The sequence below is a fragment of the Zea mays genome, chromosome 8 (genome assembly GCF_902167145.1).
Source record: "Zea mays cultivar B73 chromosome 8, Zm-B73-REFERENCE-NAM-5.0, whole genome shotgun sequence".
NCBI classification, from domain to species: domain Eukaryota; kingdom Viridiplantae; phylum Streptophyta; class Magnoliopsida; order Poales; family Poaceae; genus Zea; species Zea mays.
Genome location: NC_050103.1, coordinates 123,700,242 through 123,772,102, shown reverse-complemented (window position 1 = coordinate 123,772,102; position 71,861 = coordinate 123,700,242). Strand labels below are relative to the sequence as shown.

General features: G+C 49.8%; 2 protein-coding genes across 2 annotated transcripts; both read left to right on the top strand.

Moving 5' to 3' along the window:
* The first annotated feature begins 32,184 nt into the window (after nucleotides 1-32,184).
* Nucleotides 32,185-35,955, top strand: LOC100193212 (uncharacterized). Its single transcript, NM_001138365.1, has 3 exons — nucleotides 32,185-32,406; nucleotides 34,794-34,904; nucleotides 34,998-35,955. Exon 3 carries the CDS (start codon nucleotides 35,620-35,622, stop codon nucleotides 35,926-35,928), a length of 309 nt encoding a protein of 102 aa, NP_001131837.1. The 5' UTR covers nucleotides 32,185-32,406; nucleotides 34,794-34,904; nucleotides 34,998-35,619; the 3' UTR covers nucleotides 35,929-35,955.
* A 5,146-nt stretch (nucleotides 35,956-41,101) lies between these two features.
* Nucleotides 41,102-42,165, top strand: LOC100280582 (uncharacterized). Its single transcript, NM_001153501.2, has one exon. It carries the CDS (start codon nucleotides 41,204-41,206, stop codon nucleotides 41,903-41,905), a length of 702 nt encoding a protein of 233 aa, NP_001146973.1. The 5' UTR covers nucleotides 41,102-41,203; the 3' UTR covers nucleotides 41,906-42,165.
* Nucleotides 42,166-71,861: the final 29,696 nt, after the last annotated feature.

Genomic DNA, 71,861 nt, shown 5'->3' with positions numbered 1-71,861 from the left:
AACCGGTTGATGGCGTAGCAGGCGGTGTTGACCGCCTCGGCCCAAAACCGATCCGAAGTCTTGTATTCATTAAGCATGGTTCTTGCCATATCCAATAGAGTTCTATTCTTCCTCTCCACTACACCATTTTGTTGTGGCGTGTAGGGAGAAGAGAACTCATGCTTAATGCCCTCCTCCTCAAGGAAGCCTTCAATTTGTGAGTTCTTGAACTCCGTCCTGTTGTCGCTTCTTATTTTCTTGATCCTTAAGCCGAACTCATTTTGAGCCCGTCTCAAGAATCCCTTTAATGTCTCTTGGGTATGAGATTTTTCCTGCAAAAAGAATACCCAAGTGAAGCGAGAATAATCATCCACAATAACTAGACAGTACTTACTCCCGCCGATGCTTATGTAAGCAATCGGGCCGAATAGGTCCATGTGTAGGAGCTCCAGCGGCCTGTCGGTCGTCATGATGTTCTTGTGTGGATGATGGGCGCCAACTTGCTTTCCTGCTTGGCATGCGCTACAAATCCTGTCTTTCTCAAAATGAACATTTGTTAATCCTAAAATGTGCTCTCCCTTTAGAAGCTTACGAAGATTCTTCATCCCAACATGGGCTAGTCGGCGGTGCCAGAGCCAACCCATGTTAGTCTTAGCAATTAAGCAAGTGTCGAGTTCAGCTCTATCAAAATCTACCAAGTATAGCTGACCCTCTAACACTCCCTTAAATGCTACTGAATCATCACTTCTTCTAAAGACAGTGACACCTACATCAGTAAATAGACAGTTGTAGCCCATTTGACATAATTGAGAAACGGAAAGCAAATTGTAATCTAAAGAATCTACAAGAAAAACATTGGAAATGGAATGGTCAGGTGATATAGCAATTTTACCCAATCCTTTGACCAAACCTTGGTTTCCATCCGCGAATGTGATAGCTCGTTGGGGATCCTGGTTTTTCTCATAGGAGGAGAACATCTTCTTCTCCCCTGTCATGTGGTTTGCGCACCCGCTGTTGATGATCCAACTTGAGCCCCCGGATGCATAAACCTACAAAACAAGTTTAGTTCTTGACTTTAGGTACCCAAATGGTTTTGGGTCCTTTGGCATTAGACACAAGAACTTTGGGTACCCAAACACAAGTCTTTGACCCCTTGTGCTTGCCCCCAACATACTTGGCAACTACCTTGCCGGATTTGTTAGTTAACACATAAGAAGCATCAAAAGTCTTAAATGAAATATTATGGTCATTTGATGCACTAGGAGTTTTCTTCTTAGGCAACTTAGCACGGGTTGGTTGCCTAGAACTAGATGCCTCACCCTTATACATAAAAGCATGATTAGGGCCAGAGTGAGACTTCCTAGAATGAATTCTCCTAATTTTGCTCTCGGGATAACCGGCAGGGTACAAAATGTAACCCTCGTTATCCTGAGGCATGGGAGCCTTGCCCTTAACAAAATTAGACAATCTTTTAGGAGGGGCATTAAGTTTGACATTGTCCCCCTTTTGGAAGCCAATGCCATCCTTAATGCCAGGGCGTCTCCCACTATAAAGCATACTACGAGCAAATTTAAATTTTTCATTTTCAAGTTCATGCTCGACAATTTTAGCATCTAATTTTTCTATATGATCATTTTGTTGCTTAATTAAAGCCATGTGATCATGAATAGCATCAATGTTAACATCTCTACATCTAGTGCAAATAGTTGTATGTTCAACGGTAGATGTAGAGGGTTTGCAAGATTTTAATTCTACAACCTTAGCATGCAATATATCATTTTTACTTCTAAGGTCGGAAATGGAAGCATTGCAAACATCTAATTCTTTAGCCTTAGCAAGCAATTTTTCATTTTCATTCCTAAGGCTAGCAAGAGAAATGTTTAATTCTTCAATCTTAGCAAGCAAATCATTATTATCATTTCTAAGATCGGGAATTGAAACATCACAAACATTTGAATCAACCTTAGCTAACAAATTACCATTCTCATTTCTAAGGTTGTCAATAGTCTCATGGCAGGTGCTTAGCTCACTAGATAGTTTTTCACATTTTTCTACTTCTAGAGCATAAGCATTTTTAACCTTAACATGCTTCTTATTTTCTTTAATAAGGAAGTCCTCTTGAGAGTCCAAGAGATCATCCTTCTCATGAATAGCACTAATCAATTCATTTAATTTTTCTTTTTGTTGCATGTTTAGGTTGGCAAAAAGGGTACGTAAATTATCCTCCTCATAACTAGCATTATCATCACTAGAGGACTCATATTTAGTGGAAGATTTGGATTTAACCTTCTTCTTTTTGCCGTCCTTTGCCATGAGGCACTTGTGGCCGACGTTGGGGAAGAGAAGGCCTTTGTTGATGGCGATGTTGGCGGCGTCCTCGTCGGAGGAGGAGTCGGAGGAACTCTCGTCCGAGTCCCATTCGCGGCATACATGGGCGTCGCCACCCTTCTTCTTGTAGTATTTCTTCTTCTCCTTTCTTCTTCCCTTCTTGTCGTCACCCCTGTCACTGTCACTAGAAATAGGACATTTTGCTATAAAGTGACCGAGCTTACCACATTTGTAGCACACTTTCTTGGAGCGGGGCTTGTAATCTTTCCCCCTACTTTGCTTGAGGATTTGGCGGAAGCTCTTGATGACGAGCGCCATCTCCTCATTGTCGAGCTTTGAGGCGTCGATTGGTTGTCTACTTGATGTAGACTCCTCCTTCTTTTCCTCCGTCGCCTTGAATGCGACCGGTTGTGCTTCAGACGTGGAGGGGCCGTCAAGCTCGTTGATCTTCTTTGAGCCTTTGATCATCAATTCAAAGCTCACAAAATTCCCGATCACTTCCTCGGGAGTCATTAGTGTATATCTAGGATTGCCACGAATTAATTGAACTTGAGTAGGGTTAAGGAAAACAAGTGATCTTAAAATAACCTTAACCATTTCGTGGTCATCCCATTTTTTGCTCCCGAGGTTGCGTACTTGGTTCACCAAGGTTTTGAGCCGGTTGTACATGTCTTGTGGCTCCTCCCCTTGGCAAAGTCGGAAGCGACCGAGCTCCCCCTCGATCGTTTCCCGCTTGGTAATTTTGGTCACCTCGTCTCCTTCGTGCGCGGTCTTTAACGTGTCCCAAATCTCCTTAACATTTTTCAACCCTTGCACCTTATTATACTCCTCTCGACTTAGAGAGGCGAGGAGTATAGTTGAGGCTTGGGAGTTGAAGTGTTGGATTTGGGCCACTTCGTCCTCATCATAATCCTCATCCCCTACGGATGGTACCTGTACACCAAACTCAACACCATCCCATATACTTTTGTGGAGTGAGGTTAGATGAAATCGCATTAAATCACTCCACCTAGTATAATCTTCACCATCAAATGTTGGTGGTTTGCCTAATGGGACGGAAAGTAAAGGTGTATGTTTAGGAATGCGAGGATAGCGTAAGGGGATCTTACTAAACTTCTTGCGCTCATGGCGCTTAGAAGTAATGGATGGTGCGTCGGAGCCGGAGGTGGAAGGTGATGAAGTATCGGTCTCGTAGTAGACCACCTTCCTCATCTTCTTTTTCTTGTCGCCACTCCGATGCGACTTGTGGGAAGAGGCTTTCTTTTCCTTCCCTTTCCCCTTGTTGCGGGACTCTTCCGATGAAGCTTTCCCGTGGCTTGTAGTGGGCTTGTCGCCGGTCTCCATCTCCTTCTTGGCGTGATCTCCCGACATCACTTCGAGCGGTTAAGCTCTAATGAAGCACCGGGCTCTGATACCAATTGAAAGTCGCCTAGAGGGGGGTGAATAGGGCGAAACTGAAATTTACAAAATTAATCACAACTACAAGTCGGGTTAGCATTAGAAAAAGAAATGAGTCCGGGAGAGAGGGCACAAAACAAATCGTGAGCGAATAAAGAGTGAGACACGATGATTTGTTTTACCGAGGTTCGGTTCTTGCAAACCTACTCCCCGTTGAGGTGGTCATGAAGACCAGATCTCTTTCAACCCTTTCCCTCTCTCAAACGATCCCTCGGACCGAGTGAGCTTCTTCTTCTCAATCAAACGGGAACAAACTTCCCCGCAAGGACCACCACACAATTGGTGTCTCTTGCCTCAGTTACAATTGAGTTGTTCACAAGTAAGAACGAAAGAAATAAGCAATCCAAGCGCAAGAGCTCGAAAGAACACAAGCAAATCTCTCTCACTAATCACTAAAGTGTTGTGTGGAATTGGGAGAGGATTTGATCACTTGGGTGTGTCTAGAATTGAATGCTAGAGCTCTTGTAAGTAGTTGAAGTGGGAAAACTTGGATGTCTTGAATGTGGGGTGGTTGGGGGTATTTATAACCCCAACCACCAAACTAGCCGTTAGGTGGAGGCTGCTGTCGCATGGCGCACCGGACACCGGACAGTGTCCGGTGCGCCAGCCACGTCACCTAGCCGTTGGGTTCTGACCGTTGGAGCTCTGACTTGTGGGCCCGCCTGGCTGTCCGGTGGCGCACCGGACAAGTCCTGTAGACTGTCCGGTGTGCCACCCGCGCGTGCACTGCTCCTCTGCGCACGCAGGCGCGCATTTAATGCGTTGCAGTCGACCGTTGACGCGAAGTAGTCGTTGCTCCGCTGGCTCACCGGACAGTCCGGTGTGCACCGGACATGTCCGGTGAATTATAGCGGAGCGGATTCCTGAAGCTGGCGAGTTCAGAGTTGCTCTCCTCTGGGGCACCGGACACTGTCCGGTGGTGCACCGGACAGTCCGGTGAATTATAGCGAAGCGCCTCTGAAAATTCCCGAAGGTGAAGAGTTGGGCGTCGAGTTCCCTGGTGCACCGGACACTGTCCGGTGGTTCACCGGACAATCCGGTGCGCCAGACCAGGGCAGCCTTCGGTTATCCCTTTGCTCTCTTTGTTGAACTATTTTCTTGTTCTTTTTATTGGCTTAGTGTGAACCTTTGGCACCTGTATAACTTATAGACTAGAGCAAACTAGTTAGTCCAATTATTTGTGTTGGTCAATTCAACCACCAAAATCAATTAGGAACTAGGTGTAAGCCTAATTCCCTTTCACAAACATAGCGCGAAGGTACACGCCGAAGCTACCATCCGGGGAGCTTTGGCATAGCGGCATGCCTTGAGACGAAAGGTTGCACCGACTTAAAGAGGAAAAGACCAATCGACCCATGGTAATTTGTGTCATGATTGTAACTAGTTGTAGAGGATATAAATGTAATTTTGACCGGACTGCGTCCCGTGCCTATAAATAGGTGAACAGTATCCCCGTACTGTTCACGCTGATTGGTATTCGCTTGCGCGTCACGCTCGGACTTCTTGCCTTCTGTCAAGCCGAAGGTATAACAGATGTAATTCAATATTGTTCTTATTCATCCATGGTGATATAATAAAGATATATTGATAATGTCATATGATTATTCATGTTATTTCTCATGTTTCATATCCTCCGTCTCCCATTATTATATACTGCGATTTTGAAGGTACGTCCTTCATGACCTTCGTCCGAAGATCGTTATATCCCAAGGGAAATAATGCTTCGAAGGACAAAGGGCATTAACCATTAACTTTTTTTGTGTTGCCTTGTTCTTAATTCATAGTATTTGAGAACAAATCCCCAACAGAGGGCACGACGACGAAGCGAACTACACCTCAGTTCCTCTAATTATTCAGCTAAGGGCGTCCCATTCTATCCTCATGGTTGCACTGTTTTCCTAGGCGGTCATCCAACGAACCAGTCCTTACGGAGAGGCACTTGAGAAACAGCTCGAGTCCCCTTAAATGCCACAAGTATATCATGATAATCAAAAGGGAAAACAACGTATCATAGATGATCTCATCATGTTCATTGATTAATGTGAAGCACTAGCATATAGCTAAACCAAAATAACCCAACCAAAATAGGTAAACAAGGACAAGATGAACAAAAGCTAGTCAATCCTTAGGTATAAACTGTGTAAATGCGGGGAGTGAATTATAAGAATGAGTAGGACATAGATTGGTCAAGGGACACTTGCCTTCACCAACCAGCTGCTGCTCAGGGTCTTCACCTGCAACTCCTTCGGACTCCACCAACTGACCGTTATCTATACGAGTTCAAACATACATTCCACAAATTTAATATAAAAGAACAGTACACCATGCAATAAAATATCATAAATAAACAGACACTCGGTGCAGGGCTCACACCTACGACTAAGCGAGAAAGAGAGAGTAACGGTCGAGGCTACGGTCGAGGAGCAATCACGTTACACGATTATAAATCAAAGTACTCGTCTAAACATAATACTATTAATTTGGCCATCGCGCTATGCATAGGATAACATCATGTTCCGTGTTTAATTCATTATAAACAGACACAACACCTAAACTGAATTGAGAATGAAACGACCCGTCGTGCGACGGAGCGCGCCACGAGGCACTTGAATTATTATGAATAACGTCAAGCGTCGCGCGACGAAGCGCACAACACCTAAACTGAATTGAGAATGAAATGACCCGTCGCGTGACGGAGCGCGCCACGAGGCACTTGAATTATTATGAATAACGTCAAGCGTCGCGCGACGAAGCGCACGACGGCATACGTCATCTAAACTAAATTTAAAACGAAACGTCGCGCGACTGTACGCGTGGCGCCACACATTAAATAATATGAAATTAAGATGAACTGTCGCGCGACGAAACGCGCGATGCAGCACACTAATAAATGAGAATTTAAAATAAATCATCGTGCGACGAAGCGTACGACGCAACTTAAACTGAAATTTGATCACCGCGCGCGGGAATGCGCTGGGCGAGCCGCGAGGGCAACGCTGTCGGGGGCCAGGGGCCTCGCGCCGGGGGGGGTCGCGCTGCCGAGGGCAGGGGCCGTGCGCACCTGGGCCGGGACGGTCGAGGGCAGCCGCACGCAGGGGCCGGGACGGCCACGCGCCGGGGGGCCAGGACTACCACGCCGAGGGGCCAAGGGTCGCGCCGCCAGACCACGCGCAGGGGAGAGGAGGGCAGGGACGCGCGCATGGAAGAGGGGAAAGGGGAGGAAGAGGAAGAGAGAGAAATAGGGGGAGGGGAGGGGAGCTCACCTTGGTGATCCAAAATCTGGCGGTAACTGTCACCGGATCACCTAGGGCACGAGGTGGGAGAGAGGTGGGAGAAAGGGAAAGGGAGAGGAGGTTGCTGCGCGGGAAAAATCAAATGGGAGAGATAGAGAGGGGGCACACATGGGGGAGGAGGTGAGGCGCCAGGGGCGCGCGGGCCACGGCCGGGCCGGGCCGGGCTGGGCCAGGCCAAGCTGGGTCGCGTCGCAGGCCAAAAACCCACAACACGCACGACCACTGAATCCAAAAGCGAAATGAAATCTGAAACGAGGCGAGACGGATGCGTGATCAAACACAATCATCAGACAAAAGAAATATACTTCGGCATGATGCAACACCCATGACAACTTAGGTTTTTGTTTACACGCAATACGAACATCAGTCGCTATACTGCTTTGAAATTGGGAAGGAGCGAAACGAGAAGAGAAAAGAGAGTAACGCATGAATTTGGTGAGTATTAAAGAAGATAAAAATTCTACCCCCAAATTCAGGGCGTTACAAACCTATCCCCCTTAAAAGAATCTCGCCCTCGAGATTCAAGGTTGGCCAGCAAAGAGCTCGGGATACTTGGCAATCAGATCATCTTCACGCTCCTAGGTTGCTTCTTCCTCAGAGTGGTGACCCCATCCGACTTTGCACATTCTGATAGTTTTCCTCCGGGTGACCCTGTCTGCAGTCTCAAGAATCTGCACTGGCTTCTCTATGTAGGTCAAGTCTTCTTGGACTTCCAGACCTTCCACTGGCAACTGCTCTTCTGGCACCCGCAAACACTTCTTCAACTGAGACACATGAAAGACATCATGCACCACTGACAAACCTTCTGGCAGACTAAGCTGATAGGCCACTTCTCCACGCTTTGCGAGAATCTGATACAGACCAACATATCGGGGTGCTAGCTTGCCTTTGACCCCAAATCTTCTGACTCCTCTGATAGGAGATATCTTCAGGTAGACTAAATCTCCGACTTCAAAAGTCAGCTCTCTCCTTCTTGTGTCTGCATAACTTCGTTGCCTTGATTGCGCTATCTTCAGGTTCTCCCGAACCATCTTGATGTTCTCTTCAGCTTCGAGCAAAATGTTTGGCCCAAACACTTGCTTTTCTCTAGGATGATCCCATTGCAACGTAGTTCTACAACTCCTTCCATAAAGCGCATGAAATGGTGACATCTTCAAGCTGGCCTTATAACTGTTGTTATAGGAGAATTCTGCATAAGGCAATCTCTTGTCCCATCCGGACTGATCTTGCAGTGCACAGGCTCTCAACATATCTTCAAGGATTTGATTAGTTCTTTCAGTCTGACTGTCGGTCTACAGATGATAAGCTAAACTGAAATTCAGATGTGTACCCAAGGCTTCATGCAACTGCTGCCAGAAATGAGAGGTGAACTGTGTTCCTCTGTCTAAAACTATCTTCTTTGGTACACCATGAAGACAAACGATCCGGGACATGTATAGCTCCGCCAATACTGCACTGTTGTAGCTAGTCTTCACAGGTATGAAGTGGGCTGACTTGGTTAAGCGGTCCACCACTACCCAAATGGAATCGTAGCTGGCTCAAGTGCGAGGCAATCCGACTATGAAGTCCATCCCGATTTCATATCATTTCTACTGAGGAATTCACAACGGCTACAACAATCCAGCTGGCTTCTAATGCTCTGTCTTGATCCTTTGACAACTATCACATATGGCCACATGCTTTGTGATCTCCCTTTTCATTCTGTACCACTAGAATTTCTTCTTCAGATCCTGATACATCTTCTCACTTCCAGGGTGTATAGAATAAGTTGTCTCATGGGCTTCCTTGAGGATCAACTCTCGAATGGACGGGACGTTGAGAACACACAAGCGGTCCTTGAACCACACCACACCTTCCGCATCTTCCCGAAAATCTTTGCCTCTTCCTTCTCGAATCAGTTGCCGGATTTCACTGATCTTCTCATCATTCTTCTGTGCCTCTTTGATTTCCCGCTCTATGGTGGGCTCTAACTCAACTGTTACTCCTCGCATGCTGTTCAGAAATTCGAGGCTCAACCTGTCAAACTCTTTGGCCAACTCATAAGGCACCGGATGAGCGACCATCATATTGACTTGGCGTTTCCTGCTCAAAGCACCCGCCACTACGTTCGCTTTGCCTGGATGGTAATGAATCTCCAATTCATAGTCTTTGATGAATTCTAACCATCTTCTTTGCCTCATATTCAGCTCCGATTGAGTGAATATGTACTTCAGACTCTTGTGGTCTGTGTAGACATCACATTTCTGCCCATACAGATAGTGCCTCCATGTCTTCAGTGTATGAACCACTACTGCCAACTCTAGGTCATGGATTGGATAATTCTTCTCATGACCCTTCAGCTGTCGGGACGAGTAAACCACAACTCTTCCCTCTTGCATCAACACACATCCCAAGCCAGTGTAACAAGCATCGCAATACACCGAGAATGGCTTGTGCACATCAGGCAAGACTAAGACAGGCGTTGTAGTCAACTTCTCTTTCAGTGCTTCAAAGGCTTCTTAGCACTTTTGGGTCCACCTTAACTCCACTTTGTTGGCTAGCAAAGCTGTCATCGGTTTCACAACCTTCAAAAACCCTTCAATGAATCGCCGATAATTCATTGTTTCGCACTTCTGGCCATTCCAATGAAGCTCTTGATTCCTCGGGCATCTATGGGCGCTTTCCAATTTAGAATGTCTACCACTTTCTTCAGATCCACAGCTAATCCATCTTTGTTTATTATGTGAACCAAGAACAGGACTTCATTGATCCAAAACTCGCACTTACTCAACTTTGCATATAGTTGGTGCTCTCACAATCTCTGCAATACCATCCTCAAATGATCCACATGCTCCTCCTCACTTTGAGAATATATAAGAATGTCATCAATAAATACCACCACAAACTTGTTAAGATAATCCATGAATACATTGTTCATCAGATTCATGAAGAAGGCTGGTGCATTTGTTAGATAAAAGGACATAACAGTGAACTCATACAACCCATACTTGGTAATGAATGTCGTCTTCGAGATGTCTGAAGGTCGAATCCTGAGCTGGCGATAACCTGACCTTAGATCTATCTTTGAGAACACGCTGGCTCCTCTCAGCTGGTCGAACAGATCTTCTATTCTGGGCAAGGGGTACTTGTTCTTGATTGTGACCTCATTCAGAGCTCGATAATCGATGCACATCCTCCTAGTGCCATCTTTCTTCTCCACGAACAGGACAGGGGCGGCCCAAGGTGAGGTGCTTGGCCTAATATAACCTTTCTCTGACAACTCATCGATCTGCTTCTTGAGTTCAACCAACTCTGGTCCAGATACTATGTAAGCTCTTTTAGAAATGGGGGCGATTCCAGACGAAGCTCTATGACAAACTCAACTTTTCGCTCAGGTGGCATACCTGGTAAGTCTTCCGGGGACACATCCAGAAACTCTAACACAACCTTGATAGTCTCGAGTGAATCTGCCTCCTTGCTATCAATAGCTATCTGATGACAACCTCCTTTCCTTGGCTCAGGTGAGACTAACTCAGCTACCACTTCTTCTCCTAGTGGGGACACCAACTTAATTATCCTCTTATCACAGCTGATAATTGCTTGGTACTTATCTAGCCAATTCATCCCTAGGATGACATCTATTCCCTGAGTACACATTACTATGAGATTAGCGGGAAACTCTATCCCCCTAATTTCCACACTTACATTCAAGCAAACACTATCGGCTCGAACTCTACCACCGGCTGAGTCAATTTGAATGGGGGTTGACATGGTAGTTATTGGAAGATTATGTACTTCTACCCATTATGCAGTAATAAAAGAATGCGTTGCTCCAGTATCAAATAATTTTTCTGCAATATGGGAATCGACTGGAAACATACCTACTATCATGTCTGGTGTTTCCTGGACTGCTTCAGCCTCCAAATGGTTCAGTCTCCCATGGTTGTAGCGTGTCTGGACGCGGTTGCCTGCTCCTGGCTGGGACACATTCTGCTTCGCTGGGGCACTAGGGCCTGACTGCTGCTGAGCTGCCTTCTTCGGACATTGCATTACCCAATCACCTTGCTCTCCACAATGGAAACATGCCCTGCTTCCGCCTTGCACTAGGGCTACTTGACTGCTTTGGTTGGTTGCTGGGGCGGGGAGGCGAGGTGCCTGCTGATTCTGCCTCTGGAACTGACTTCCTCCTGACTGATTGTTCTGGCGATTCTGCTGCTGGTGCTGAGGGTACTTCTTCTGAAACTACTGGTGAGGCAGGCGTTGATTCTGCTTGAACTACTGAGGCGAGTTGCCTGAGAAACGGGGGGGGGTTGCTGCTTCCAGGCTGAGGTCCACCAATCTTGCGTTTGTGATCCTCCATCTCATTGCGCTTCTTCTCTGTCATGATTGCTTTGTCGATCAGGTGTTGAAAGGTGGGGAAGGTATGATTCATCAGCTGATAGTGCAGGGGATTGACTAAGCCTCTCAAGAAACGATACTGCCTCTTGGCATCTATGTTGACATCTTCAAGAGCATAGCGGGACAGCTGCAGAAACCTGTCTCGGTACTCACTGACAAACATGGGCCCTTGTGAAAGTCGCCTAGAGGGGGGTGAATAGGCAAAACCTCAAAATTATAACTTTAAACCCAGACTTGATCCCTTGATTAGTGGTTAGAACAAGATGCACAATTATCAGAATGTAAAACTAAGTCCTTTGCTTGCAAAGAGTGTTGCTTTCAAAGAATGCGGAATTGACAAATCAATACAACTAATAAGTTTATGGAGAATGATGCAAGAGGGCTTAGATAAGAAGAGTAATAACACAAGTTCTTTCTTGCAAGGCGTTGCTTCTCTAAATGAGAATTTAACTTGAAGCAACACAAAATAATATTAGCAAGGAATAGTGCAAGAGAACTTAGAGAGGAAGAAAACAAACAAATCACAAGCAATAAATACAAGAGACACGGGTGATTTGTTTTACCGAGGTTCGGTTCACCAAGAACCTAATCCCCGTTGAGGAGTCCACTAAGGATGGGTCTTTTTCAACCCTTTCCCTCTCTCCACCGATCACCAAGACCGGCGAGTGCTTCTTCTTTGTCAACAAAAGACCGAAGTCTCCGCAAGGCCAACCACAAAGATAAGGGGCTCTTGCTAGCTTTACAATGAATGGGAGTAAAAAAAACTCCACGCTCAAATGATCACAAGATGTAGCACACACTTTCTCTCAATGAATCTCACAAGGCACTATTGCTAAACTCACACGAGTAGCTCTCTTTTGCTTGGTCTCTCTTTTGTGGCACTTGTATTGCTTGTGGTGGCCTAAACCTTGTGTATGAGATAGATCAATGAATGGAGGTGGTTGGGAGGGCTTGGATATGTCAACTATATGACTTGGAATGTTCCTTGAGCTCCCACTCTTTGAAATGGCCGGTTGGGGTGGTATTTATAGCCACCAACCATCTTGTAGTCGTTAGGGAAGGCTGCTGGCGATGGGCGCATCGGACAGTCCTCGCGTCAGGTACTGTTCACTGTCCGGTGTGCCTCTGACTCTGCGCTCTGACTCTGTCGCGCACTGTTCCTCGCGTCAGGTACTTTTGCAGTCGATCGTTGCGCGAAGTAGTCGTTGCTCCACTGGCACACCGGACAGTCTGATTATTTATAGCGGAGTGCACATGCTGAAACTCGAGAGTGGCTTGTTGGACTCTGTACGGTCCTGGTGCACCAGACACTGTCCGGTGCGCCAGACCAGAGCACACTCGGTTTCTTTGCTCCTTTGAATTTGATCCCTAACTTCAATCTTTTATTGGTTTGTGTTGAACCTCTATGCACCTGTAGAATATATGATCTAGAGAAAACTAGTTAGTTCAATAATTGTGTTGGGGATTCAACCACCAAAATTAATACTGGGAAAAGGTTAGCCCTATTTCCCTTTCACCTTGCTTGAGCGCCAGAAACTCCTCCTTCTTCACTTTCATCAGACCTGCTGGAACATGATACTGACGGAAATCATCACTGAATTCCTTCCAAGTGATAGTGTCAGGGTTGGCATGGGTGGCGAGGTAGGACTCCCACCAAGACTGGGCTGCTCCTCTCAACAAACGGGGACCATACAGAACTTTCTCCCTGTCGTCGCACTGAGCGGTGTGCAACTCCCGCTCCACGGTATGCAGCCAATCTTCAGCATTCATGGGGTCAGCAGAGTGAGCGAACACTGGGGGATGACCTCTCATAAATTCAGCATGCTTATCTCTGGGCATCTAAGGCATCTGAGGCTGAGGTGGGGGCTGATGGTGCTGCTGCTGCATAGCGGCTAGAGTCTGACCAATGGCTTGGACTGCCTGAGTCTGCATCAAGAACATCTGCTCTATCATCATCGGGGGCGGTGGTGGCAACTGTTGCCGGGGTGCCTCATCCTGCGGTGCTGCCTGCTCCTGCTGAGCACGCCTTCCTCCTCTGCGCCTGTTGTCTGACATCTGCAGAATGCAATCACATATCAGAACTGATCTTGCAAACTTGCAGCATAAGAAAAGAGTATAGAATTCTTCCACAATACTGAATAGATAAGCATCTTCATTGACTCCCAATACAGGCCAACACAGCTTCTCACATAAAAAGGAAAGTAGAGTAAAAGGGCTTCCCAACTAGATAACTAATTTTATTAATATTAACAAGTAAACCAAAGTGCAGGGGATACCCACACTCTGGCAACAGTCATTACAAAGATCCAAATCCATCATTGTTCATCATGACAAACATAAAAACATAGGATAAGCAAACTACCCTGTCTAACTAAAACTAACTGAGAGTAAGACTAAGGCTAAGACTATAACTTCTATTTTTAAACATTAATTACAAGATCCAACGCTGATGATCTATGGTTCTAAATTTATCCTGGTCCTGCAGTCAGGGTTACCATAAGCATGGTCCATGCTGAGGTGAGCGGTACGGGTGCTGAGTCCCGACGGGGGCGGGAGAACCATCCTCTAGGTGACGGCGCTCCGCGCGCTTAGCCCGCAAGTGGGCGATCTCAGCACGAGCCCTACTCAGCTCATCTAAAGCATGGTCCAGCTCCGTGTTTAGCACGACGGCTAGGTTGACTATGCTGCTCAACCTAGGATTGTCCTCACCAACAGGTGAGACAACCACGCCTCCTGTGCTGCCAGATGGACGATGGGGGTAATACCTCAGGTTAAGACCATCGGCCACCCCACCGAGCACTGAGTAGTGCGAAAGCGCACGCCATGCAACATCTTGCATGGCCGCCTCAGCTGAGTCTCTCTCAGAAATAGAGTAATGTTCTGAGCAGACATCCACACCCCGGAGACTGTTCTTCGGACGGCGCACCAAGCAAGTTGCCTCCCAGCGGTCCGGGTAAACCACGCGACTATGCTAGAAGACAACACAGTGATACTCGATAGACTAGGTACACCGGTCAAGTGCCTGGCGTAGCAAGGTGTCGAGCGCATCGTGAAAGTGACACCCGCGAGCGGCGTCACGAGTGATGGGTCGAGCAACCCATCCCTCCAGCTCCTGCTCCTCTGAAAGGTCGGTGTTGTGGCTCGAGCTGCTGTTGTCACCTCCGTCGTCGGGGTCTCCTCCAACAGCTACTCCAGTGGTCGGGACGCCCAGTGTGGTGCAGGGGACGCCTCCAGCGGGGGCACATGAGAGCAGCTCTTCACAAACTCTACCTCCTGCTGAAGCGAGAAAGAAGAGCCCTGCTGCTCCAACTCCTGTCACCGACGCTCCTGCTCCTCGTGCAGGCGGTGGTGTAGCCTCTCCAAATGGCTAGACTGGCCAGTCACCGGATGACGAAGCGGACGCTCCGTGAGACGAGAAGGCAAGAAAGGAATGACTGACTTCCGTGCGGTGTGTCTAAGACGAGCCATCTACAAAAGACACCGTAAGCATAAGAGTGAGAACAAAACTAATATGACCAGCAAGTAAACCATATAAAAATTAGGAATTAGAATAAAACAAATTTTTCAGCAAGGTATAATATATATAGTAGAAAATAGATTTGGTCGATATGACCAACTTTTGAAGGGATACCAAAGTCAAGGTGATAATAGGGGTCTATAATCCTTAAAACGACCATTCTACTCTAGGTTAGCGGTCCTACAGTCAGCACGGCTTTGATACCACCTATGTCACACCCGGTTTTAGAAGGCAAACCGAATGCGAACCATGTACGTGACAGGGTCAGCAATTCACGTACACAGCAGTTACATAACTAGACATCATCACACATTGCTCAAATAATAACATAAAAGATAGTAATAGTCGATTACATCATGATGTCCGAAACATCCACATAGTCATTAACATTTATCAAAGTGCGGAAAAGAAACATAGATACACACGGCCTTCACAGGCAGGCAACTGGGGGTTTGCCGCTAACCCACACCTAGAACTCATCATACTCTTGGAACTCTTGGAAGTCCTCCTCCACGACTTCATCTTCTCCTGAGCAGTGGTTGCAGCGTGGACAACCTGGGGGGTTGGTGTGTAAAGCAAGGGTGAGTACACATCAACATTCTCATCAATTGTCCCGTTTGGCTGTAGTGGACTAGCTTTATGTGGGGTTAAGTCAAGCAATTGCTTTTAGTTGGTCAGGTTATTATTATTAGTAGAAAGACAGGTTTTAGCATTAACCTAAGTTGTTAACCCAAAGTACCCTTTCCAAACGGAAAGAATACCACTTACCATTACCATAAGCATAATCATGACCATCATCCTCATCACCACTTGTAATCCAAACATCTCTGATCAAAGTATCTCTAATCAATGGAGCTCCCTTGGCCACTCATAACCACGAGCATGGCTAATATATTAGTTTCATAACACTATGCTGAGGTTGCACACTTTACCCACAAGCCGTGATTCCCTCTTGCCTCAGGCCGATCAAACCCTTAAACACTACCAAGGTGAATAGGTAGGGTTTCACTATGTAGCCTTTACAAAGATTCCCTGAGGCTGTAGCCACCCGTTAGGTTTCCTAAATGTACTGCACTCCTCCCCAAGGGGCAAACCAACCTTGGCAGAGCGAGCCGCATACACCAAGCCCCATTGACGGCACGTTGGCGAAGCAAACTACACCTCAGTTCCTCGGCGTCCCATTCCACCCTCATGGTTGCACTGTTTTCCCAGGCGGTCATCCAACGAACCAGTCCTTACGGAGAGGCACTCGAGAAACAGCTCGAGTCCCCTTAAATGTCACAAGTATATCATCATAATCAAAAGGGAAAACAACGTATCATAGATGATCTCATCATGTTCATTGATTAATGTGAAGCACAAGCATATAGCTAAACCAAAATAACCCAACCAAAATAGGTAAACAAGGACAAGATGAACAAAAGCTAGTCAATCCTTAGGTATAAACTGTGTAAATGCGGGGAGTGAATTATAAGAATGAGTAGGACATAGATGGGTCAAGGGACACTTGCCTTCACCAACCAGCTGCTGCTCAGGGTCTTCACCTGCAACTCCTTCGGACTCCACCAACTGACTGTTATCTATACGAGTTCAAACATACATTCCACAAATTTAATACAAAAGAACAGTACACCATGCAATAAAATATTATAAATAAATAGACGCTCGGTGCAGGGCTCACACCTATGACTAAGCGAGAAAGAGAGAGTAACGGTCGAGGCTACGGTCGAGGAGCGATCACGTTACGCGATTATAAATCAAAGTACTCGTCTAAACAGAATAGTATTAATTTGGCCATCGTGCTATGCAGAGAATAAAGTCATGTTCCGTGTTTAATTCATTATAAACAGACCAAAGTAAATTTAAAAGGATTGTCGCGCGGCAAGACGCGCGACACAACACCTAGACTGAATTGAGAATGAAACAACCCGTCACGCAACGGAGCGCGCCACGAGGCACTTGAATTATTATGAAAATAACGTCAAACGTCGCGCGACGAAGCGCACGACGGCATACGTCATCTAAACTGAATTTAAAACGAAACGTCGCGCTACTGCACGCGCGACGCCACACATTAAATAATCTGAAATTAATATGAACCGTCGTGCGACGAAGCGCGCGACGCAACACACTAATAAATGAGAATATAAAATAAATCGTGGCGCGACGAAGCGCGCGACGCAGCACGTCAACTAAATTTAAAATTAATTAAACCAAAATTTGATCACCGCGCGCGTTGGGGCTGCGCGCGCGGTAACGCGTCGGGCGAGCCGCGAGGGCAGCGCTGCCGGGGGCCAAGTGCCGCGTGCACCAGGGCCGGGACGACCGCGCGCAGGGGGCTGAGGGCGGCCACACGCAGGGGCCAGGACGGCCGCGCGCAGGGGCCAAGACGGCCGCGCCGAGGGGGCTGCGCGCCGAGGGGCCGGGGCCGCCACACTGAGGTGCGCCGGGGCAAGCCATGCCGTCGGAGGGCCGGGACCGCCGCGCTGAGGGGCGCCGGGGCGAGCCGCGGCGCCGGACCGCGCGCAGGAGTGTGCGCGTAGGGGAGAGGAGGGCGGGGACGCGTGTAGGGAAGAGGGGAAAGGGGAGGAAGAGGAAGAGAGAGAGAGAGAGAGAGGGGAGGGGAGCTCACCTTGGGGATCCAAAATCCGGCGGTAACCGTCACCGGATCACCAAGGGCACGAGGTGGGAGAGAGGTGGGAGAAAGGGAGAGGGAGAGGAGGTTGCTACGCGGGAAAAATCAAATGAGAGAGATAGAGAGGGGGGCGCGCGCATGGGGGAGGAGGTGGGGTGCCAGGGGCGCGCGGGCCAGGGCCGAGCTGGGCCAGGCCGGGTTGGGTCGCGTCGCGGGCCGAAAACCCACAACACGCACGACCAGTGAATCCAAAAGCGAAACGAAATCCGAAACGAGGCGAGACTGACGCGCGATCAAACACAATCATCAGACAAAAGAAATATGCTTCGACATGATGCAACACCCATGACAACTTAGGTTTTTGTTTACACGCAATACAGACACCAGTCGCTATACTGCTTTGAAATTGGGAAGGAGCGAAACGGGAAGAGAAAAGAGAGTAATGCCTGAATTTGGTGAATATTAAAGAAGAAAAAATTCTACCCCCAAATTCAGGGCGTTACAGTTCTCTCTTTCTGACCATCTGTCTGCAGGTGATAATCTGAACTGAACTTCAAGTGTGTGCCCAAAGCTTCATGTAGTTGTTGCCAAAAATGAGAAGTGAAGTAGGTGCCTCTGTCTGATACTATCTTCTTTGAAACGCCATGCAAGCATACAATCCGAGACATATATAGTTCTGCCAACACCACACTGTTATAGGTGGTCTTGACTCGTATGAAATGGGCCGCCTTTGTTAAACGGTCCACTACTACCTAGATGGAGTCATAACCAGCATGAGTGCGAGGCAGACCAACTATAAAGTTCACCCCGATCTCATCCCATTTCCATTGAGAAATCTGCAACGACTGCAACAAACCTATGGGTCTCTGATGTTCTGCCTTGATCCTCTGACAACAGTCGCATCTGGCAACGTACTCTGTTATCTCCCTTTTCATACCGCACCATCAGAATCTTTTCTCCAGGTCTTGGTACATCTTCTCGCTACCAGGGTGTATAGAATATGCTATCTCATGAGCCTCCTTGAGAATCTGTTCCTGGATCGATTTTATATCGGGAACACACAGTCTATCCTTGAACCACACCACTCCTTCCACGTCTTCGCGGAAATCTAGGCCTTTCCCTTCTATGATTAGCTACCGGATCTCGTTGATCTTCTCATCGTCTTTCTGAACCTTCCTGATATCTTGCTCTAGAGTGGGTTCCAGCTTGACTGTCACTCCTTGAGTGTTATTCAGAAATCCGAGACTCAGCATGTTGAATTCCTTTGCTAGCTCGTACGACATCGGGTCAGCGACCAACATATTGACTTGACTCTTTCTGCTCAAAGTATCTACAACCATATTTGCTTTGCCTAGGTGATAATGTATCTCCAGCTCATAATCCTTGATCAACTCTAGCCATCTTCGCTGCCTCATGTTCAATTCTGACTGAGTGAATATGTACTTGAGACTCTTGTGATTTGTATAGATATCACACTTCTGCCCATACAAATAATGCCTCTAGCTCTTCAGTGCATGAACCACTGTTTCTAACTCCATATCATGAGTAGGGTAATTCTTCTCATGAATCTTCAACGGCGGGATGAGTATGCCACTACTTTCCCTTCCTGCATCAATACACATCCCAGTTTGGTGTACGAAGCATCACAATATACTGAGAATGGCTTGTGAACATCTGGTAGAATCAATATTGGCATTGTTGTCAACTTCTTCTTCAATGTCTCAAAGGACTCTTAGCACGCTGGGGTCCACTTGAACTCAACCTTCTTTGCCAGCAAGGCAGCCATTGGCCTGGCAATCTTGGAGAAACCCTCGATGAAACGTAGTAACCAGCCATTCCAATGAAACTCTTGATTCCTCGGACATCTTTCGGTGCTTTCCAGTCTAGAATCGTTGTTACTTTCTTTGGATCCACAACTAGTGCATCTCGGTTTATAATATGACCCAAGAACAGGACTTCTTTGATCCAGAACTCGCACTTGCTAAGCTTGGCATACAACTGACAATCTCGTAGCCTCTGTAGTACTTTCCTCAAATGCTCCTCGTGCTCTTGCTCATTCTGGGAATATACAAGGATATCATCAATGAACATCACTACGAACTTGTCGAGGTAGTCCATGAACACACTGTTCATCAAGTACATGAAGTAAGCTGGCGCATTCGTCAAACCGAATGACATGACTGTGAACTCATATAGTCCATACTCGGTGATAAATGTTGTCTTCGGTATATCCGAAGGCCGGATCCTGGGTTTATCGTATCCTGACCTCAGATCTATCTTCAAGAACACACTGACTCCTCTCAACTGATCGAATAGGTCTTCAATTCAGGGTAGGGGGTACTTGTTCTTGACAGTGACTTCATTCAAGGATCTATAATCAATGCACATCCTTTTTGTACCATCCTTCTTCTCCACAAATAACACTAGGGTTGCCCAGGGTGAGGTACTTGGCCTGATGTAGCCTTTCTCTAACAATGCATCAATCTGCTTCTTGAGTTCCACAAATTCTGGTCCAGACACTCGATAGGCTCTCTTGGAAATAGGGGTGGTGCCTGGGATAAGCTCTATGGCAAACTCAACTTTCCTCTTGGGTGGCATGCCTGGTAACTCCTCGGGAAACACATCGGGGAATTCTGACACAATTCTAATATCCTCAATCAGGTTGGTCTCCTTGTCATCTACCAACAAATAGTGACAGGCTCCTTCTTCTAGTTCAGGCAAGTACAGTTCAGTTACTACTTCCTTTCCGGATGGGGACACCAACTTGACTGTCCTCTTATCACAACTGATGGTGGCTTTATTTCTATGTAGCCAATTCATCCCTAGGATGACATCTAACCCTTGAGTACCCATTACTGCTAGGTTAGCGGGGAAGTCTATCCCCCTTATTTCAATCCTTAGATTCAGACACATCCAATCGGACTGAACTTTTCTCCCAACTGAATTAACTCTTAAAGGTGGAATCATTGGTTCTATGAGGATGTTATGTGCTTCTACCCATCATGTAGAAATGAAAGAATGTGTGGCACCAGTATCAAATAATACTTCCGTTGGATGGGATTCGACTGGAAACATACCTACCGCCACATCCTGAGCATCCTAGATTGGTTCGACCTCCAGGTGGTTCACCTTTCGACGGTTGTAGGCCTGACCACGGTTGTTGCCTCCTTTTTGCAATGCATTCTGCCTGGCAGGGGCATTGGGAGCTGGCTGCTGAGCTGCTTTCTTTGGGCAATGGTTCGCCCAATGGCCTTGTTCCCCACAATGGAAACATGCACGGTCTCTACCTTGCGCTGGAGCTACTTGGTTGTTCTAGTTGGTTGTTGGAGCTGTTGAGCTTCCTGTAATATCTTATGCTGAAAGCAAATGGTTAAATACGTTTCTGAGGACCTTCGGAAGGAGAAGGCCCCCAACAAATAGCATAGTGCTAACCATGATAACCCAAAAGGTAAACAAGGATAAGTAAATACAGACTAGTCAATCCTTAGGTTTCAATAATGTAACGCGGGACAATGAAATTTTAAAGTATGTAGGACATAATGGGTCAGAGAACACTTGCCTTCACCAGGTTGCTGCTCAGGAAGATCTTCGGCAACACACTCAGGAACCACAGGCTGCTTGTTGTCTAAATAAAGCGATCATACATTCAATACATTTGGTAAGAGACAAATGAACAGCACACCAAACATTTGCAATTAGGTATACAGTAGTTTGACAATACATTATAACACAAAAGATAAACCTACATGCTAGGGATTAGTACACTTGAAGATTAGTGATTCCCTAAACATTATGGATTACATAGTTTAGTTCTACTAATTTTAGTGAGACACAAAATTATAACATGGATAACTTCATACATGACATAATATTAATCTCACAAAATTAAATACCTAAGTGTCATTAGGGTTTTCCTATTTATTTTCTTATTTCATAAATTAATTATTACGTACACTAACCTATAGCTTAGACATGAAATTAAAGTACATAGACTGTGGATGAACATAATTTATTTGAACAGAGAATATTCCTATGAACATTTTGCAATTTGAACCACTAAATTTGGAGTTCATATGAAAAAGATATGACATAAACAAGTTTTGAAGTTTGAAATATAAAACTACGTCCAATTCTGTCATTATTTATAAGGCCAGGGGTCTATCTATAAGAGTTCAGGGGCCTGCACGCAAAACCTAAGGACGGCGGGTTGATTCTCGGAAAACCGAGCGGTTCTTTAGCAATTTTACCACGCGAAGGGGTATCGCGCCTACTCAGTCGTTAGATCTTAAATCAACGGCTGAGATCAGATCCCACGGATGAGCGCGCGCGCGGATGCGCAGCGAGCGCTGACAGGTGGGCTCGGGGTGTCAGCGACCCAAGGTAGGGCTAACAGGCCGTGCCCAGCGACAGAGCGCAGGTGAGGGGAGCGGGTCTGAGCGACTGGATCTGCATCGGACGGTCGAGATTAGATTAGTTCTGATTAGATCTAGACCGCCAGATCTCGGATGGACGTCCGAAATCCAACGGTCGGCGACTGGTCTTGGGTGCGGTGGCGCCGCTCCACCACACGGCGAGGTCTCGTCAGAGACGAGGGGGGCAGCCACGGCGGGGTTCTAGGGGCTTGGGCAAAGAATCGAGTGTGTTCAGGGCGACATGGCAAACTCGACCGTGGGCACAACACCGGCGTGGCCCAACTGCGGCGCAAACCTACTCCGGCGAGCAATTGTGCGAAGACCAGGGCGATAAACAGAGAAATAGGGGCGCATGGAGGTTGCTCACCTCGAGAGGAAACACTAGAGCATCGGGGCAACGGCAGGGACGTAGGGACGCCTCGGGTCGACGGTGGTGGAGCTCTAACTGCACGGGGAGAACTTTGGTGAGCGCGGACCGGGCGAACCAGAGGGGTTGGGGGCGAACCGAGGGGTGTCCCGGGCTGCTTACGATGAGGCGGAACTCACCGAGGCAACGGGCGCAGCGAGGGCTCGACGACGACCGTAGAATGGGCGCGAGACCACGGCGAGCGGCGATGGAACTACCTGGGCGCGCAGAGCGAGAGAGGGGGCGAGAGTGTTCGGCTGGGGGCGCAACTGAGCGAGGGGAGTGTGTGAGTGGGCATGGGCTCTAAAAGGAGGTCAGGTGCATGCGGAGGTGGCCGGGAAATGTGCGACGTGGACGCGTCCATGGCGGGGTGCGCGTGCGGAAGGTTAGGGACGAGGGGAGTGACTGACAGATGGGGTCCGCGGATCAGTGAGGGTGCACAACAAACGGGCGGTCAACTGCTGACAGGGAGGTCCCACAGAGCAGCGAGCAAGAGTGGCCATGAGCGCAAACGAATCGGTGCCGACAGGGCGGCCCCACCGGGCAGCGAGCGAGGGAGAGAGAGGGAACGAAGAGAGCGCGGGCGTGGGTTGGCGCCGACAGGCGGGGTCCGCCTGTCAGGGACGGCGGGGTCTGCCTGTCAGGGACAGCGGGCGCGCGCCAGATGGGATGGTTGGCCCGAATTGGCTTTTTCTTTTTCTCTAGAATTTCTAATGGCTTTTCTATTTTATTTTCCCTAGGGTTTTCAATTCAAATTCAAACCAAGTTTAAAATTCAAACTAATTCAAACATGTGCAACAATTCAAAGAATATTTTAAGCTCAGCATGATGCAACATTTCATGACTCATTGTTTTCACAAAATAAATAATTTATCCATCTCCTAATTAACTTAATTCTAGCTAAAAGAAAGAGAGAGAGACTAGAGAGAGAGAGAGACAAGAGTAACACCTGAATTTGGTAGATAATTAGTAACACCTAATTCTTGATCTTTCTTCTTCTTGAGCCAGTTCCTCATCTTGAGTTGGTGGAGATGCTTGTATGGAAGATGATGGTTGATCTTGTGCTTGTGAAGGCTCTTCGGGTTCTTGTGGACACACATCTCTAATGGACATGTTCCTTAGCGCGATGCACGAAGCCTCTTCATCATCTAATTCATCAAGATCAACTTGCTCTATTTGAGAGCCATTAGTCTCATCAAACACATTGTCACAAAAAACTTCAACTAATCCAGTGGACTTGTTGAAGACTCTATCTGCCCTTATGTTTGAGTCATAACCAAGTAAAAAGCCTTCTACTGCTTTAGGAGCAAATTTTGAATTTATATGTCTCTTAACAAGAATAAAGCACTTGCTCCCAAAAACTCTAAAATAAGAAACATTCGGCTTTTTACCGGTGAGGAGTTCATATGATGTTTTCTTTAGGATTCGGTGAAGGTAGAGCAGGTTGATGGAGTAGCAAGCGATGTTAATCGCCTCCGCCCAAAACCGATCTGTTGTCTTGTATTCATCAAGCATGGTCCTTGCCATATCCAAAAGATCCATGTGGAGTAGCTCGAGTGGCCTTTTGGTCGTCATGATGTTCTTGTGTGGATGATGAACTCCAACCTGCTTCCCTTCTTGACATGCACTACAAATCTTGTCTTTCTCAAAATGAACATTGGTTAGTCCTAAAATGTGTTCCCCCTTTATAAGCTTGTGAAGATTCTTCATCCCAACATGAGCAAGTCGGCGATGCCAGAGCCAGCCCATGTTAGTCTTAGCAATTAGGCAAATGTCTAGTTCAACATTGTTATCAGTGAAATCAACTAAGTATAGCTGACCATCTAACATTCCCTTAAAAGCTAATGAATCATCATTTCTTCTAAAGATGGTAACATCAACATCAGTAAATAAACAGTTGTAGCCCATTTTGCAAAATTGATAAATAGAAAGCAAGTTGTAACCTAGAGATTCTACAAGAAAAACATTAGAAATGGAATGGTCAGGTGATATAGCGATTTTACCCAATCCTTTGACCAAACCTTGATTTCCATCCCCGAATGTGATTGTTCTTTGAGGATCATCATTTTCTCATATGAGGAGAACATTCTTTTCTCCCCTGTCATGTGGTTTGTGCACCCGTTGTCGATTATCCAACTTGTTCCACCGGATGCATAAACCTACAACACAAATTTAGGCCTTGTCCTTAGGTACCCAAATGGTCTTGGGTCCTTTCACATTAGAAACAAGTACCTTGGGTACCCAAACACAAGTCTTTGGACTCTTGTGCTTGCCCCCAACATATTTGGCAACTACTTTGCCGGATTTGTTAGTAAGAACAAAGGATGCATCAACGGTCTTAAATGAAATGCTATGTTCATTTGATGCATCAACAATCTTTTTCTTAGGCATTTTAATATGGGTTGTATGCCTAGAGCTAGAAGCCTCATTACTGTAAATATAAGCATGATGAGCAACATGATGATATTTCTTAGCATGAATTCTTCTAATCTTATGCTCAGGATAGTTTTTAGGATATAAAATGTAACCTTCTCTATCTTAAACCATAGGAGCCTTGCCCTTAACAAAGTTAGAAATCTTGTTTTTATGGGCATTAAGTTTGATGTTGCTTTGGCTCCCAGGTTGGAAGCTAACCCCATCCTTAATGCAGGGTGACTCCCATTATAAAGCATATTACAAGCAAATTTAATTTTTTTCATTTTCAAGTTCATGCTTGGCAATTTTGGCATTCAACTTAGCTATGTGATCATTTTATTCTTTAATAATGCCAAGGTGATCATTTATAGCATTAATATCAATATCTCTACATCTAGTGCAAATAGTAACATGCTCAATGGTAGATGTAGGTATTTTGCAAGCATTCAATTCTTCAATCTTAGTAATTAAACTAACATTTTCAGTTTTAAGACAAGAAATTGAATCATTGCATATATTTAGCTCTTTGGTCAAGTTTTTGCATTTTTCAACTTCAAGAGCAAAAGCATCCTTTAGCTTAACAGTTTTTTGCTTTCCTTAACGAGAAAGCATTCTTGGCATTCCAAGATGTCATACTTCTTGTTAATGGTTTTTATTAATTCATTAATATTCTCCTTTTGTTCCATGGTGAGATTTGCAAAGAGAGAAGACAAATCATCATTCTTTAAACTAGAGCTACCCTCATCGTCGGAAGTAGTATATTTAGGGGTATCTCTAGAGTATACCTTTTTCTTTTTGCTATCCTTGGCCATGAGACATTTGTGGCCGACGTTGGGGAAGAGAAGACCTTTGTTGATGGCGATGTTGGCGGCGTCCTCGTCGGTGGAGGAGTCAATGGAGCTCTCATCGGAGTTCCATTCCCGTCCTATGTGCGCCTCGCCACCCTCTTTCTTGTTGTGTATTTCTTCTTCTTCATCTTCTTCTTCCCCTTCTTGTCGTTGTCCCTGTCACTATCACTTGTATATGGACATTTAGCAATATAGTGATCGGACTTACCGCATCGGTAGCAAACCCTCTTGGAGCAAGATTTGTAGTCCTTCCCCTTCCTTTGCTTGAGGATTTACTGGAAGCTCTTAATGATAAGAGCCATTTCGTCGTTGCCAAGCTTGGAGGCATCAATTGGGAGCCTATTTGTTGGTGTAGGCTCTTCCTTCTTTTCTTCAGTTGCTTTGAATTCAACGGGTTGCACCTCGGGTGTGGAGGTGATACCTTGCTCCAAGTTGAAAATGTGTTTGGAGTCTTTGACCATAAGTTCAAAGCTCACAAACTTGCCAATCACTTCCTCGGGAGACATTTGCTTATACCTAGGATTCTCACGAATTAATTGTACTTGAGTGGGATTACGAAAACAAGAGATCTTAGAATAACCTTGACCATTTCTTGGTCATCCCACTTGGTGCTCCCGAGGTTGCGGACTTGGTTCACCATCGTCTTGAGTCGGTTGTACATGGCTTGTGGCTCTTCTCCTTTGTTGAGGATGAACTGACCGAATTCTCCCTCGATCGTTTCGTGCTTGGTGATCTTGGTCACTTCGTCCCCTTCATGCGTCGTCTTGAGGACGTCCCAAATTTCTTTGGCACTCTTCAACCTTTGCACCTTGTTGTACTCCTCTCTACACAAGGAAGCTAGGAGTATGGAGGTGGCTTGAGAGTTAAAGTGCCTCACTTGGGCGGCCTCATCGGAGTCGTAATCCTCATCGCCCTCTTGAGGTGCCTACGCTCCAAATTCAACAATATACCAAATATTGTAGTGGAGTGAGGTTAGATGGTGCCTCATTTTATCGCTCCACATACAATAATCTTTCACCATCAAAGTATGGTGGTTTGCCTAAGGGAACAGAAAGTAAAGGAACACGTTTGGAAATGCGAGGATAGTGAAGAGGGATCTTATTATACTTCTTACGCTCTTGGCGCTTTGAAGATGTTGACTCGGCGCCGGAGGTTGGAGGCATGGAAGAATCGGTCTCGTAGTAGACCACCTTCTTCATCTTCTTTTTCTTCTTATCGCCCTTCTTGTGTGACTTCATGGAGCCGGCAGATTCATCTTTTTCCTCCTTGTGCTTGTGGCCGACCTCCTTTGACGGAGTCTTTTCTTCATTCTTATTTCTCAAAGATCTGGTGATCATCTCCCTTTTGGTGTGTTCTCCTGACATCACTTCGAGTTGTTAGACTCTAATGAAGTACCGGGCTCTGATACCAATTAAAAGTCACCTATAGGGGGGTGAATAGGCGAAACTTGTAAATTATAAACTTTGAACACGAACTTCACCTGAGGTTAGGATTAGAAACAAATAATAATGAATACAGAGTGCGGAATAGAGTACTTCTTGCTATGAGTTGCTCAATCAGTGCAGATACTTTGGGAGCTAACTCAAAGGATTATGAGCAAGAGAAATTTTAGAGAGAGGGGATAGGGAGAATCAAACAACGATTTGTTTCCTGAGGTTCGGTTCCAATGAACCTACTCTTCGTTGAGGAGGCCACGAAGGCCGGGTCTTTTTCAACCCTTTCCCTCTCTCAATCGATCACCTAGACTGATTGAGTGCTTCTTCTTAATCTCAAGGATCACAAAGACCCCGCAAGGATCACCACACACTTAGGTGTCTCTTGCTTGCTTTACAAGTCACTTAGAAAGTTTAGAAGAAGATAAAGAAATCACGATAAAAAACACCAAGCAACAAGAGCAACAAATGAAACACGAATCACTCTCTCTCAAGTCACTAATCACTTGTCTTAATTGTGGCGCTTGAGGAGATTAGAAGCTTTGAGTGTGTCTTGAAATGAATTCCTTGCTCTTGTATTGAATTTGGATGTATTGAATGCTTGGGTAAGCTGAATGGAGGTGGTTGGGGTTGTATTTATAGCCCCACCATAATTATAGCCGTCGGACAGGGCGCACCGGACACGACACTATTCATTATCCGGTGCCTGCCACGTCAGCCGACCGTTAGATCTGCCTGGCCCTGTGGTGCACCGGACAGTCCGATGCGACCTGGCCGTCGCTGACCTGGTGGCAGTCGACCGTTGGCGAAGCCGACCGTTGGCCGCGGGTTCACCGGACAGTCCGATGAAGTTTAGTCGCGGAGCGCTGAGTTTTACTGAGAGCGACCTGTTCGTCGGGTGCGCCAGCCTGGGCACCGGACACTGTCCAGTGCACATCGGACAGTCCGGTGCACCGTAGGCTGGTGTAAGTCTGTTTCGTCCCATATTTATAGAAATGGCCCAAGAGTCTATTTTACTTATCGATATATATGAACTTTATACATCTAAGAAAAGATCAACTAGCCAAACTAGTTAGTCCATAAGTTTTGTGATGGTTGTCAAACACCAAAATCGATTATAGAAAATGATTGAGGACATTTTCCTTTCATTTTCTGAGTGCATTTTTTGGAGGAATAATCTGGGTATCCCTGATTATCGCACCCGACAATATCAATTAGAGGAAGTGGTTGACTAGCATCCTCTTCAATGGTGACGAGCTGTAACGGGTTGACAAAGAAGATGTAATGGAGCCACATCGAGATGTCGACGACGGAGATTTTGTTCTGCCAGAGAAGATGTGAGTGCCCATGAGCGTGATAAAATAAGCATATGCATGATAAGAGGAGAGACAACATAGACGATGCGATGAGATAGAATGTATAGACAGAGAAGAGTTAGTTAAAAAAGTAACAATTTTTAGAACGTCACAAGAACTGTGAGTCATTTAAGAAGAGGACCCCAAGTTTAAGGTTGGATAGTCCAGAGTATAATGCTTAGGACCACCAACCAAACCACTAATATCACCCACTTGTCTACTACAGACTTTAAATCACAACCTAAAATCCAACATGCAAATGATGATTAAGGAGGCACTGAAGAGCCGTGGCTCCTGCTGCACACCAAATAGAACATTCATAGGTCACAACCTGTTGGACAGCTTGAACTCAGGGTCTTTTCCCATCAAACACACAAACATTTCCATGTTTCCAAATCTCCCATGTGACCAACATAATGAGAGAGTTGATGTCCTTTCCCAACTATTTAGAGATCATCTTAGTGATTTTGCACTCCACCACATGATGAATATGTCATTAACTTGTGGAGCAAGATTTTGTAGCCCCAACTTAGTGAACAAAAGGAACCAAACTCTCTAGGGAAGATGCAGGTGGTCAGGCAGTGTTGGATGGTCTAATCACAAAGCGGACAAGAGCCAAGATGAGATAGTCCTCTTTTTGCAAGTCTGTTAGCCATAACTGTCAGCCAGCCAGATGAAGAGAGTACATTTCAATGGAGCCCATGTCTTCCATATGCGTTTCTACATATTTTCTAGAATAAATCCCATGCTTGGATAGACGCCGAGAATGCTGGTTTGGTATGTCTTGCTGCAGATGCAAAATATCCAAAAGGTTTTAGAGCTGTAGATATTCCACTAATAACTGTTAGAGCCCCTACTATATCAGAAAGCCACTTCCGATTTTGTAGGCCTTAGGACACAGTTTTTCTGCCGTTTAGCCCCTTTAGGAACCAAATGAACTAGATTAGGTGCCCATTCTACAACAGTTTTGCCTTGTATCCATCGGTCTGTCTAAAATTTGGTTGATTTCCCATTACCCATCTGAACGACAGAAGCAACATTGAATAAAGCTTACCCATCTGATTGGGAGATCACTCCAAGGTCTTGATGTTGCTGTCTTTTGCAGCCATAACTATCGCGCACATAGAGCCCAACTGAACAGCTCCAGATTGACGATGCCAAGGCCACCCAATTGAATTAACATATGGTTTCGCATTCTAATATAGAAGTGATATCTTAAATGCTGAAAGTTGCTTTTAGAGTTAGCAGACTGTCTACATAATAGTCAAGATGAGCAATGACGCTGGAGACATATACAGTGTGAAGGCCGGGGCCGGCCTACACGGAGGATCTGTATGCGTTTCTTCTTCCCATCCATCGCCCTCCCAAGTTCCAACGTGCGCGCGCTCTCTATCGTGGCGACGCCTGGGCGACCGTCGCTGCCGCCTACGCCCAGGTCTTCTTCGACCTCTTTCTTCTTCTCTTTCTGCTGTGCGAAACCGTGCACCCAAACCCTAACTTATTATATGTATTCGGATCTGGCCTGATTAAGTGTATATGCATGTATATTGCTACTAACTTCGGTTGCTTTGCGATTATAAGGTGTGCATGTGTATTAATGTATACCAATGTCCTTTACTGAGTCCACCCCTGATTAGCTAATGACTATGATTTTGGTATTGCGGCGTGTCTAGGGCCTGCCGTGGCATGCATGCTGACATGAGTTGGGTAGCTGATCCATTTATTGTTACACTCTCTCGATCTATGGTTTAGGTTAAAGTTTTGCACCTGATCAATCGAGATGTCTGCACCTGACGTTGCCGGAAGTTGGAAGTTGCATGGTTATCTAGAGAATATGCTTGATAGTAGCCTGTGAGCAATGTGTTGCGATGAAGCAATATGCCATGTTTGAGGCTTGTAGTTATCAGTTTCCAGTTATTATCTGGACCATGCCAGATTTGTCGCCACATCGATTATCTTGTTGGTCTATGTGAAGTGACGACTGATGCCATACATGCGTGACATACGATTGATTCTTTTAAAACCATACTTTTTTCCTTGTGGGTCACTGGGTCTTAATGATTCCTTGTTTAAGTATTGTCAACAATGAACTGACTTTTCTTGATTAGATCAACAACTATTTTGCATGAAAAACTATGTAGTACGTACTTTGTTGAAGAAGCATTTTCTTTTTGACTAGCAAGTTCTTATCATATAGGTCAGAAGTGCCATCCGTTACTATCCTGTTAATCAAATAATGCTGATGTAGGTGTGTGAGGGAAGGTGTTGTTTGTGTCGTGTTCTCCTCTTAGTTACAGAGGTGCAGCAGATTAGCACACCAAGTTTCTGAGTTGCAGTCCCTTCGTAAAAGTTTATTTGTTTATATGTTTGATTAGCTCACGCTATTGTGGTTTACAAATATGAGGTTAAAATGGAAAAAATAAATAACCTATCATGCACCTACACCAGGAAAGAAAATAAATAACCTATCATGCACCTACACCAGGCTTCAGTAATTTGTAATTTTGTATTGTAACTAATACTGTTTTGATGAACCAAATTTGACATGTCATTAGACCCTGTTACTATTATTACTGAAGCCTTTATCATCATTCCATCCTTTTATCTTTAATCCTTTTGTTGGATGATTGGTCTCACAGACATGAACTAATAATCTGCATTGCTTTACTATTGAGGCTTTTATATTTATGCGTGGTTATTAAGGCGGTAAGGTGAGGCGTGGCGACCCATCCCCTTCCAGAGGCCTAGGAGAATTAGGCGCATGGTGAGGTGACACCATACACATACTCTCAACTACATTAAAGCAGGACAAACTGTCAAACATACATTGATGCAACCTTTTTGCTTCCAATTTTAGAGCCCATGCACAAGCAGCCACCACCCACTAGCTAGAGCAGTTTGTACCCTATCCAATTATCCAAGCACAAGCAGGATACCACATCAAGAAGTATATCAAGTCTAGGATCCAAGCAAGCATAAGCAATATAGTTCAGACTTCTGAACAGAGGAAGGAAAGGAGAGGAATTGTAGAGGAAGGTATTGAGATGAAAAGCAAAGGAGGGGAGAAGAAGAGGTACTTGTGAGCTGAAGTGGAGGATCTTGGGATGTTGGCAGGGAATTGAGCAGAGGAAGGAGATGTTGAGTCCACGTAGAAGCGGAAGAAGTCAATAATCGACGAGGTAGAGGTCAGAGGCATTAGTTGAAATATGTGAAACCCTAATCCTAATTCAGGGTTAGGAGTATATTATATAGGTGAGTTAGGTAGGCCAAGCCCATTACAATAGGGATAATTAGGAAAATACAGGGTAACCCTAACCATATACAATAGTCTAACGGTCTCTCTAACAATTTTCCCTATCCATCTCCCCTTATATATACTTTCTACTATATTTTTATAACTCCCCTTAAAAGATTCTCCCCCTATGTCTTCTGCTATATTTTTATAACTCGCATTAAAAGATTCTCCCCCTATGTCTGGTATGTCTCCAATAATTCACAGTATCTGTATTCCCCTATACCAACTACCTCAAACAAAAGAAAATTAAAAAATGAAAAAAAATACAGCCGACGTCTTCACTAGCACCTTCTCGTACAGCGAAGTAGCGAACAATGCTTACCGGGAGGACTTGGTCACCGGAAACATATGTGCATTTTCTTCCTCTTCCTCACCTCAAGTTCGGGCAATATTTACGGGCTGCGTTGGAGCCGTTCGGGAGACACTGTGCCCCCTACGTTCGGTCCGGGGAGATCCGGAGATATAAGGAGCACCGTTGGAGAGAGCCTAACAGCGTTGATTGGTGGGTGGAGGTTAGACACCAGAGGCTGATGGAGCAGAGGTCGTAGGCACAAATAGGTGGAGGCCATGGAGGCGCAGTAGGAGCCGTGAATTGGTGGAGCGGAAGGGGCTGGAGTGACTTGATGAGGCAGCAGGACTTGCCGCTGGATTCCAGGTGCCGCCAATGCCATCTTCTCTTCTCTCCTCTCTCTCCCTCCCCTTCTTCTCTTCCCTTCTCTCCTCTTTCCCTCCCCTTCTCTCAATTGACGAGCTGCAGGGATGCTGCGTGTTCTTGCAAGAGGTATAGGACTATAGGCGTGAGATTTCCCATCCACACGCTTAGCTCCCCTTCCTGTGCACGGCTCCTTATTTTCCTCTGCACGCATAGCTCTGTGAACTTTTCCCTACATGCGCTCTGCCTTTTTGCTCATGTAGCATCGATGTCATGCCTTGGCAACGACTTTCCTCGTGAGGCGATGCCATACACAGGATATTTGGAATTTTAGTGGCGTGCTTGTTTGGAGTTCATATTATTAGCTCATGCTCATCTAAACGAGGACATATCCTGTGCAATCACTCATTTGGTGCAAGCGTGCAACCAAACCATCCAGAGCATCCAATCTAGATCCAACGGTTTCATATGAAAGAGGTTAAAAGTAAAATAGGTACTATGTTTCAGGTGGAATGGGTTAAATGTAAAATAACAGTCATCATTAGATCTAGATTAGATGCACCAAATCGTTTGATTGCACGCTTGCACCAATATAAGTGATTGCATAAGATATTTCTCCCATCTAAACCACCACAATGGAGTGGAGCGTAAGAGTATGTTTGGTAGAGCTCCCCGTGGTATAGGTTATCTGTGGAAATTGATTCTTTGTGTTAGAATACAAGTGAATTGCCCATCTTTCTCCATCATCATAATTTTTGGGGTTGAACTGGTTGGTGCATGCAACTTAATATGGTATCAAAGTCAGAGTTCTTGAGTTCGAATCATGATTAGCGCAGTTAAATAAAACAATTGTTGTTCGCTATTCTACATCCGAGGCCTAAGATAGTCTTGACATGAGGGGGTGTTAGAATACAATTGAATTGCCCACCCCTCTGCATCAGCTTAAGTTTTAGGGTTGAACTGATTGTATCATATAATTTAATACTCTGATTGAACATGTTTATCTATGATTCTCTATGATAAACTCTATGCATACAGTAACGACACGTGGAGTGAATTAGGAGAAGCTATTTTTTCAGCTTCATCACTTCACATAATCAACATAGAATCATTTTTCAGTAAAAAAAAATGTTTGATAGAGCTCTTTGCTCTGGGAGCTTTGACAGACATGCTCTAAATAATCTTTCTAATTCACATTATTAGCTCTTGCTCATCTAAATCACTACAATGGAGTGCTTGTATGGAGTTTCCAATGTCAATAAGTTTTGCCCTCTTGTTTTTCGTTTGCAATGAGTAGTTGGGTAATCTCCTTAGGTCTTGAGTTAAATTCCCCATGGGAGCGAATTTTAGGTTGGGGATAAAAAATCCACTTGTCTGTCACACGTCAAAGCACAGGTGTAAGGTTAGTCCCCGGTCATAGTTGTTCTCATATAGGCTATGGTGCCGCTGTGTATGGGTGGTGCAGGGTTCAGGGTTTTTTCTCGATCTGCGCTAGAAGATCTTCTTAATATATAATATCTGGGGCTATCTTACCCTCCCGCAGGTCGATTTTTTTTTATCCTTTAATATCACATGGTGAAAAAACTAAATCCACTATTCTGTTCAGTTCAAAATGTTGCAAAATGGCTATACAATATGGAATAGAACTGTACTGGGAATGGATGTGTGTTTATGATAACTAAGAAGCATATAAAATAGAATCTTGTGCTATGATTTCATGGGCAAGAAAAAGCATACATATTGGGCTTTTAAGGAAACAATAGCTTAATTCACACTTCCTGAAAGTTCCACATCTTCTTTGTCAGAGTAGATTTTGCATGTGTCCTATGGGCCCCACTATACCCTTTAATTTTCTTAATGGTTTCCTATTTAGTTTTGAATGATTAGAATTCCTTGTTCTGGGGCCATTTAATGAACTTTGTTTTTTTCTGCTCCAAAAAGGAAATAACGCCAGTGATATTACAGATCAGCCATTAGAACATGCCTTTTTCACATTTCGGTTACTTCCCTAGCAACGCTGATTGTGCCATGGCATTCATAAGTCAACAGCTTGTGTCATAATTTTGAATATATGTGAAAATTTCTACTTATAAGAGCCGTGAAGCTCTGCAGGATCCCAGCATTTCCCCACGTTAGCAAAAAGAACTTTCACCATCAGATACTAGATTTATGGTGCCTCCCATTCCACACTATCACCCTACTGTCTATGTAGTGTGGTTCATGTGGCAACAAAACGCTTTGGGTGTTCGCTGACGAACCGTGCATCCCTATGTCATATATGGAGAAAACAACAATTGAACAAACTTAATTTCTGGATTGGAGTATCATCTTTTGCATGTTATCAATTCATCGTTTCCTGAACTGATTAATTTTTTTATTAATGTATTCAGGAAGCAGTTCATACGAACATAGTATGTTTATGACTGCTTGGGGGAAGTAGTCAGCGAAGTTCCAGACATCGGTGCATCTGATGTTATTGCTGATGATAAGCTTGGCAAAGGGTATATATCTATCCTGTAGTTGATAAGGTTCTTACTTCTTACATGTCCAAATCATCTTCTACAAAGTGTTAATAAATGTCGAAATGTCATCAGGAAAGCTGAAGAATGGAAGTGAGGAGGAATTAAAGAGGAAGATAATAAACTTAAGTCACTATTATCCATAACTCCGTGTGGATGTTGCATATTTCACAATTCTCATGCATCTTTCATAATAATTTGGCAAAATATCCAATTTCACCCCAAAGTTTCACTACTGAACTTTCAGATCGTCCGTTTCAATCCCATAAGGCCATAACCTTCTCTTCTTCTGACTCAAAACTGTCTTGGCCCTCATATGGCATGCTACGTTGTCACCCCTGGACATCCATTGCTGTTTCATCACACATGAAATGTCTCTTCTGCCCTCGTTCTGCTCAGTTTCAAAGGGAATGGCTACAATAATATCTCAATCCAATCAACTATGAGCATCAGTTTTTACTTTTTACCTTGACGTTTTTGTTTCTTCCTTTATCTTTACTTTCTCCTCCAATGCTCTTGTTTTCCTTAGTTAATTCTACTCTCACTTGTCACATAATCTATCCATAGGCAACCTTTTATAGCTGCCAAGGGAGTGGATTAATCGCCGGTTGGAGATTGCATCATACATTCCTTATAATGGCTAGTTTGGAAACTTTATCCCCTAGGGATCCTAGACTTTTCCTGGGATAGTTAATCCATGGACCATGGGTATGCTATTTTACTTAGCCACTTAGTTCTCCACCGGGGGCTTTCCATCCTGTTACACCTGAAGTATCTGAAGAAGACACCTGAAGTATCTGACGAAAGGGAATGGCGAAGGTCTTCTCTGAAGCTTTGTGTCGGGTGCATAACAGTGAATGTAATAAGGAAGAATGTATTCAGTATTCATATCCTGGTAGTGTATGTACATAGTACCGGTAGTGGTGTACGTATACATACAGTTGGTCGTATAACCGACCTAACAGGAGTCCATATATGCTGTAATGTCTGGAGAAGAAAATTATGAAATAAACAAAAACACAAATTACATGTCTGTCGAGTTGGTGTTCCATCTCCCAGCAGACGCTCATGTCTCGGTCTCTCGCCGGGGCCAAGGGCCTTAACACTAGTGCTGGGAATTGGGCCGTGCCGGGCCGGCCCGGCCCAAGCCCATCGTGCTTCGTGCCAAACGGGTTCGGGCCAAGAAAGCCCAAACAATTTTTGGGCCGTGCCGTGCCAGCCCGAAGTGTAAAAACAGTGGCCCAGCCCGGCCCTAAACCACGTCGTGCCTTCGTTGGGCCGTGCCGGCCCAAGCCCGGTCCGTATATTTGACCACATAAAATCAAAATATTATAGCCATATAAAGTTCATATCTTACTAAATTAAAGATATTAAACAATTATAGCATCATTTAACCACATAAACTCTAAATATAACAACAATATAAACTCAATATCTTACTAAATTAAAGAGATTAAACAGTTTGGGCTTAATTGGGCCGTGCCGGCCCAAGCCCGGCCCATCTATGCGTGCCGTGCTGGGGGCCCGACGGGTCGGAATTTGAGGCCCGGCCCAGGCCCGCCTTCGGGCCGTGCTAGCCCGGCCCATATTATTTCGTGCCGGGCCGTGCTTTGGGCTCTTATTTTCGGGCCGTGCTCGTGCTGGCCCGAAAAGCCCGACCCAGATTCCCAGCACTACTTAACACATCCCTAGGTTTGCCTCCCCTCCCCTTGTTTCCAAATTTTAGTATTGGAGCAAAACAAGGGTAAAAGGAACTTCTCTTCCATAATGACTAGTGAGGAGTTATACCTGTAGATAGGGGTGGAAACGAGCCGAGGCTCGGCTCGCTGTGGCTCGCTCGTGCAACGAGCCGGGCTCTGCTCGGCTCGCCCATCTGGCGAGCTCGAGAAATCGGCTCGGCTCGCGAGACGGCTCGCCGAGCCAACGAGCCTATCAATAAACATAAATATGCTCTCGAAATTATAATATAAAATCTTAAAAATATTTTAAATAACATATTTTAAATTAGTAAATAGATATATCACTAATATATTATAGAAAATAGATTATTTTTATAGTAATCTCAAATAACATAAATTAATTGTCTACTCGATACTAATATTATATGTTAATTAAGATTTTATGTAACAAATTGTTGTTGGGACGAGCCAGCTCGCGAGCTGCACCGAGCCGAACTGGCTCACTCTTTTCACGAGCCACAAAAACAGGCTCGGCTCGGGCTCGTTCTGTGCGTCGAGCCGGGCCGAGCTGTTGCGAGCCCGAGCCAGCTCGTCGAGCTCGAGCTTTTTTTCCAGCCCTACCTGTAGAGATTGGCTGGGGCTAAGGGCCTAGCACCAGAAGTGGTTTCACTCTAGGTTGCGGCGTGGTCGTGTTGATTTCTTGTCAGGCGTGTGTGTTTGTAGCTCATTAGACTGGTGGTTAAGTGCTCGTTTGTAAGGGTTCTTACCATTTTTTCTTCTTAATATAATACATAGCTCTCCCCCACGTTCGAGAAAAAAAAATGACTCCACAAAGGATGACCAGCGCTAAGTCGATGACTAGGCATGCCATGTTGTACCAAGGATAGATTGGAGCCAAAAAAAAGAAGGAAAACTAAATGACTAGATTGGTCATTTTGAAAGTTCCATGGATGGACAAAGTGGTCTATTTTGTCTAATAATAATTTAAAGTATCTGTCAGAACTTAATTTCCCTCTGATATGCATCTTCCACAATTCACTCCATATTATCAAATATGATAACCCCATTTTCTATCGAGCCTTAGACTTTTGAGCAATTCATGCTGAATAAGTTTGTTGCATGCAGGAAGCAGAAACCATATAAGCAATGAAGAGGCCGTGCGAGGGGTTGTGTGAGAGGCTGCCGCAGTGGACTGTGGAACTTGGCGGAGGTTGTCACAACTCATGAACATTTCGTCGAGAACCAATCTAGCAAGCTAGCCGGCCTAGAAGTGGAGATAGCTGATGAGGTCTCCGGTGCAACTGAAGCAAAAGAGGTTACTACACCAATGAGCAGTGCCAGGGCTTTTCCCTAAGAAACATTGACATGAATGTAGATCCAACTGATGAAGAGGATGAGATTACAGTGCCACCCCCAAGCCCCAGTCATCAGGTCCAGCAACTAAGTTAGCTGCAGCCAGTTTAGGACTAACTGCTCCAGCGACTAGTTCCATTGCAGGCATTGCAGGACTATCTGTCCCACTTTCTGGGTGCTTGGGAACTGCCTGACATGAACGATATGGAGATGTGCCATGTCCAGTTTGCTTTGTCAAAAAAAAAATATTGGAGAGGATGGGGATTTTGACAATCAAGACTTGTTCCACCTCTATAGCTTCAGAGGGGATAAGTAGGATAGCTCCAGTTTGTTTTGTCAGCCTTGCGGCTGAACTGTGGAAAGCTGAGCACCGTGGTGTTCGATGTTCTTAGCAGGTTCTCCTTATGGGTTAGCCAATTTCAACTGTGTCTTGAAGCCTGAATGTACCTTTCATTTCAATTGCTCTCACATGTGGTGCTCATGGCCTTCCGAGGCTGGGCCGTGTTCTGTTCTGAACTCGTGATGTGATACCAGTGGATTCCCGCTGGTGATCCAGCGAATCACACGATGACACGACCGAGTCAGTAGCTGGCGTCCGCAGTTCAGACGCCCGCCCGCCCGCCGGCCTGCCGCGTGCGCAGGCAGGCACGACCCGCGTACGCGTTCGAGATGTTAACGACCCCGGCCGGCGGCGACCTGGTGCCAGACACGGTGGCGACGACCCACTAACCTCGCGAGTCGCGCACGAGAGAGAGACAGAGACGCCCACTGACTCCGCCCACCTGTACTACCATACCACCATCCAGCAGCAGATAGGCGGGCGCCGCGCCGGCACGCACGTTTACGGGGCCCCGTCGCTGATTGCTTTGACGGGGTCGGGCGGGCGGCACGTACGCCGCAGGCGCAGGCCGTCGCTGTCCCTCTCTTTCTCCACTCCAGAGGTCCCCCACGCCACACTGACCCCCGTCCCCTTTATTTTCTTTTTTTTTTCCACGGCGCGGGCGGCAGCGCACGAATGATTCCGCGGCCGGATCCGTTGCGTGATCCGCCAACCATGCCACTGCTTCGCCTGGGCCCGCACGGTCCTCCGCGCCGCTGGTTGGTCGCGATTTCTTTAGGCGCAAGTGTGTGTGTGTCGGCCGGGCGGATTAGCGTCTGTTAAATCCAGATCCGGCCGGCGCGCGGTTCCGTGGCGTGGGGCAGCCCGCCGGCCGAAAATCCTCACGAAACTTGGACGCTGCCGGCTTTGCTTGTGGCTCTGCCCGTCTCTAAATTCTGTACGGAGACTGTTAAGACAAACAATCATTGCATATAAAAAAAAGGTAGCGGTAGCGGTAGTAAACGCTGTGTCTTCCATTCCCAACGGGTCTACGGTAAAAATAAATACGTACTTAGTCCGTTTTGAATGTGTGTCTAGTACTGAAGTCCAAACATATAAATTCAGTAGTATAACCAGGGTTTATCTCTTTTTGAGGAAACATCGTAAGAACGGCCATCTTTTTTTTTTTTTTTTGCCCCTAAGGACATTCGAATGCATGGAACACGCGGTCGAGGAAGGAGGCGGTGTGGGAGAGAGAAGAAAAAAGTTCTCTACGAGGCTTGATCCGGTTGCTCTCATGCTGAGCATAGCATTCCCCACTAAAAGAGAAGGCGCTTTTGGCTGCCAGTGCCACCACCCCCGCCCAGAAGCTTCCGTTCAGATTGATTGATGAACACAGAAAGTTGGGAAAGGCTGCCGTGGCGTGGCGACGACGAGCAACCGTCCGATCTGCACACCTCACCCACCACACGCACACGGGCTGGCCGGCCCGAGGTGTCCAGATCAACGAGCACCGCTTCCCACCTCACAAATGGACAAGGACAGTGTGCGGTGCGGCGCCCGTGCCCTGGTAGTAGTAGTACTCGGCGTCGATCGGGATGGAACGGAAAGGAAAAAGGCCCAGTGGTCCTCCTCGCCCGGCGTGTGTGGTGTGGTGGCGCGGAGCGGAGCGGAGCCGGGGGCGGCGAGGGCGCGTCGCCACCCGTCATGCCCACGGGACGCAACGCACGTCGCGACCGGCGCGTGGCTGTCGGTCCACGCGCGCGCGCACCTCCACCGCTTTCAATGCGGGAGCGCGGGCGGAGGAAACGGTTGGTGGTGGCGACGCGATCCAGGCGCGGCAGTCGGCAGGCGGCCAAGCGACCGCGGAGCCCGGCCGATGCCGACACTTGGCCCGGGCCCCACGATGGCCTCGCCTCGAACGGGCCGCTGCCGTCTAACGTGCCGTCGTCACGGCGGGCTGTCCCACTCCACTCGGCGTTGCGTTTTACTTTATTATTATTATTAACGTCCAGCCCGGCGCCGCGCCACTTTACGTGGTAACCAGTAGTACCTGTACCACTACGGACGGGCTAAGCGGTGCGGCGGGCGGCTTTATCGGCTTGCGCACAGCTGCCTGAGCCGACCCCATTGGACGTCACGCCCGCCCCGCGCCGACGATGCGCGGAAAGAGAGAGGGAGGTGGCGTGCACTGCAGTCGGTCCAGTCAGTCCCTCGCCCTCGGCGGATGGTCCACGTGCCTGTGCGCGCACGCGGGCGGCGAGGATGGTTGGTTGCCTGGCTGGCTGCGAGTGCCGCGCAGACAGCGGCTCGGGACGCACGGATCGTGATGCGTCCTTGCGCCGGGGGGGCCCCACGCCGTCCGTGACTGACGTGCTCCCGTAACGTGCCGCCCCACTGCACCCGCGGCGGCTATGATGCCTTTTGTTTACGGAATACTATGGGATCATGTCTTTTTACACACCGGCACCTTGCTCAAACCCTTTTTTTTTACTTATTCATTATTCCATCTGGCTCTTCTGGACTCTATTTTATCAAAGCAGTTTTGTGAATCGAAGCCCTCCTTGTCCGAGCAATTTTCCGCTCCACCGGGGTCACGTCACGGCGGAAACAAAAACAAAAGGCAGTCTTGTAAAGACGAGGGGCGGGGCGGCTGCCTGCGCGGACACCGGACAGTCAAAGCGCTCGTCCCTGACTGGTGACTGCGCCGAGTTTTATTCCTTGTTGCCGCTCCACCACCCGCTCTCGCCATTGCCACCCTTTTTAACCCCCCCTTCCTCTCCTCCACCACCGCTATAAGTCCCTCCTCCGCTCTCCTCTCCCACCTCAAATCCCAGACGCCACGCCACCCAACACATACAAACACACGCACGCGCGCGCGCGCGCCTCCCGCTGTTCCGCAAAACAAAGGAAACGAAGGAGAGGAGGCCATGGCGCCGAGAACGTCAGAGAAAACCATGGCACCGGCGGCGGCCGCTGCCACGGGGCTCGCGCTCAGCGTCGGCGGCGGCGGCGGGGCCGGCGGCCCGCACTACAGAGGCGTGAGGAAGCGGCCGTGGGGCCGGTACGCGGCGGAGATCCGCGACCCGGCGAAGAAGAGCCGGGTGTGGCTCGGCACCTACGACACGGCCGAGGACGCCGCGCGGGCCTACGACGCCGCCGCGCGCGAGTACCGCGGCGCCAAGGCCAAGACCAACTTCCCTTACCCCTCGTGCGTGCCCCTCTCCGCAGCCGGTTGCCGGAGCAGCAACAGCAGCACCGTCGAGTCCTTCAGCAGCGACGCGCAGGCGCCCATGCAGGCCATGCCGCTCCCGCCGTCGCTCGAGCTGGACCTGTTCCACCGCGCGGCGGCCGCGGCCACGGGCACGGGCGCTGCCGCCGTACGCTTCCCTTTCGGCAGCATCCCCGTTACGCACCCGTACTACTTCTTCGGGCAGGCCGCAGCCGCAGCCGCGGAAGCAGGGTGCCGTGTGCTCAAGCTGGCGCCGGCGGTCACCGTGGCGCAGAGCGACTCCGACTGTTCGTCGGTAGTGGATCTGTCGCCGTCGCCACCGGCCGCTGTGTCGGCGAGGAAGCCCGCCGCGTTCGATCTCGACCTGAACTGCTCACCGCCGACGGAGGCGGAAGCCTAGTCGTCGAAGCTTTTAATGACTGTCTGTCTTCTTAGTTCTTTCTTCTCCTTTTTCTCGAGGAAAATTCGGTACTACTAAGCTGAGAGACGCTCTCCTCCGACAGACGACGTCGACGACGGGCATTTTTGTAAATAGTTTTTGCGCCGGGACCTTTTTAGTTTATGATGAAAGCTGTATTGTCACCGAAGACAGGTCCTGCCGGCGTTGTTATGGACCGGATTACTATATTATATTATGCACTACTAGTATTTTGATAGCCATGAGAAACGGCCGGCCGAGAAAACCCACAACGAAAAACTCTACTTATTTATCGTTCTCAGAAACTGAAGCGAGATTTTCTTAAAATGAACGGCGAGCATCGTAGTTTCATTTAAGGCTTGCTTGCAATCCATGCAACGTCGCCTTTATTGGTCGGTTAAAGACGCATCAAAGCGAGTCGACCGGTCGTCTCGTCCGGCGTAGACACTCACCGTGTCCGTTTCAGAACGACGAGAGCACCGCAGATCCAGCCGCTAAAACAATGTGCAGTGCACCGCTCAAGTTCTGAAAACTTGTGGGTAGTTGGCACGACCAGTGGCGCAGGAGACGGAGGCGGCATCGCTGTCGGTTTCACCTCCCACGCCACGCTACAGCCGCTGCGCCGACGGAGAGAATATAATTTTGCGTGCTACGTGCCTTCTCGAGTCGTTTTCCCGGCCAGGCTGTTTGTTAATTACGTGGAGAAGGATCAGACATGTGCTTTGCTGGTGCTGGCGTCGCCGCTGATCCAAGGTGACGCATGCGGATAACGAGCGAGTAAACACAGGCGATCGACCAGCCTGTTTGTATTCTCAGGTTTTAACATTCTGGTTTTTGGAAACTGGATAAGATTCAAACAGGCCAGTTTTTTGTTGTCAGCTCTTACTACCAAAATTTTTAAAACAGGAAGGCCAGCTTCTTAAAAAGCCAAGCGGCCGCAGCCGGCAGGGCAGCAGGGGCGGATGGATCTTTCGCCGCCCCGTCCGTCGGTGTGCGCGTACGGCGCGATCGTCCTGCCTGTGTGCTGTGCTGTGCTGTGCGTGCGCTGGGCTGGCAGTGGCAGTGGCAGGTCGTGGTTGCCCTTTCCGCTCGTGATCTCGGGAGTAACGTGAGCGTGCGGTCGACGCCCCCACGGCCCACGGGTGCGCGGCGCTGCCGGCCACAGCCTGCCGTCCAGGGGCGGGAGCCGGGAGCGGGATCCGCCCTGCGCGCCTCGGCCCACGCAAGCACGCACGCACCAGCCCCGCGGCGCGCGGGGATACGAAATCGTACCTGCCCGTCCCGCGTGGGAGGCGGTCGCCCATTGGCTGGCGTCCGTGGTGCGTGCACGCGGGCGCGGGCGGGTAAAGCGGTGGGAGGAGGGGGGGAGGACCTGTCTGTCCTGGCGTGCGTGGTCCGCGCCGGACAGGGACAGGCGCGCGAGCTGGGGCCTGGGGGGGCGGCGGCATCGGGGGGCGCTGATTCGCGCGGCGGCCGTTTCGCCCTCGCTCTCGGGGCGGGGCCCGCGGCCACCATCGGAAGGTCGTCGCGCAGCGCACGGCGCCACCCGCGGCTGCTTCCTCGTCTGTGCGTTCTCTTCTTTTCTTTCTTTTTTTCTATTGCTTTTCCGGCTCGACAGCTTTCAGCTTGTTCGCTGCGGCTTGCTGCGGCTGCAATCCGGCTGCGGCTGCGGCTTCTACAGTATTTTTCTCTTTATGGATTGCAGCTGCAGCAGTCCAAACAGCTGCAACAGTGTCGGCTTGCAGCCAACCGAACACGCCAGGGCAGGCTCCCGGGATTTCGTTGCGCTGCAGCTACCTACCCGCTGCTCCACCATCCCAAACGTCACACGGAACATCAGATTCAGCTGCTGCCATGAAGAAATACATGTCTATTTAGTACTAAAAAAATCACTGTGAGTCTGTGACCAAATCTGCTACAGTTCTCTCCGAAGGAGATTTTTTTTTTATATAAAAAAGGGGAATCTGAAGGAGGAGCAAGTGGAGTTGTGCTGGGTGCTAGCTATACGGATCACTCGAGCTGGCCTGCTGAGGCGTGGGGCCCATGGGACTACTCGCTCGAGTTGGATATGGCTACGCTAGGCGGCTAACGCCGGCAACACTTTATTATCACGCGCAGCCAGCCGCGCGCCAAAAGTTGGTGGTGCCCACTGGTCCCGCAGGCCTAGCCCTAAAACTTAGCTGGGCCGCGGATCCCAAGAAGACCAAGAAAAGTCGGACAGACGGTCAAAAGTTTTTGCCGCGGCTGCAGGCAAATGTGCCTCTTTATGTGCAGTTACCCAATCAGTTTGCTTTGCCCCTGGTTGGAGAGCTCGGAAATACTGCAGCACACTTTTTGTTTACGGTACTGACCAGTGTCAAGGTCTAGATTAGAAAAGAATGTAAATAACTTTTTATTTTATCACATAATATAAGGCGTGCTCACTAGTTATAGAATAAAGAAAATTAAATGTATATTTTGTGTTCTTTAAAATAGATGTGGCTACACCTTATATATTAGGATGAATGGAGTACAGTAAGCTATTGATATGTCCTTCAGAGCTAACTTTGCAGTCATTGCATACAATAGATTGGCTATTTTATCGTTGCAAGAACATTAAACAATTATTATTGGGTCCACCTCTATAAGGTTATCTCCTATCATTCCCATCCTAAATTTCGTTATACTTTTTATTCATATTTAAATACCTCTCCCTCAACAATTCTTCCCCTATTTCTTCTCCTCTCCAACCATTCCCCAATTCATCTCCCCCTTTATCCTTTAACTATGCTATATACTTTTATGTCTCGGTTTTTAGAGTTTTTAAAAAATACTACATATTTATATTACCATAATACACATTGTTATCAATTAATTAAACTCAAAAAGATTATTTTTACACTAAATATAATTAATTAGTAGATACAGGTAGATTAAAGCTCCCTCTCCAATGGGGATTTTCTTCTCACCCCGTGAGAGGGCCACTGAGGGGGCGCCGTTGGAGTCTGCCGGGGAGGGGGGCTCGTTGGAGTCCACCTAACATCATTCCCTCACCACTTTATTTTAGAATATGTGCTACATCCAGCTCATAGACGATTGATAATTAACAACACGTCTTTTCTCTTCATTCTCTTCTCTCTTCTGCAACTTGGCAAAAAAATTATGTGGCAAACCATTTAGTGTGCTCACGTAATTCTATTATACTTGCTCTCATACTGATTCTCATGCATCCAGTCTATATCTACCGTCACATCCGCTATCACTCATTCTATATCTACCATCATCAGTATGTATATACCACAATGATTCAGTTGAAAGCCTATCAGCCTACAACCACCTCATCACTATGTCACCTTTACATACTGACTTATTTGACATGAAATACAACATTTTATCCAAATAAAATAGTACACTATATACAAACAAGTATAGTATATATGTGCAACGACAACAATAATATTTGGTACCGAATCATTAAAAATACATGTAATATTAAAGTAAACATATGGTTTATTTATCAGATATTAAACTGACCAGAACAAATATTAGACTACCCCAATAGTTTGTCAATCTTATCTCTTATCCTATCTCCTATTATAAACTCCACTTTACGAACCGTACGGTCTACAATGTAAGACAGTGTTTTGAGTGGCCATATTAGGTAACCTACTTGACATAGTCTTACACTTTATCTTAGCCAAAAGCCCCAGAAAAAGACTCAGTTAAAAAGGAGCTCAACCCTCTCTTTTCATAGATCCCTCGTTCTCCCATAGCTAACAAGACTCTCTTTTCATAGATCAGTTAAAAATAATCAGCATGATTTCAGTAGTAACTTTATTTTTTAGGATGGAATAGTCTTCACCGGTTCTCCCCGTTTGGTCATATGACTAGTCAACAGGAGTACCATGCCACTGTGCCTTTTTTACCGTCGGTATTGCACAGTACATCTCCCCTCACTAGTCAGTCCACTATGCGATCCTCCGCTAGAGTATCGTGCTAGGTGCTAGCTAGTAGCATGCCGCTGGCCCGATGCCCCTCTCCTTCCCGCTGCCCTGACCCGTCGTATCCGCTTTCGTCACATCGTCGTATAGGCACTCTGTGCGGCAGTTCACGGTGGCAGCGGCGCCGCGTCCAGGCCTGTGGTTGCGTATGGCCGGCGTGCCTGCACACGGCAAGAAATCTCGAGAGCTAGGGGGGGTCAAAGATGGAGGTAGCAGTAGCACTAGCACTAGCACTAGTAGCAGCTACACTCGCGCCGCTGATGTCAAGCTGCCCAGTACCCCATGAAGAACCTCCGTGTGGTCGTGTCATGGGGCTTCCAGGTGCCGAGCAGCTTTCTCCGAACAGTCCATCTCTCTATCGCCGAAGAAGTTCGTACGGTACGTGGCTGCTCAGCTCAACGAAGAAGACGACCTGTGACCAGCGGACCCCACAAGAGAGACACCGCGCCTGCTAAGATAGCAGTACTACGACCGCCGGCCTAGCGCCGCGAACGCGACGCCATCTTTTCCGCGGCAGCCGCGCTCCGACCACGTGTGCGCAGGCCCGACCTGCCCCCATCACAGCGACACCGCAATCCCTGCTGCTCCCACGTGCGGTCGATCGCCTATGGGCTATGGCCAGAGAGGCAGAGCCCCCCGACCCGACGGTCTTGGCGCCCTGCCGCCTCCTCGACACGTCACACGTGCGCAGGGACGGGCCGGGCCGGGCTGGGCTCCGTGAAGCCCGTGCTCTGTTTTCTTTTTCGTCGCTAGCGATAGCTCTCGCCTCGGCCCGTTTTCCTCCTGCTTTGGCCGCACTGCATGTGTCACAGTGGAAGGGGGCTATGCTATCGGAGTAGTCTGTTTGCTGTTCCTCTCTCGCTGTGCACTGCTATACAGTAGGAGGAGTACGCACGGCGCCGCTCCGCTCGGCGCGGAATACGGCAAAGCGGCTCTGATGCCTTGAGCGCGGCCCGATTCCGGCTATGCCAGTAGTGTGCAGGTAGCCATGACATCAGGGAGGCGCGCGCGCCGGCTGCCGCTGCCACTGCCCTGCCAGCCAGGACAGGACAGGAGGGAGCCTGGACTGGAGCAAAGCCCTGCCCCTGCGTGCCCAGGAATCCAGGATCACGTGACCTGAACGTCCAGGGCGGGACCCACAGCGCCTACACTGCACACTGCTGCGTTTTTTCTCTCGGCAGCGGCGGGGGCGCCGCGCGGCAGAGAAGAGGCCAGAGCCAGAGGGGGGGGGGGCGGCGGCAGCCCGATACCGGCATGGCATGGGGAAGTTATGGCGCGGCACCGGGGTGGGTAATCGGACCGATTGATCCCGCCGCGCGCGCTGCTGCTGCTGCCGTGCCGTGCGGTCAGTGGGAGCGGCCGGCGGGTGGCGCCCGTACTACGTGTGGCGGGCGTCACCGGACGGGACAGGTCGGGGGAGTGCCGTCCGGTACAGTACACGGCTGGCGAACAGTACTGTACGTCCGCGGCGAGGGTTTCCGGTTCCGGGAGCTGTAAAAGCCGGCCGGCCGGCCGTGGTTGCGTGCGGTGCGGGGCAGATGGGCAGTTTATTTTTGATGAGTCCTGTCGTGTCGTGTGCGGCTGCAGTGCACTTGTACGGTTTGAAAGCTGTCGATAGTAACCTGTGTAGGTGTAGTGTAGGATGCGATTATGCGGTTGTACTCCTATATGTTCCACCGTTTCGGTTGTGTGATTGTGTCATATTTGTAATAACTTGTAGTACTTACTTGTAATAACTAGTACTGATACACAACAGATTGATGCGTATTTTGATCCAAAAAAATGGTATTAAATAATCAGTTGTATAACTGAAAGAGGCGCACGTGTGGTTTTACAAGGATAAACACAAATATAATATAGAACTAGTCGGTTGCGCATGCGTTACGACGGGTCACAACAATAACCATGTAAACTATCTATCAAAAGAATCTCAAGATTTTTATTGATTGTCTCCGCTTTCTGTATAATTTATTTTTGATTTGATTAAATGTTGTTTTTTACTCCATCTAATATGTCTTGCTACAACACGATCAATATGTGCTAGTCCGGCCCAACAAGATTGTATTTTTTATTTTACGAAAACGTACACATATGTACAATTTATATTTCATATTAAAAACATATGAGTATGATATTCCACAGCTTAGAAAGCTTCACCAAGTGTCTCTCATCCTGATAGTGGATTCGAACCCACCGCATGCACCGTTTTTTAACATTTTGCACTGATTTAAGCAAATGGCTCGACGGGCTAACGGGTCGGCCCGGCACAGTCAACAGGCCAGCATGTCGTGCTTGGGCCAGAGCTATGGCTCGCGGGCGTCAGGCTGGCCCAACGGGCTAACGAGTCGGGCCGGCACAGTCAGCAGCCCGACATGCCGTGCCTGGGCCAGGGCTGTGGCCCGCGGGCGTCAGGCCTATGTCGGGCCGCTATTTGGCCATCTACATGTGGAGCGGACAGACGTGCAACGGGTTAATTTGAAATAGATGTGAGAGATTATTTGTAAAAAATGATACATAACGACCGTTGAAACTAGTGCTTTAATATATTATAGATTATTAAATTGGAAAAACAAGTAAACCGAAACTTTAAGAGAGAGACATAGCGGCAAACATTGTGTTTTTACCTTACGTGGGTCAAGCCCATTTTCTTTGATGCACATCCTATCATATTAAGTGACAAACCTTACAAAGTGATCTTAGACGTATGGACATAGTCCAACAGAATTACCCCATAATTTATCAATTTTCTAACATATTTTAATTGACTGACTTTCGTATGGCTTGTAGACTACATGTTGTCCATAGGTCTGTTCACTTTGATTGTCGTTGTCTAGTCATGAAAACTCATGGAGATGGTCGATATCAGTTTTTTAACTACTAATAAGTCCATATGGAGTTCACAAAGCCACTTAGTTTCAACTATGGTGAAATCTAATGTAGTGTGTGTTCTGCTTCCATTGTTGACCTTGTTAAGATTGTTTATTCGCAAAACTTCCATGGAATAGTGCCAACTCCAAGTGAGAACACATATCCACTTTCGACATAAATATCATTAGCATCAGATATATGGTTTGCATCATAAGTATGCAAACAGAACGCTTCACATGAATATGTGAAGGTTGGTAACGAGACCAAAGCAGCACATGAGATTCCCAACCTATAGGTCATAGTAGTCAAGAATTACTTGGAAGAAATGATAAAGGGGCAAGTTTAGGACCACCATGACATGATAGTAGAAGACAAAGTACACGCCCAACTCCACTTGATGGGTCCTTGGCAAAGTTTTTTCCGGACAAACGTGGTTAGATCCCAGCGGTGAGACACATTCAAGGAGTTATCAAACCTTCTATAGAGCCTCCTTGTTTAGCACTCTTCCTTGAGTGAATTGATCAAGCATAGATGCTACAACCTTTGCAGACAAGTATAAAAAATCGGTTACAATGAAGGATACAGGAGGAGAAAGATGACTAAAGGAATAAGAATGAAAAGTCAAAAGGAATGCAAGCCTATGTGTAAAAGGGAAAAATCATATATAAAGTTTTTTAAATATCATATTTTTTGTCCCACTCAATGTTTCTAGGTAAAAACAGAAAACATCAGAAGACCCACGCCAAAAAGCAAGTCGTGATGCATGATAGACATGCATATGAAAACTGTGCAACCACTATCGCCACTACACCCAAGATTCCCGTCATCCTGTGAAGCGGATTTGTCCTCTAAGCTCAGGAGCCAAGCCCTCGCTTGGAATCCACATAGCATTACCAAATAAAACCCTCACTAAAAACAAGTGGTATTTCATTTTCTTCTATGCAATCATTGCGTTCTGGGCCAAAGATCTGCCACATCATATATATTATATGAAGCATTGAAGACATGAAACATGATGGCTATCACACTTTTGGCTTTAGAGCTAAAGGTGAAAATGCCCATCAACTACCCCACATGTGGTATTAAAGTCACCTAGAGAGGGTGGATAGGTGAAACATGAAATTTATCACTTAATTCAAAAACTCAAACCCCGGTTAGGCGTTGGAGCGAGAAACATCTCAATCAGAGTGAGGGAGAGTAGTTCTTTTTGCAAGTATTGCTCTTATGAATGTGGAATTATTTTGGGACTAGTACAATTGATTTTGAATAAAGCGCAAACAATAGAAATTAGAGAGAGAGGAAGAAACAAATCAGGAATCAAACTCAACACAAAGACATCAACACTTAGGACATATCCCTTTCAACCCTTTCCCTCTCTCAAATGATCACTTCGACTAATTGAGTATTTCTTCTCAAATCAAGGACCAAATTCACCGCGAGGATCTCCACACACACTCATAGTCTCTCGCTAGCTCTTTACAAGAATGTGAATGAGAGTGAAGAGAAAGAAACTCAAGAACACAGGAACTGTTGCAACAACCTCGAAACAAAACACTGCACAAGGCAGACATTGCTCAAGTCTATTGAAAGTGGCACTTGAGATGAGTTGGAAGGCTTGGATTTGTTGCAATTGAGAGCACCTAGAGGGGGTGAACAGGTGATCCTGTAAAAAATAGCTCAACAAAACAAACTTGGTCTAATATTAGATTGGATGTAACAAGACCCAAGTCTGAATGAAGGGAGAGCGAGGAGAAGAATTCTTCACTTAATTTCTTTCACAAAGTCAGTATTGAACTTATAGAAATTATATAATTGAAGTGAGAGAGCGGGGTCGCAATAAAATAGAGACAAGTGACACGGTGATTTTTATCCCGTGGTTCGGTCAAGTATAATATACTTGCCTACTCCACGTTGTGGTGTCCCAATGGACGAGTGTTGCACTCAACCCCTTTCAAGTGATCCAAAGATCATCTTGAATACCACAGTTCTCTCTTTATATCAACAATATCCGTTGTGAGGAATCTTCACAATTTGGAGTCTCTCACGCCTTACACAAATGATCTCAAATGAACACAAGATTAAAGGGGGTAGTAAGACACACAAGAACTAGAGTTGCGGCAACAACACACACACAAGTCAAGAAAAGCGCACACGAAACAACGGGTACTTTCCTGGGCTCGGCACGCGGTCGGGGTGGTCGCCTTGGTCGAAGGTGATGGGCTTGTCGGACCAGTCTAGGTAGACTGGCGCCGCCACCTTCACCGAGCAGACCTCCCGGCGCTCCCGATTGCGATGCCGAGCCGAGGCGTTCGCCACTTGCCCACCGTAGATCATGAAGCAGTCGTGGACCTCGGGGAACTCCTCTGCCTTGTTGCCCTCCTTCTTGTCGTTGTCATAGCCTTTGCCACCTTCTGCCGGGGGCCCGACCCTATGGAAGTAGCGCCGAAGCATGACGCATTCCTCAAGGGTGTGCTTGACGGGACCCTGATGACAGGGGCACGACTGCTTGAGCATCTTGTCAAACAGGTTGGCCCCTCCGGGAGGCTTCCGAAGGTTCCTTTGCTCGGCGGCAGCGACAAGATCTGCGTCGGCGGCATCGCGTTTTGCTTGTGACTTCTTCTTGCCCTTCTTCTTTGCGCCGTGCTGGGCGGATGCCTCGGGGACATCTTCCTGCTGGCGTCCCTGAGGCTGCTTATCCTTCCGGAAGATGGCCTCGACCGCCTCCTGACCAGAGGCGAACTTGGTGGCGATGTCCAACAACTCGCTCGCCCTGGTGGGAGTCTTGCGACCCAGTTTGCTCACCAGGTCGCGACAAGTGGTGCCGGCGAGGAACGCGCCAATGACGTCCGAGTCGATGATGTTGGGCAGCTCGGTGCGCTGCTTCGAAAACCGCCGGATGTAGTCCCACAGGGATTCCCCTAGCTGCTGGCGGCAGCTTCGGAGATCCCAGGAGTTCCTAGGGCGCACGTATGTGCCCTGGAAGTTTCCAGCAAAGGCTTTGACCAGATCGTCCCAGTTGGAGATCTGCGCAGGAGGCAGATGCTCCAGCCAGGCTCGGGCGGCGTCGGAGAGGAACATGGGGAGGTTGCGGATGATGAGGTTGTCATCATCCGTTCCACCTAGCTGGCAGGCCAGCCGGTAGTCCGCAAGCCATAGTTCCGGCCTTGTTTCCCCCGAGTACTTGGTGATGGTAGTCGGGGCTCGGAACCGGGTCGGGAACGACGCCCGTCGTATGGCCCGGCTGAAGGCTTGCGGACCAGGTGGTTTGGGCGAGGGGCTCCGATCCTCCCTTCTGTCGTAGCGTCCCCTATGCCTGAGGTGGTAGCCTCGGCGCACCTTTTCATCGAGGCAGGCTCGACGGTCGTGGTGGTGGTGCTCGTTGCCGAGGCGACCCGGGGCCACAGGCGTCGTGTCCCGCGTGCGCCCGGTGTGGACCGAGGCTTCCCGCATGAATCGGGAAGTCACGGCGCGATGCTCCGGGGGGCACCCTTTGCCTTCGGGAGGCAGAGCTCTCGGCCCGTCGGACCGTGGCATCCTCCAGGAGATTCTTGAGTTCTCCCTGGATACACCGCCCCTCAGTGGTGGATGGCTCCGGCATCGCTCGGAGTGGTATTGCCGCTACAGCCAGGTTCTGGCCGACCCCACTGGAAGCCGGGGGCAGCCTTGCCCTGGCATCGTCATTGATACGACGCTGGACGTCCTGGGCTTGATGACGCGCTTCTCCAGCTAGTGCTCGGCCTACCCACTCCTGCTCGATGTTTTACCGGAGCTGCACAAGTTGTCCTGCTTCCTCGTCGAGCTTGGCCTGCATCTCGCGGATTTGCTCGAGCTGTGTGTCCTGACCCCCCGCGGGGACTGGGACCACAGCTAGCTCCCGCAGGATGTCAACGCGAGGCGCAGGCCCAGGGGGATCATCGTCCTCTGGCATACCAAGGTGGTTGCCTTCGTTGTGACCCCCCAGATCGGCGTGGAAATATTTGCGACTTAGGCCACAACCTTCGTCGTCAAGGCTGTGGCCATCATCGGAGCAATCGGAGAGGCAATAGTCGCATGCGGTCATGAAGTCTCGCATGGCGCTAGGATTACCGAGCCCGGAGAAATCCCAACCAGAGTCGGGCTCGTCCTCTTCCTCGAAACCCAGGGGCCCGTAGGTCGAGACGGCCGTCAGTCGGTCCCAGGTCGACCACATATGGTACCCCGGAAGGTTAGGATATGCCTTTATGAAAGCGCTCACCGAAGCGGGATCGTTTGGTTGATCGAAGCTGAATCTAAAAGGCACAGGGTGGAAAACAGACGGTACCTCTCGATCGATGGATGGTGACGAAGTCGCGTCGGGGACGGACTGCACCGTTATCTCAGGTACGAGGCTAACGCCCAGCAGGCCCTTCACGAGCGTGCTGGCGTCATCTGTCCGCTTGGGGTTAGCATGTTGCGGGGAAACGACGCTCGTCGTCGTCTCAGGCGCGAGGTCAACGCCCGACGTGTCCCCCGCTGGGGTGCCGGCGTCGTCGACTCGCTCGACAGCCGACGAGGTGCCGCCTCCTGCTTGGCCACGGTTGCCCCGCCTCCTCCTCCTGCGGCGAGGAAGGCGACGGGACAAACCCGGATGCTGCTCTTCCGCCATGGGGGGAAGACGTCGCTGAGTCCGCCGCCGCCGGGCGGGCTGACGGTCGTCGTTGTCGCTGTCGCGCTGCGGGGGAAGGAGTACCATGTCGTAGCTGCCGTCGAGGGACATGAACTCGAGACTCCTGAAACGGAGCAGCGTCCCGGGCTGAAGAGGTTGCTGGAGACTACCCATCTGGAACTTGACGGGAAGTTGTTCGTCAACACGCAACAGGCCCCTACCTGGCGCGCCAACTGTCGGCGTTTCAACCCCGGGGGGTCCCTGGACCGACGAGTAAATTGTCGATGCGTGCCCCACCCTAGATGGGTTGGCGCGAGATGGAACACAAAGGGGGGAAAACCACGGCTTCGTGTTATCCTGCGCCAGAGTGGGTGCGCTTGAAGTAGGGGTTACAAGCGTTCACGAGGGAGAGAGGGAGTCCCGCGCGACCACCCTCTCGCATGAGGGCCCTGGCCCTTCCTTTTATAGATGCAAGGAGAGGGTCCAGGTGTACAATTGGGGTGTAGCAATATGCTAACTTGTCCGGCAGAGAGGAGCCGGAGCCCTATGTACATGCCAACGTGGCTGTCGGAGAGGTGCTAGAGCCCTGTGTACAGGGTGTCATGGCCGTCGGAGGAGTGTTTGAGCCCTATAGAAGCACAGCTGTCGGGGCTGTCGGGACCTTGATGACGTCTCCTTGCTTCCGTAAGGGGCTGAGAGCCACCGTCGTCATGGACGCACGCGGGGAGCCATCGTTACTTGTTACCGGGGCGATCCTGGATGGGACGCCGGTCTTGTTCCCCCGTAGCCTGAGCTAGCTAGGGGTAGGGCAATGATGTACCCCTTGCGGCGTGGTCGGTCCGAGCCCAAGGTCGGGCGAGGCGAAGACTCCTCCTGAGGCCGAGGCCGGGGTCGGGCGAGGACGCGATTCCTCCCGAGGTCGAGGTTGAGGCCGGGCCCTGGGGTCGGGCGAGGCGGAGACCATCCTCCGAGGTCGAGGTTGAGGTCGAGCCTTAGGGTCGGGCGAGGCAGAGACCACCTTCCGAGGCCGAGGCGGGTGCCGAGCCCTGGGGTCGGGCGAGGCGGAGACTTCTCCTGAGGTCGAGGCCTAAGGTCGGGCGAGGCGGAGCTTCCTGTGGCGCCTGAGGCTGGACCCAGCTGCTGTCAGCCTCACCCTGTGGCGCTGTTTTCCTGTCAGGTCAGTCAGTGGGATGGTGAAAGGGAAATGTGCCTTTGGGCCATTTCTAAGTATTTTGGTGATTTAGTGTCTAACACAAGTGCCTAAGTGTTAAATGGTGGACAAAGTACAAATCAAGTATAAAGGTATGTTTCTCAGACTTAGTACATTGTTTTAGAGACTAATGTATCGTGTCTAAGTGCTGGAACAGGAAAAATCAAGTTGAAATTAAAGATGACTTTGTTCAGCCAAAGTCAGCTCTGTCTGGGTGCACCGCACTGTCCGGTGGTGCACCAGACAGTGTCCGGTGCGCCAGGCTGGCTCAGGCGAACTTGCTGCTCTCGGGAAGTGATTAACGGCGTACGGCTATAATTCACCGGACTGTCCGGTGTGCACCGGACTGTCCGGTGAGCCAACGGTCGGCCGGGCCAACGGTCGGTCGCGCGATCCGCGCGAGACACGTGGCCGAGCCAACGGTCGGAAGGGGGCACCGGACTGTCCGGTGTGCATCAGACTGTGTCCGGTGCGCCAACGGCTCCAAAGCGCCAACGGTCGGCTTCGCCAAATTGAAAGGGAAATGTGCCCTTGGGCCATTTCTTAGTATTTTGGTGATTGAGTGCCAACACAAGTGCTTAAATGTGAATTTATGCTCATGGATGGACAAAGTGCAAATCAAGAGTAAAGGTATGTTTCTAAGCCTTAGTACATTGGTTTTGTGTACTAATATACTTGTCTAAGTGTTAGAAACAGAAAGAAGAAGAAAAGAAAAGAGGTGAAAAAGGCTTGGCTGTGTACAGCAAAGACTCAACTCAGTCTGGCACACCGGACAGTGTCCGGTGGTGCACCGGACAGTGTCCGGTGCGCCAGGCTGACTCGGCGTGAAGTGGCCGCTCTCGGGAATTCGCCGACGGCGTACGGCTAAAATTCACCGGACTGTCCGGTGTGCACCGGACTGTCCGGTGAGCCAACGGTGGGCCGGGCCAACGGTCGGCCGCGGAATCTGCGCGCGACACGTGGCCGAGCCAACGATCGGAAGGGGGCACCGGACATGTCCGGTGCGCCAACGGCTCCCAGATCTGCAACGGTCGGCCGCGCCATTTTAGGAAGGAAATCGGGCACCGGACAGTGTCCGGTGTGCACCGGACTGTCCGGTGCACCAGTCGACAGAAGGCAAGATCAGCCTTCCAGATTTGCTCTCAACGGCTCCTAGCTGCCTTGGGGCTATAAAAGGGACCCCTAGGCGCATGGAGGAGTAAGCTAATCATTCCTACAACATTCCTAAGCACCAAGACATCGATTCCGCACATTTGGTTCATTGTGATAGCATCTAGAGCTCTTGTTGAGTTGTGAACTCATTAAGTTGTGTTGCGAGCTCTTGTTGCGACTTGTGTGCGTGCTGTTGCTCTGATTTTGAGTCTTGTGTGCGTTGCTAGTTCCTCCCTTACTCCGTATTTCTTTGTGAATCTCAAGTGTAAGGGCGAGAGGCTCCAAGTTGTGGAGATTCCTCGCAAACGGGATATTGAAAGGCAAAGCAAAACACCGTGGTATTCAAGTTGGTCTTTGGACCGCTTGAGAGGGGTTGATTGCAACCCTCGTCCGTTGGGATGCCACAACGTGGAGTAGGCAAGCGTTGGTCTTGGCCGAACCACGGGATAAACCACTGTGTCATCTCTGTGTTTGATCTCTTGTGGTATTGTGTTTTGTTGAGACTCCTCTCTAGCCACTTGGCGATTATTGTGCTAACACTTAACAAGTTTTTGTGGCTATAAGTTTAAGTTTCCCAGGATTACCTATTCACCCCCCTCTAGGTGCTCTCAATTGGTATCGGAGCCGTTCTCTTCACAAAGGGACTAACCGCCCGAATAGATGGATCCTAAAGGGAAGGGAATCGTGATCAACGACAAGGAGAAGGAGTCCTTCGTCAACGAGCCAAGGGATGACAAGTCCAACGACTCGGGCTCGGGCCACAGACGCAAAGATGGGAAGAAGAAGAAGACAAGACGCATCAAGGAGATCGTCTACTACGACAGCGATGAGTCTACTTCCTCCCAAAAGGACGACGACCACAACGAATACGAGAGAAAGAAACCGGTCAATTCGAACTTTTCTTTTGATTACTCTCATATTCCTCAAAGTACTAATGCTCATTTATTATCTATTCCACTTGGTAAACCTCCTCATTTTGATGGAGAGGACTACGGATTTTGGAGTCACAAAATGCGTAGTCACTTGTTCTCTCTCCATCCTAGCATATGGGAGATTGTAGAAAGTGGAATGCACTTTGATAGTACGGATAGTCCCATGTTTATTAATGAACAGATTCATAAAAATGCACAAGCTACTACTGTGTTGCTAGCCTCTTTGTGCAGGGACGAGTACCATAAGGTGAGCGGCTTGGACAATGCCAAGCAGATCTGGGACACCCTCAAGATCTCTCATGAGGGGAATGATGTCACCTTGCTCACCAAGATGGAGTTGGTGGAGGGCGAGCTTGGACGGTTCGCAATGATAAGGGGCGAGGAGCCAACTCAAACATACAACCGGCTCAAGACCCTTATCAACAAAATAAGGAGCTACGGAAGCACGCGCTGGACGGATCACGACGTCGTCCGCCTAATGCTAAGGTCCTTTACCGTTCTTGATCCTCATTTGGTGAACAATATTCGTGAAAATCCTAGGTACACCAAGATGTCGCCCGAAGAAGTTTTGGGGAAGTTCGTAAGCGGGCGAATGATGATCAAGGAGGCAAGATATGTGGACGACGCGTTGAACGGTCCTATTCATGAGCCTCAACCCATTGCTCTCAAGGCAACGAGGAGCAAGGAGGCGCTACCGAGCAAGGTGGCGCAAGTTGAGGCGGCCGGGCTAAATAATGAGGAGATGGCCCTCATCATTAAGCGCTTCAAGACGGCGCTTAAAGGTCGCAAGGGACAGCCAAGCAAGACCAAGACAAAGGAGAAGCGCTCGTGCTTCAAATGTGGTAAGATTGGTCATTTCATTGCTAACTGTCCCGATAATGAAAGTGACCAGGAAAAGGGGAACAAAAGGGAGAAGAAGAAGCATTACAAGAAGGCCAAGGGCGAGGCACATATCGGAAAGGAGTGGGATTCGGATTGCCCCTCCTCCGACTCCGACAATGAAGGACTCGCCGCCACCGCCTTCAACAAGTCATCCCTCTTCCCCAACGAGCGTCACACTTGCCTCATGGCAAGGGAGAAGAAAGTAAGCACTCATGATACTAGTACTTATGCTTCTTCAAGTGAGGATGAGTCTAGTGATGATGATGAGATATGTTGGAACTTGCTCTCAACTGCAAGGAGGCCAACAGGGGTGAACAGTGGTGACAACAGGGTTACGTGCTAGGAGGCAATAGCTCTGTTGATCTAGCCTCTCACGGGCACTGTGCGGGGGTATTTATAGGTATCTGAGTGCCCAGCGCCTTGTGTTAAGGACACATGTGCCCTCAGACACCTAGTTTATCCCCAGAATATTCCCATAAAGCAGGGTTACAAGCTGTAATTACAAGAATGCCTTTACAAATTAGGCCCGTAACACAAAGGCGGCCACGCAGGGCCCGTTACAATGGGCCAGATCACACGTGGGCCTCAGAGCTGGACGAGGCCGCGCTGCGGGGTGACGTCGCCGCAGGCCTTCGTCTGGTGCCGAATGGAGCGAAGGGTGTCCCTGCCCGTTTTGTCTCTGTCAGACTAGCGACTGCAGCGAAGGCCTCGAGCGAAGGGTGGCGTCTTTGCCTTCGTCCCAACATTTGCCCTCCGAGGGACCAGTTCGACAAAGTCACCTGGTGCCGAAGGCGTCGCTAGATGGCGGAGACGCTGCCCTCGCTCAAAGTGGTTCCGCGGGGGTTTTCGATGTGACCGTTGATGGACGGCGTACTGTTGGATTGCGGGTTTCCCGAAGCGCCGCGCCCTGTCGGATTGCGGGTTTCCCGAAGAGCCGCGCCCTGCCTATAAAAGGGGGCGGGGTCGGCGCTTTTTGAACTTTGCCTTCCGCGCTCCGCGAAAACCCTAGCCGCCCGCCGTCTTGCTGCTCGTCTGCCCGCCGTGCTCTTGCTCGCCGGAGATCTGGCTCGAGTGAAGCAGACCGCCCGCCGCCGTCGACGGTACGTAGCAATGCCGTCCTCTTCTTCTTCCGCTGCCACTACGCCGCCGGCCGCCGCCTCGTCTGAGGAGACGTTGAGTAGCTTGATGGTGGAGGAGTTGCGCGCCGGCGACTCTGTTGATTTTGGTGTGTCGCGGATGACGTCAGCCCGTGTTGAAGATATGCAGCGGTTGGGCTACTTTGGCGGCGGAGTTGCTCGTGCTCCGGGGACGGAGGAAGTCCCCGAGCCGGAGGGTGAGTTGGTCGTTTTCGAGGCGTTCTTCGCCGCCGGTCTCCGCTTGCCTGCGCACCGGTTTGTTGGCGAAGTCCTGCGTAGATTCAACGTTCAAATACATCAGCTGACACCGAATGCCGTGGTGGCACTGTCGAAGTATGTCTGGGCGACGACTTCGTACGGCGGACAGCCGTCGGTTGAAGTTTTTGCGAAGTATTATTGTTCATACTGGCAGAAGAGGATGATTGGGGACGAAGTTGCCCAGTTCGGGTCATGCACATTCACGCCGAAGACCGGCAAGACCACAATGCAAGTAGTGGAGTTGGTTCCGTGCGCCCGCAACAAGTGGGGCAATTGGAATGAATTTTGGTTTTATGTTGCTGAGGGTACTGTCGAAGGCCATGAGGGACTCCCTGTGTCTGAGATGTGCTCTCATTATTACTCTGCGTATCCGCCCTTTGAAGTGGCAGAGGAGGATGCAGACGAAGGGGCCCTTCGGTGCGCCGCCGGTCAGAGCAGTGGGCGTGATTTAGTTGAAGAGTTCGTGGCGTACGGGGTGTGGCCCTTGGCGCATGGCTGGGCGTTGGGCGAAGTGTGCCCTCGCCAGATGCCTTTTCACGGAGGAAGGGTGGTGCGAAGTCCTGCCTTCGCACTGAATCTGCGAAACCGCGACCCGGCCGCCTTTGTGCGCGATGCGGAGGACGGGGCGGTGCGGCTCGTGGGACGTTATGTGCCGAGGACGGAAGGCCAACGCAGCTTTGATATCCGCGGGTCAAATGACCGTTTGAACAGGGTCTTCGAATTAAATCAATTGCCGTACGACGGCTATCCTGGTCAAGACGAAGCGGACCGCCGTGGGAAGAAGCCGGCGGTGGAGACTGGAGACGACCCTGCGCCGACGGCCGCCCCTTCCTCAAAAAAGAGAAAATTAGGTACTGCGATGGGAGGACTTGGGGTGTCTGATAGTTTTGCTAGAGAGTTGATGAGGACGTGTGCGGCCCCGGGGGAAAGGATGTCTTCGCCCGAGCTCCGGGAGTCTTCGGCTCGGATGCTGAGGGTTACCGGGGGTTGCTGGCCTAGGAATGTTCCTATCTCCTGCGCGGCTGACGAGGACTGTTTTACATCTCGTATGGTTCGTCAGTGGAGAGTTTTTCCTTACGGGCGGAATATCGGTGCTGTTGTGTGGGCAGTGATGGACAAGGATCGCCAAGGGGCGGCGCAAAAACGCCAGGCGGCTGTCAGGCTGCATGAAGCTAGGCCGAAGCGGCAGCGGGGGGCTGCGAAGGCTGCGGCCTCCGACGGAGGCAAACCGCCGCTGGCGGCGAAGGCGGGCGCCTCTGCACCTAGCAAGGCGCCGGAGGCAACGGCGGGCGCCGGAGGCTCCTAGTCAACGAAGGTGGTGCCGCCGGCCAGCGGAGTGGCGGAGGCTTCGAAGGCGGCCCGAGCGTTGCCGTTGTCGGGCAAACGTGTTGCCGACTTCGGCACCGATATTACTGTGGACGACTATCTTGGTGGTAAGTCGTTGGCCTATTATTATTATTATTATTATTATTATTATTATTATTATTATTATTATTATTATTATTTGATGCGTTGCAGGGTCGGACGAGGGCCAGCTTGCTATAGTTGCGCCTGGCGCGGCGATTGCGACGGCTGCCATAGCGCCGAAGGCGAGGGGCGAGGTGTCGAAGTCTCTTGGCGCCGGAGGCGAGGTGTCGGCCCTCGCGGTGGTCAGGGACGAGGCGGGCGCAGCGACCCGCCGGCTGAAGGGAGTGACGGAGGCGCTGAGTCAGGCGACGGAGGCGCTGAGTCAGGTCCGCTGAGCTATACTCTCTTCCCCCCTCTTTTTTTTTTAAAAAAGGCAGCGGCCTTACGTGTGCTCTGCAGGTGGCTGACTTCACCAGCCGTACTGCGTCGGGGGCCCTTACGGCAGCTTTGTCTGCCGAAGTCGAGAGACTTCGGACGCAACATGCTGACGCTGTCCGTGAAAAATCGGCCTCCGACAGCAAGTGCCGTAAACTTGCGGACAAGGTGGCCGCCCTGGAGAAGGAGAAGGCTGACCTCCGGCGCCAGCTGGCGGGGGAGAGGAGGGAGGCCAACGAAGCCATCGCCAAAGAGCAGGCTGCGCAGGCGGAGGCCAAGCTGGCGCGGGCGGAAGGCAATATTGCCAAGGAGCTCGTCGGACATCTACAGGAGCGGCTCACCGCCCTGGAGAGCCGCGCGAAGGGGGCCGAGGCCGCGATGCGTGCGGAGGCCGAACGGACGCGCACACAGCTTATGGATACATATCGTGAGCTGGGTGCGCGGACCGGTGACTTCGAGGTGCCAGACCGAGAGCCCGGGCTTCGCTGTCTGGAATGGGTGCAGGAGGAGCTGCAGGAACTCCCCGCTGTCGTGGGGGGGGGGGGGGGTTCATGTCGTACGCCTCCCTGGTCACCTGCGAGGGGGCGGTGAACGCACTCTCCCGCGAAGGGTGCCGGCACTTCGAGGTCTTCGACCAGGCAGATGAAGATTTTGAGCGAGATGTCTATAAGGTCGAAGACCCCGTTGTGAAGGAATCCGCCGGGGCCCTCTACGACCGGATGTGGGGTCCGCACGGTCGTGAGGTGGTCAGGGAGCGGGCCGAGACTGCGAGGGCTCAGGTAACGTTGTTGTTTGTTTGGCGTTTGCTGTATGTGGGGTGTGCTTGTGTTTGCTGAATTTTGTGTGTTTTGTCTTAGGCGGCGCGTGGCGAGCGGGTGGACGACTTCGGGGCTCTGAACAGCGCGCTGCCAGACCTGGAGCCGACCCCTGCGGAGGCTGTGACTGGGGTCGCCCTGGAGCCAACCCCGGAGACCGCAGCGATCGCGACGGCTGCGCCCACATCTGCTGCGGCCGGCGAAGACCTGCCCCCACAGGTGGCCGAAGGCGCCCCTGATGCCCCTGCAGCTGCTGTGCCGAGTGTTGAAGATCCCGCGGCGGTGGCGGTGGAAACAATGGCGGAAGCAGCGGCGGAGCCAACGGCGGAGGCTCCCGCATCGTCAGGGCCTTCGCAGGTGGCGTAGTGGGTGTTTAGGGTTGGGGAATTTTGGATGTTGTACTGAATTTTGGTTGCTGCGCAGGTTCAAGATTTTGGGCCTGCGCACACAACCGCTACTACTGAGTTTTTGGCGGCTTCGACCGCGGAAGGTGGTAATGAATATGGTGGGTCTGCATCTGAGTTTTTTGATTTTACTGACTCGGGGAGCTCGGTTGAGTGGACTGAGGAGTCGTCGGAGGAGGACTTGGATTATTTTGCGGCCTTGGACGTGGCTGCGGCGGAGGCTTCGCCACACGCCGCGGACGCGCCAGACGTGCCAGGTCCTAGCACCGGGCGCCGACGACGAAGGGCGGTTGCAAAGCGTAGGGTTAGTACGGAGGAAGGGGCTCGGCTTCGCGTGAGTAGGGCTGGTCGGCGGGAGCTGTTGTCTTTACCGGCCGCCGCGAGTACAGGGGAAGGGGAACTGCGAAGTCTTTTTGCGGGTGAGGAGCTTAGGATAATGTTATTTAATTATAGGGAGATGGGAATTATTCCTAAGGTTAAGCCGATGTAGAGCGTGGCGCCCTCGCTTGTATATGTGTAAAGGCTTGTAAGATGAAGTTGGTTGCCCTCGCGTGCCTGTGCCTGCGAGGGCGTTGTGTACTTTGTCTGGTATGGTTGGTTATGCTGTCGTTTCTGCTTTTGTTGTACTAGTTCGGCTGTGCCCTGAGGCGGCTTCTGCGTGGATAGCCTTCGCGGTAAACTTCGGTTTTTTCGCACTTTTTTCGCACTTGTTGTGCTAGTCCGGCTGCACCCTTAGGCGACTTCTGCGCGGATAGTCTTCGCGATAGACATCGGATTTTTTCGCACTTGTTGTGCTAGTCCGGCTGCACCCTTAGGCGACTTCTGCGCGGATAGTCTTCGCGATAGACATCGGGTTTTTTCGCACTTGTTGTGCTAGTCCGGCTGCACCCTTAGGCGACTTTTGCGCGGATAGTCTTCGCGATAGACATCGGATTTTTTCGCACTTGTTGTGCTAGTCCGGCTGCACCCTTAGGCGACTTCTGCGCGGATAGTCTTCGCGATAGACATCGGATTTTTTCGCACTTGTTGTGCTAGTCCGGCTGCACCCTTAGGCGACTTCTGCGCGGATTTGTCGCACGCGAGGGTGGCTAGCGCTTAGCCTCGCGGTGACCTCGAATTGGTCGAATGTCGAAGGCCGTTGTCGCGGTCTGTTTTCGACGCATGTTTTTGCGGGGGATTTTTCACACATATATTACATGGCTCCGCCTCGTTAAAAACCTCACCCCCCGGGAGGAAAAGAGTGCGGGCCGGTACAGGATTGTTTTTGGCGAATTACAAGGGCAAGATCAGCCCCGATGAGTCAGACAAAAAAATTACGGAGGTTGTCGATGTTCCAGGAGTGCTCCAGGTCCTCGCCGTTTGGCGTTGTGAGCCTGTAGGCGCTGGGGGATGCTTTTGTCTTGACTATGAACGGGCCCTCCCACTTGGGCTCCAGCTTTCCCCTGGACTCCGTCCGAGCTGTTCGGACGAGTACGAGGTCCCCTTCGCTGAACTCCCTCGGGATGACTGCGTGGTCGCGCCATGCTTTGGTCTGGGCTTGGTATTTGTTTAGGGCCTGTAGGGCGAAGACCCGGTCTCCGTCAATCAGATCTTTTGAAGTTGGCTCGTCCACGTCGGGGATGGCTGACGGAACTGTACGCGGGGACCCATGCTTTATTTCTTGCGGGGTCATGGCCTCCGATCCGTATAGAAGGCGGAAAGGAGTGAACCCAGTCGCCCTGCACTCAGTTGTGTTTAGTGCCCAGACTGCCTCAGGTAATAAATCGGTCCATCTGCCTTTTTTTTCATCGAGGAGCATCTTCTTGACAGCTGTGAAGATTTTCCCATTGGCGCGCTCCACGACCCCGTTGGACTGTGGATGATAGACTGAAGCGAAGGCAAGCTTGGTGCCGATGGAAAAACAAAAATCCTTGAAATCTTGGCTGTCAAACTGCTTGCTGTTGTCAACTGTTAGCTCGGACGGTACTCCGAAGCGGCAAACGATGTTTTGCCAGAAGAATTTCTGGGCAGTCTTTGATGTTATTGTAGAAACAGCCCTCGCTTTGATCCATTTGGTGAAGTATTCGACGGCTACGAAGGCGAACTTAAGGTTCCCTTGAGCGGTGGGCAGGGGCCCGACAATGTCCAGGCCCCAGCGCTGGAGAGGCCATGTATGGGCAATCAACTTTGTATACTGCGAGGGGTTGCCTGACCGAGGAGAAAACTTCTGGCAGGCTTCGCAGGACCTTGTGACCCGATTTACGGCGCAGATCATTGCGGGCCAGTAAAACCCTTGGCGGATCACCTTGGCAGCTAGGGCCCTTGGCCCTGCGTGCGAGCCGCACGTGCCACTGTGGACTTCACGTAGGATCTGCATGCCTTCGGTTTCGGTGACGCACTTAAGCATTGGCTGACTGACCCCTTTCTTGTAGAGTTGGCCCTCGATCAGTGCGAAGTCCCGGCTTCGATGTCTGAGGCGCTTGGCCTCGCTGACGTCGGTTGGATGATAGTACCCCTGTAGGAACAGGGTTATTGGTGCCCGCCAGTCTTCGGTCATGATTAGGTTGACTATGCGGTGGCCCTCGCTATCATTAGTTATTTGGAGCCCTTCGGGGCTCCGGACGGCTGGCGTGCCGATGGTGTGAAAGAACACGTCGGAGGGCAAGGGCTCGCCCCTGGCGGCAGCCTTGGCCAATGCATCGGCCTCCTCGTTCTTGGCCCTATCCACATGCTGCAAGGTGAATCCCTTGAACTGTCTCTCGAGACTTCGGATAGCCGCGAGGTATTGCATGAGCGCGGGGTCTTTTGCTGCATAGTCTTTCTCGACCTGGCCGGCAACTATCTTGGAGTCTGTCTTGATGATACATGTGGTGACTTCGAGGGCCCTTAGCTTGCGGAGGCCGAGGATAACCGCTTCATACTCTGCTATATTGTTTGTGCATCTGTCGGATTCCAGAGCGAAGCTGAGGCGTGCTGCATATCTGTGTTTGACTCCGGCTGGTGAGGTGACGACTGCAGCGACGCCTGCCCCCGCATGGCACCATGCGCCGTCGCAATGGATGGTCGAAACCTTCTCTGTGGACGGGTCCGGCTGTGTTATTGGCCCAGTCCAGTCGACGACGAAGTCTGCCAGGACTTGTGACTTGATGGCTGTCCTGGGCTCGAAGCTGATGTGGTAGCCGGAGAGTTCGGCTGCCCACTTGGCAATCCTCACCGATGCCTCCGGATTTCTGAATAGTTCGCCGAGCCCCCTGTCTGAGGTGACTCGGACCTTGAATGCTTCAAAGTAATGGCGCAGTTTGCGCGAGGACATAACAACTGCGTAGGCGATCTTCTCCAGCTCTGTCATGTTGCATTTGGACGGTGTCAGGACCTCGGAGACATAGTAAACAGGGCACTATCTGACTGCGCCCTCAACTGTCTGCTCTTGCACTAGTGCCGCGCTGACCGCGTGCGGCGAAGCCGCGACATAGAGCAATAGGGGGAGCGAGGAGTCGGGGCTTGTGAGGATGGCCAGCTCCGACAAGTACTGTTTTAGTGAGGCGAAGGCCGCTGCTTGCTCCGGTCCCCAGACGAAGTCTTTCGCACCGCGAAGTGTTTTGAGGAAGGGGAGACTTCGCTCTGCGGACCTGGAGATGAATCTGTTGAGAGCGGCCAATCTGCCTGTCAGACGCTGGACGTCCCTGGCGGACTGCGGAGGCGACATGTCGACGATGGCCTGGATCTTGGTTAGGTTGGCCTCGATGCCGCGGTGTGACACCAGGTAGCCCAATATCTTGCCCTGGCGAACACCGAAGACGCACTTTTCCGGGTTTAGGCGGAGTCGTGCATCTCGCATGTTCGCGAATGTCTCGGCGAGGTCGGCGAGATGGTCCTCCTTATTCTTGCTGGCGACGACGATGTCGTCCACATATGTAAATATATTTCTGCCAACCTGCCCTTCGAGTACTGTTTTGGTGAGTCTGGAGAAGGTGGACCCGGCATTCTTGAGTCCCTCCGGCATCCTGATGAAGCAATAAGTGCCGAAGGGTGTTATAAAGCTGGTGCTAGCCTTGTCTTCCTCCTTCATGTATATCTGGTGATAGCCGGAGAAGCAGTCGAGGAGTGACATGACCTCGCATCCGGCCGCGCTATCGACTATTTTGTCGATCCGCGGCAACGGGAAATTGTCCTTTGGGCAGGCCTTATTGAGACTGGTGAAGTCTATGCACATCCGCCATTTCCCGCTTTTTTTTCTGCACCATTACGACATTGGAGAGCCACGTGGGGTAAGCCACTGGCTCGATGAATTTAGCCTCTAGGAGGCGGTGCACCTCCGCCTTGGCGGCCTCTGTCTTTTCGTCGGACATTTTGCGGAGCCTTTGCTTTTTTGGTCGCACCGAAGGGTCAATTCCCAAGCTGTGCTCAATTATGGATCGGCTGACTCCGACCAGGTCTAGGGCGGACCAGGCGAAGACATCTTTATTCTTGGCCAGGCAGCAGAGAAGCTTCTCTTCTTCATGTGATGTAAGGTCTTCGCTGATAGTGACTGTCTGCTTGGGCGTGGCCTGATCAAGGGGGACAGTCTTGGTCCCGTCTTGGCTCTGCAACTGTGCCTTGTCGTGCTGCTTATCGGTTGGGCTGGCGGGCGCAGGGACCTCGCGCTGGGTCGTGAGACAGTGTACGTTCCTCTGACCAGGCACGAAGTCCCGCTCTATGTTGCGCGCCGTCTGCTGGTTGCCGTAGATCGTGATAGCGCCTAGCGGACCTGGTATCTTCATACATAGGTACAGTCCGTGGATGGCAGCTTCGAACTTATTGATGGAGCCCTGGCCCATGATGGCGTTGTATGGATATACCATGTCGACAATATCGAAGGTTACTTGCTCACTTCGGGCATTGGGTGCTACACCGAAGGAGAGGGGCAACTCTATTTTGCCAACGGGAAAGGTGCCTTTGCCGCCGAAACCATACAACGGGTTGTCCGAAGGCTTGAGCAGGCTGTGGCTTATACCCATGCGGTCGAAGGCGTGGAGGAAGATGATGTCCGCCTGACTGCCGTTGTCGACTAGGACTTTGTGTAAGTCCCAGCCTGCCACGCTGCAATTGATGACCATAGCGTCGATGTGGGGGGCGCTGCGCAGGTCGACGTCTCGTGCGTCGAAGGTTAGCGGTATGTGGGACCACTTCGTCTGCACGACTGGGCCAGTGACGGCGACATGGTTGATGCTGCGGTAGTGGTCCCGCTTCTGCCGCTTGGTGTCGAAGTCAGTGCTGGACCCCCCTGTTATCATGTGAATGACTCTGCGATATGGTTGATCGGCGAAGTCTTCCTGCTTTGGGGCATGGGGGATGTTTTGATGTTGCTGGTGTGGTGGTGGGGGTGGAGGAGGTACGATTTGTACTTCCTGATGGTGTTGGTAAGCGTGGTGCGGTGGATGCGGAGCGGGAGCGTGGATATATGGTGGAGGGGGTGGCTGGTAATTATGCGCGACAATTCTAGGATTGTCGGCTGGCTGCGCCCGCGCCATTCTGTCTCTGGTGGCCTTCGTTTCGGGGCAGTCTTTGGTTTGGTGGGCGCAGTTTTTGCCGTGGAAAAGGCAGTAGAACCGGCGCGGCGGCTGCGCGCGCCCTCGGCCCCTGCCACGAGTTCCGTTTCCGCGGCCCTGGGGGGGATATTCCTGGCGACGAGGGGGGTCAGCAGCAGGCTGCTGGTTGGCGATGTTGTGCACTTGCTGCTGACTGCGGCCATCTCGACTGGAGTCTGGCTGCGGAGTCCTCGTCCACGTGCGGCTGGACTGCGGGGCATCTTTGGGCTTCCGCTGTGACTCAACCTTGCGCTGGTGGAGCTCTTCGGATTTGGCATATTTTTCAAAGAGCTGATATAGCTCCTAGAGATTCTTGGGTGGATCTCTGATACAGTGGCTGTAGAGGACGCCGGCCCGAAGGCCACTGATGGCGTAGTGGATAGCGATCTGATCATCGACGGAGGGCAGCTGTGACTTGAGTGTTAAGAATTTGCGGTAATACTCCCGTAGAGTCTCCTTTTCCAGCTATTTGCAGAGCGAGAGCTCGGCCAAAGCGTCGGTGTCTGGACGGTACCCTTGGAAGTTGAGAAGGAACTTGTCCCTGAGACTTCTCCACGAATCAATGGACAACGGAGGCAATCTGGTGAACCAGGTGAGTGCTGGGCCCTCTAGGGCGATGATGAAAGACTTCGCCATTGTGGCGTCGTCCCCTCCGGCGGATGCAACGGCGACCTGATAACTCATTATGTATTGCGCCGGGTCGGTGCTGCCGTTGTACTTGGGATATGCCCCTGCTCGGAAGTTGGCTGGCCAAGGCGTCACTTGCAGGTGTGGCGCTAGGGGACTTCGCTCGTCGAGGTAGTTGACCCCTTGGAACGGCGCACCGTGCTGGAAGGTGTAGTCACGCTGGGGGAAACGCGGGTTCTCCGGCTGTGCTCGGTGTTGCAGGGGTGGTCCATGCTGCAGGCCGAGGTGGCCTTCGCGCGTGTCCTCCGGTTGTGCGCGCTGCTGGCTGGGTGGCTCTTGTTGCAGGCCAAGGTGGCCTTCGCGCTGCATCAGCGCGATCTCGCGCTCGAGGTCTTGGGCCTTCTGCTCCTTGTCGCGTATCATTTGCCGCACTTTGGCTAGTGCGGACACACGCTGGCGCTTGGCCTCCAGTATCTCTTTCTGCCTCTGGAGATTGCGGTTCTTGAGGCGCAGGGCGCGCAGCTGTAGCTGTTCTTCTGTTGAGACGCCGAGGACCTCGCCGTCCTCGGTGAGGTCCGCGCCTTCCAGTGGGGCGAAGCCTGGGGGCGGCTGCGATTGTCCTTCGGGCCCGCAGGTGCGGAAGGTGTCGTCTTCGCAGGTGTGGGGAACATTGTCTTCAGTGGGCTCTTGGTGGGTGGATTGGGTGAGGACGAGGGCCTTGCCCTTTTTTGCGGCCAGCAGTGCTGCCTTCGCAGCCTCGTCAGCCTTCGGGTTAGCTCTCTTGGGTGCCATCGCGGGTGGTTTTGTCGTAGCACGAACGATGGGCGCCAAATGTTGGAACTTGCTCTCAACTGCAAGGAGGCCAACAGGGGTGAACAGTGGTGACAACAGGGTTACGTGCTAGGAGGCAATAGCTCTGTTGATCTAGCCTCTCACGGGCACTGTGCGGGGGTATTTATAGGTATCTGAGTGCCCAGCGCCTTGTGTTAAGGACACATGTGCCCTCAGACACCTAGTTTATCCCCAGAATATTCCCATAAAGCAGGGTTACAAGCTGTAATTACAAGAATTGAAAGGGAAATGTGCCTTTGGGCCATTTCTAAGTATTTTGGTGATTAAGTGCCAACACAAGTGCTTAAATGTGAATCTATGCCCATGGATGAACAAAGTGCAAATCACAAGTAAAGGTATGTTTCTAAGTCTTAGTACATTGGTTTTGTGTACTAATATATTTGTCTAAGTGTTAGAAACAGAGAGAAGAAGAAAAGGAGAATGTTGGCTGTGTACAGCCAACAGGATGTTTCGGTCTGGGGCACCGGACTGTCCGGTGGTGCACCGGGCAGTGTCCGGTGCGCCAGGCTGCCTCGACCCGAAGACGCCGCTCTCGGGAATTTGCCGACGGCGTACGGCTAAAATTCACCGGACTGTCCGGTGTGCACCGGACTGTCCGGTGAGCCAACGGTCGGCCGAGCCAACGGTCGGCCGCGGAATCTGCGCGCGACACGTGGTCTGGCCAACGGTCGGAAGGAGGCACCGGACTGTCCGGTGCGCCAGATCTGCAACGGTCGGCAACGGTCGGCTGCGCCTGTTAAGGAAAGAAATCGGGCACCGGACAGTGTCCGGTGTGCACCGGACTGTCCGGTGCGCCCGACGACAGAAGGCAAGGATGGCCTTCCAGATTTGTTCTTAACGGCTTCTAGCTGCCTTGGGGCTATAAAAGGGACCCCTAGACGCATGGAGGAGAACACCAAGCATTCCTACAACATTTCCAAGCACCAAGACATCGATCTCGCGCATTCGTTTCATTGTGATAGCATATAGAGCTCTTGTGGAGTTGTGAACTCTTTGAGTTGTGTTGCGAGCTCTTGTTGCTGCTTGTGTGCGTGTTGTTGCTCTGATTTTGAGTCTTGTGTGCGTTGCTAGTTCCCTCCTTACTCCATATTTCTTTGTGAATCTCAAGTGTAAGGGCGAGAGGCTCCAAGTTGTGGAGATTCCTCGCAAACGGGATATTGAGAAAAGAAAAGCAAGAACACCGTGGTATTCAAGTTGATCATTGGATCACTTGAGAGGAGTTGAGTGCAACTCTCGTCCGTTGGGACGCCACAACGTGGAGTAGGCAAGTTTTGTACTTGGCCGAACCACGGGATAACCACCGTGTCATCTCTGTGATTGAATTCTTGTGGTTATTGTGTTTTGACTCCCTTCTAGCCACTTGGCATAAACTGTGCTAACACTTAACCAAAGTTTTGTGGCTATAAGTTTAAGTTTTACAGGATCACCTATTCACCCCCCCTCTAGGTGCTCTCAATTGGTATCAGAGCCGTTCTCTTCAAGAAAGGGACTAACCGCCCGAAGAGATGGATCCTAAGGGGAAGGGAATCGTGATCAACGATAAGGAGAAGGAGTCCTTCGTCAACGAGCCCAAAGATGACAAGCCTAACGACTCTGGCTCGGGTCATAGACGAAGGAAGGGAAGAAGAAGAAGACAAGGCGCATCAAGGAGATCGTCTACTACGACGACAGTGATGAGTCTACTTCTTCCCAAAAGGACGACGACCACAACGACTACGAGCAAAGGAAACCGGTTAATTCTAACTTTTCCTTTGACTACTCTCGTATTCCGCAAAGTTCAAATTCACATTTGCTTTCCATTCCACTCGGCAAGCCCCCACACTTTGATGGAGAGGACTACGGATTTTGGAGCCACAAAATGCGTAGTCACCTATTCTCTCTCCATCCTAGTATATGGGAGATTGTAGATAGTGGAATGCACTTTAATAGTTCGGATAGTCCTATATTCATTAATGAGCAAATCCATAAGAATGCACAAGCTACTACTGTTCTTCTAGCTTCATTGTGCAGGGATGAATATAACAAAGTGAGTGGCTTGGATAACGCCAAGCAAATCTGGGATACCCTCAAGATCTCTCATGAGGGAAATGACGCTACCTTGCTCACCAAAATGGAGTTGGTGGAGGGCGAGCTTGGATGGTTCGCGATGATAAGGGGCGAGGAGCCAACTCAAACATACAACCGGCTCAAGACCCTTATCAACAAAATAAGGAGCTACGGAAGCACGCGATGGACGGACCACGACGTCGTCCGACTAATGCTAAGGTCCTTTACCGTTCTTGATCCTCATTTGGTGAATAATATTCGTGAGAATCCCAGGTACACCAAAATGTCGCCCGAAGAAGTCTTAGGAAAATTCGTCAGCGGGCGAATGATGATCAAGGAGGCAAGGTACGTGGACGACGCCTTGAATGGACCGATCAACGAACCATAACCTTTTGCTCTCAAAGCAACAAGAAGCAAGGAGGAGGCGCTACCTAGCAAGGTGGCACAAATTGAGGCGGTCGGACTTAATGATGAAGAGATGGCTCTCATCATCAAACGCTTCAAGACGGTGCTAAAGGGTCACAAGGGGCAGCCAAGCAAGACCAAGACGAAGGGGAAGCGCTCATGCTTCAAGTGCGGTAAGATTGGTCATTTTATCGCTAACTGCCCTGATAATGATAGTGACCAGGAAAAGGAAAACAAGAGGGAAAAGAAGAAGCATTACAAGAAGGCAAAGGGCGAGGCGCATCTAGGCAAGGAGTGGGACTCAGATTGCTCCTCTTCCGACTCCGACAATGAAGGACTCGCCGCCACCGCCTTCAACAAATCAACCCTCTTCCCCAACGAGCGTCACACATGCCTTATGGCAAGGGAGAAGAAGGTAT

Bases quoted from the DNA above. Each gene is read 5' to 3' on its own strand.
- LOC100193212 (NM_001138365.1), top strand. From the start codon at position 35,620: ATGGACCATGGGTATGCTATTTTACTTAGCCACTTAGTTCTCCACCGG.
- LOC100280582 (NM_001153501.2), top strand. From the start codon at position 41,204: ATGGCGCCGAGAACGTCAGAGAAAACCATGGCACCGGCGGCGGCCGCT.